The sequence below is a fragment of the Arvicola amphibius genome, chromosome 9 (assembly GCF_903992535.2).
Source record: "Arvicola amphibius chromosome 9, mArvAmp1.2, whole genome shotgun sequence".
In the NCBI taxonomy this organism is placed as follows: domain Eukaryota; kingdom Metazoa; phylum Chordata; class Mammalia; order Rodentia; family Cricetidae; genus Arvicola; species Arvicola amphibius.
The window spans coordinates 71,285,569-71,357,657 of record NC_052055.2 but is presented as its reverse complement, the minus strand read 5'-3'; the positions used below and the strand labels follow the sequence as shown (position 1 = coordinate 71,357,657).

At 41.9% G+C, this 72,089-nt stretch overlaps 1 protein-coding gene across 3 annotated transcripts; it reads left to right on the top strand.

The window, feature by feature from the left end:
- The first annotated feature begins 32,447 nt into the window (after positions 1 to 32,447).
- Znf318 (zinc finger protein 318) lies at positions 32,448 to 69,545 on the top strand. 3 transcript variants are annotated; one of them, XM_038342542.1, is made up of 10 exons: positions 32,448 to 32,936; positions 35,022 to 35,173; positions 44,288 to 44,927; positions 46,277 to 47,758; positions 51,002 to 51,101; positions 53,621 to 53,925; positions 57,446 to 57,646; positions 58,090 to 58,189; positions 58,673 to 58,791; positions 59,063 to 63,209. In XM_038342542.1, the coding sequence occupies exons 1-10, from the start codon at positions 32,448 to 32,450 to the stop codon at positions 62,192 to 62,194; spliced, it is 6,720 nt and encodes a 2,239-aa protein (XP_038198470.1). In that variant the 3' UTR covers positions 62,195 to 63,209. The 3 variants fall into 3 exon arrangements, 2 of the variants coding, with proteins under 2 accessions (XP_038198470.1, XP_038198471.1); XR_005286867.1 differs by lacking the exon at positions 59,063 to 63,209 and having other exon boundaries at positions 57,446 to 57,847; positions 57,944 to 58,189; positions 58,673 to 58,720; XM_038342543.1 differs by lacking the exons at positions 58,090 to 58,189; positions 58,673 to 58,791; positions 59,063 to 63,209 and adding an exon at positions 69,018 to 69,545.
- Positions 69,546 to 72,089: the final 2,544 nt, after the last annotated feature.

The following is a 72,089-nucleotide window of genomic DNA, read 5'->3' as shown; positions in this document are numbered from 1 at the left end:
TCTCTTTTTTTTTCGAGACAGAGTTTCTTTCTCTATAGCTTTGGAGCCTGTCCTGGAACTCTTTAGACCAGGCTGGGTTCAAACTCAGAGATCCGCCTGCCTCTGCTTCCCGAGTGGTGGGATTAAGGGCGTGTGCCATAAGTGCAGAGCTGCTGCCTAGATTTAAAAAAAAAACTTTTTACTTATTTTTTCTCTTGGTCCCACATGAATCTGAGGATTACAGAATATTATACTTCATAATCAGTTGGCTGCATTTAACAAAGCTTCCAATGGCCTTCGACAGTGAGTTCCCTGGTATAAACAAGAAGGCAGAAGGGAGAGAAAATACACAGAGCCAAACATCTCTATATGTTAACTCTGTAGGTTGGTTTTGTATAATGAGGCAGCTGTGTCCCCAGTGAACTAGGATAGATAATAAATGGCCACTTTCCCAGAGAGCAAAAGAGAAGAAGAGCAGAGAGAGATTATCCTGTCATGCAGATCAGGCAAGACTTGCTGTGGAGTTCAGCAATAGCAGGCTGCCCCAGAGAGTTTGCATGTTCATTTAAATATGAATATAACATAGGAGCCCTAAGTCTAATATTGACACAGGTTTGCTACTCAGGGATTTTACGGCCAGATTAAGTTTTCTCTCATCCTATTTTAGACAAAATGGCATAAAATCTATTACAGTAATTCTGAGTGGAGATTGAAGGAGAAACAAGATTTATCACTTTTTCTATTTATAAGATTTATTTAGATCTGCATGCACATCTGATGCCAGTAGAGGGCATCATATCCCATTACAGATGTGGGCCATTGGAGTCAGGCCCTCTAGAAAGAGCAGCCAGTGCTATTAACTGCCAAGCCATCAAGCCATTTCTCCCATGTTTCCCACTCTTAGATAGAACTTCTTCTTTTTTTTTTTTTTTTTTTTTTGGTTTTTCGAGACAGGGTTTCCCTGTAGTTTCTAGAGCCTGTCCTAGAACTAGCTCTTGTAGACCAGGCTGGCCTCGAACTCAGAGATCCGCCTGCCTCTGCCTCCCGAGTGCTGGGATTAAAGGCGTGCGCCACCACCGCCCGGCTAGATAGAACTTCTTAAATGAAAACAAAATATCAGAAACTGAAGTTGTCATACAGACGGATAGGAGATTTTTCTATTCCAATCCTTGGCAAACAACTCTAGTTGTAAAATAGTGTCAATTTTATCTATCTGTTTATTCATTGTTTGCTTATTTTTAGTTGTTTTTTTGAGAGAGTTTCTCTGTGTAACAGTTCTGGTTGTCCTGGAACTAGACCAGGCTGGCCTTGAACTCAGAGATCTGCCTGCCTCTGCCTCCCCAGTGCTTGGGTTAAAGGCATGTGCCACTAAGCCTGGCAAAATTTATTTTTTTAATTAAAACATTTATTTTATTTTATGTGTATGAGTGTTTGTTTGCACGTATTCCTATGCCTGTTGTCCATGGATATCAAAGAGGACATCGTTTCCCCTGGAACTGGAACTACAGATGACTGTGAGTCACCATTTGAGTGGAGAGGAAACAGGTCCTCTGCAAGAGAAGCAAACACTCTGAACCGATGAGCCACCTCTCTAGCTCCTAGTGCAATAGATTAGAGGTTCATCTAATGACGGTCCTTAGCCCTGCACTCCGGAACTCGATACATGAAGAGATCGACTGAATTACAGTCATATACCATTTTCCCTGTTTTCAAAGGGCTGTAAGTATAAGGAGACCAATCTTTCAGGACGCTCCAACAAAGGCATTGTCAGAAATAGAGGCTACAACACTAATAATTCTAACAGAGCTCTGACAGGCATCAGGCAAAGCACAATGTATTTTTTTTTTTCGGTGCTCTCTTTCCATCTTTTTCTAAATTGCTATTTCTTGAGCTCTACATTTTTCTCTGCTTTCCTCCCTGCCTCTCCCCTCCCCCTTCAACCCTCCCCCAAGGTCCCCATGCTCCCAATTTACTCAGGAGATCTTGTCTTTTTCTACTTCCCGTGAAGATTAGATCTATGTAAGTCTTTCTTAGTGTCTTCATTGTTGTCTAAGTTCTCTGGGATTGTGGTTTGTAGGCTGGTTTTCTTTGCTTTATGTTTAAAAACCACCTATGAGTGAGTACATGTGATAATTGTCTTTCTGTGTCTGGGTTACCTCACTCAAAATAATGTTTTCTAGATCCATCCATTTGCCTGCAAAATTTAAGATGGTATTTTTTTTCTGCTTTGTAGTACTCCATTGCGTAAATGTACCACATTTTCCTTATCCATTCTTCAATCGAGGGATATTTAGGTTGGTTCTAGGTTTTGGCTATGACAAACAATGCTGCTATGAACATAGTTGAGCACATGTTCTTGTGGCACGATTGAACATCCTTTGGGTATATACCCCAAAATGGTATACTGGATCTTGAGGAAGGTTGTTTCCTAATTTCCTGAGAAATCACCACACTGACATCCAAAGGGGTTTTACCAGCTTGCATTCCCACCAGCAATGCAGAAGTGTTTCCCTTACCCCACAACCTCTCCAGCATAAGTTGTCATCAGTGTTTTTGATTTTGGCCATTCTTACAGGTATAAGATGGAATCTCAGAGTTGTTTTGATTTGCATTTCTCTGATGGCTAAGGATGTTGAACATTTCCTTAAGTGTATTTCAGCCATTTTAGATTCCTCTCTTGAGAGTTCTCTGTTTAGATCTGTATTCCATTTTTAAAAATTGGATTATTTATTGTTTTGGTGTCCAATTTCTTGAGTTCTTCGTATATTTTGGAGATCAGACCTCTGTCTGATGTAGGATTGGTGAAGATCTTTTTCCATTCTGTAGGCTGTTGTTTTGTCTTGTTGACCATGTCCTTTGCTTTACAGAAGCTTTTCAGTTTCAGGAGGCCCCATTTATTAATTGTTTCTCTCAGTGTCTGTGCTGCTTGGGTTATATTTAGGAAGTGGTCTCTTGTGCCAAGGCATTCAAGTGTACTTCCCACTTTCTCTTCTATAAGGTTCAGTGTAGCTGGCTTTATGTTGAGGTCTTTGATGCATTTTGTGCATGGTGATAGATATGGGTCTATTTTCATTCTTCTACATGTTGATATCCGGTTATGTCAGCACCACTTGTTAAATATGCTTTCTTTTTTCCATATTTTTTGCTTCTTTGTTAAAAATCAGATGTTCCAAGATCTGTGGATTGGTATCTAGGTCTTCTATTTGGTTCCATTGGTCCTCCTGTCTGTTCTTTTTTTTTCTTTCTTTCTTTTTTTTTTTTTTTTTTTGGTTTTTCAAGACAGGGTTTCTCTGCAGCTTTTTTAGAGCCTGTCCTGGACCTAGCTCTTGTAGACCAGGCTGGCCTCGAACTCACAGAGATCTGCCTGCCTCTGCCTCCCGAGTGCTGGGATTAAAGGCGTGCGCCACCACCGCCCGGCCTCCTGTCTGTTCTTATGCCAATACCAGGCTGTTTTCAGTACTGTAGCTTTGTAGTAGAATTTGAAGTCAGGGATTGTGATGCCTCTAGAAGTTCTTTTATTGTACAGAATTGTTTTGGCTATCCTGGGTGTTTTGCTTTTCCATATGAAGTTGAGTATTGTTCGAGGTCTATGAATAATTTTGCTGGGATTTTGATGGGCATTGCATCGAATCTGTCACAATGTATTCTTGTAGTAATATTTTATTTTATTCCCTCCTCCTCCACCTCTTCCTCTTCCTCCTCCTCCTTTTCCTCCTCCTCTTCTTCTTTTTCTTCTTCTTTTTTTGGTTTTTCGAGACACGGTTTCTCAGTAGCTTTGGGGCCTGTCCTAGAACTAGCTCTTATAAACCTGGCTGGCCTGGAACTCACAGAGATCCTCCTACCTCTGCCTCCTGAGTGCTGGGATTAAAAGCATGTGCCACCACTGCCCAGGAGTATTTTAATAAATAAGGTTTGCCTGAAGATCAGAATGCAGATTCATGCCACTAGAAGCCAGGAAGTGGTGGTACACATCTTTAACCCCAGGACTCAGGAGACAGAGGTAGGTGGATCTCTGTGAGTTCAAATCTACCCTGGGCTATACAAGATTGATCCAGAAACAGATCCAGGTGGTGGTGGCTCACAATTTTAATCCTAGCGTTTGGGAGTCACACACCTTTAATCCCAACACTGGGAAGGTTGAGACAGGAGTGATATGGCTGGGCAGAGAGAGGGATATAAAAGGGAAGAGACAGGGTCTTAGTGGCGTGTGGAGTCTGAGGATTCAAGGAGACAGGATCTCATCCTTTCAGTACGAAGCTTTGGTAGAGGAAAAGGGCTCTCTAGTGGTTGGCTGCTTTGTTTTTCTGATCTTCAGATTGAACCCCAATATGTGTCTCTGGGTTTTTATTATTGTGTTACATATTCTTAAACCAGGAAGGAAACTAGAAAGTGCAGTGCTTCAACTTGTAAGGTGAATTAATGGGAAGCTGAGACCCAGGAAAGAGGAAGTCCTCTAGGGAAATCATTCGGCAACCACAACAAGGTCCTTGTGCAGGCTGATTTTATGTCAATTTGACACAAGTCAGAGTCATTTTGGAAGAGGAACTGCAATGAAAAAAAGCTCACCTGTCAGACTGGCCTTTGGGAAAGCCTGCAGGGTCATTTTCATGATTGCTGATTAATGGGGTAGGGCCCAGCTTACTATGGACAGCACCACCTCCCTACCCAGCTGGTGGTTCTGGGAGCTATAAGAAGCAGGCTGACGCTGGGCAATGGTGGTGCATGCCTTTAATTCCAGAACTAGAGAGGCAAAGGCAGACAGATTTCTGAGTTCGAGGCTAGCCTGGTCTACAGAGTAAGTTCCAGAACAGGCTCCAAAGCTACAGAGAAACCCTGTCTCAAACAAAAACAAAAACAAAACCCAAAAAACCAAACCAAACCAAACAAAACAAAAAAACAAAAACAAAAAAGGTTGAGCAAGCCATGTGGCACAAGCCAGTAAGCAGTGTTCCTCGACTGCCTTTGCCTCAGTTTGCTCTCGTGAGTCCTACCCTGCTTGAGTTCCTGTCCTGGTGTCCTTCAGTGATGGGCCGATGCGGAACTGAAATACACCCTTTCCTCTGCAAGTTGCCTTTGGTTGTGATATTTTATCATAGCAATAAGAACCCCAACTGGGAGAGCCTCCTGGTCTGGAGTCTTTGAGTTCCTAGTCTAGAGAGCCCTCAGAACTCCTCACTAACCCTGTCTACTGGAGAGTTCCAAAGCCACCACAGAAGAGTTGCCGTGATGTTTAACTGGGATGCGGAAGCTCATGCTGTCTGGCACCACTAACATGAACAGAGACAAGAAATCAATCTTAAGCACGCTTTGATCAGAGAGCTAGTGATTGCGAAGGCAGGGTCAGTCCTTCTAGAACCAGACCGCTTTCCATCTCATTTCCAGCAAGCAGGCTCCATAGGCAGGGGGCAACTATGCTGGAGCTCTGGCTGGTCCCTTTGCTCAGGTGGTCAGCCACATTTCTGAGATGAGTCATTTTACAAATGTTTATAGAATTATGTGAGGTATTTTGGTTAGTTTTTTATTGTTGTTTGTTTTTTTTTTTTTTAAGACAAGGTCTTATTGTATATCTCTACTTAACCAATATCTTGCTATGTGAACCAGGCTGGCTTCAAACTTACAGAAATTCTCCTGCCTCTACCTCTTAAAGTGCTGGGATTGAAGAAAGGTACCACCATGCCGGGCACTGATGTGGGTGTTTTTTTTCTGTGTAGCATTACTGTGATGGGCTGTCTTCCAAGCTAAGCAACAGCCATCTTGAGATGTTCTGTTCTCTCCCTTGCAAAATGAATATCTCAACTGGTCTTCTTGACTGTTTACATACCCACACAAATGGGTAGAGTGGGAATGGGGTCATGACGTCCTCAACCAAGTAGCCAGTGACCTGCAATTCAGGCAGAGTTACCCCAAGAAGGCACTGGGGTGTATAGGTAGGGAAGGCCAACAGAGGGGGCTCCACCTGTGCTGTGGGTGAAGGCTTTCAGGGTGCTGCCTGTTTCAGGAGGAGGGGAGCATCTACACCCCTGTAAGTAACCCTTCACCTATGCTTGGTAAGGAAGCCCCAATAGGCTTGTTGGTTCCTCCAGAGTGAGCTTTAACAGAATCATACCTTCGTTTGTCACTGGGACCCAGATAGAGGGGTAGCCATTGCTTCTGTTGTCTCCCCCTTTGAAGCCAGTTTAGCAACAAGCATATAATTTCTCTCTCTCTCTCTCTCTCTCTCTCTCTCTCTCTCTCTCTCTCTCTCTCTCTCTCTCTCTCTCTCTCTCTCCCTTCCTCCCTCCCTCCCTCCCTCCTTCCTTTTTCCCTCCTTTCCTTCCCTCCCTCCCTCTCTCCCTTCCTCTCTTTCTTAGTTTTTCAGACACTGTCTTTATTAAATCCGGTGCTCACAAATTTCTAGACTGGCTGAAGAGCTAGTCCCCGTGATCTTGTCTTTAACTCCCTAGCACTGGAATTACATGCATACACTGCCTTTGTCAGTGTGTGTGTGTGTGTGTGTGTGTGTGTGTGTGTGTGGTAGGTGGGGGATCACAAGTCTACACACTCATAAAAAGCACTTTACAAGCTAAGCTATCTCCCCAGCCACTATTCAATTTTTTAATGTTGTTTTCTGATAAGCAGAAGTTAATTTTAATCAAGTGAAACATATGAATATGTTCTTATAAGTATGCCACCCTAGACTCCCCAGAAACCAGAACCTGGCTCAGGGACTCCAAGACACAGGTGTGAGGGACAAAGAGTAAAGATCAACATGGCGGTGCTTCTTAGATATGGACACAGGTCAGAGAAACTACTTGCTCAATCTGAGGATTATGTCCTTACCAGACAAATTATATTTTTTCTATGTATTTACATCTAGCGATATATAGATATATCATCTTGGGTTGGAGATGTTGCTCAGTGGTTAAGAGCATCCACTACTCTCCCAGATTATAAGCACTGCAGCTCAGAGGGAAAGGTGTCCTGGTGGCAGAGCCAAGGAGCACCATGAAGTCCCTGTAAGCACAGCAGCTATGCTCTGGGGAAAGTCCCCCAGGTAAAGAGTTTCAGCTCTGCTCAGGTCCCCGGAAGTGCAATGGCTCTGCTCTGCTAGGGAAAATTTCCCCGGGGAAAATGTTACGATTCTGCTCCAGTCCCACAAAAGCATCATAACTGGGCTCTGCTCGGGGAACGATGTCACACTGCACAACAAACCTCACTCAAGAGATTTATTGGGAAGAAAAAAAAATCCAGGAGGGTGGTTGCCTCTGCTAGAGTGTGAAGCAACTGCAAAATGAACAGGGCACAGAGCTTATATAGGGCTTCTTGGTGGTTTCAGGTAGACAGGATAACTTAAGAAGAGCTGGCTAGAAACAAGCCAAGCTGAGGCCAGGCATTCATAAGAAAAAATAAGTCTCTGTGTATTTATTTGGGAGCTGGGCGGTAGGGCCCCCAAAAATTCAAATAGCAAAGAGCCAAAAGAGTAAAACAACCAACAACATTGATGGGATTCTGAGGCCTGACGTGGGGACAAGCTCAGGGGTCGGTGGGAGTCTGTGGCCTGTAGGACAAACCGAGTGATTGGAGGGATCTCAAATCCTTGGCTCTGGTCCTGGGTCAAGTCAGGCTCAAGTCTGTAACTCCAAGATCTGACACTCTCACACAGAGGCAAAACACTAGTGCACATAAAATAAAAATAAATAAATTATCCAGGTGGCACATAAAAGTAAATAGCCAGTGGTGGTACACGCTTTTAATCCCAGCACTCGAGAGGCAGAGACAGAGGGGTCTTTGTGAGTTCAAGGCCAGCCTGAGCTATAGAGTGAGGTCCATGACAGGCTCCAAAGCTACAGAGAAACCCTGTCTTGAAAAACCAAAAATAAAATAAAATAAGGTAAATAAATTTAAAAAAGAAGACAATCCTGGAGACATGAGGTAGGAGAGGAAATGGAGGGATAGTAGTACATTAGTCACTAGAGCCTGCTCTCTTGTTGATCACAGTTCCGTGCCGTGAGGGCTGTCACCCTCTCACTTCCCAGTCATACATACACTTTTATATTTTGTTTGTTTGTTTGAAATAGGTTTCTCTGTGTAGTCCTGCTGGCCTGGCCTGGCACTCGCTCTGTAGACCAAGCTGGCCTCTGTTGATGGAGCAGTGGGCTGCGTCCTGCCACCCAGCTAGCTTTACACCCGAAGTAATTACACGGAAACTGTATTCTTTTAAACACTGACTGGCCCATTAGTTTCAGCCTCTTATTGGCTAATTCTGGTATCTTGCTTTAACCCATGTTTAGTAATCTGTGTAGCACCATGAGGTGGTGTCTTATCGGGAAGGACTTAGCCTGCGTCCATCTCGGAGAGGAGAGCTATGGCGTCTGCCTGAGGCATCTGCCTCACTTCCCTTCTCCCAACATTCTGTTTTGTCTTCCCCACCTACCTATGTTCTGATCTATCAGGCCAAGCAGTTTTCTTTATTAATTAACCAGTGAAATCAATACAAAACAGAAGACCCACCTACATCAGGCCTCAAACTCACAGAGCTTCTCCTGCCTCTGCATCTTGAGTGCCGGGATTAAAGGTGTGCACTACCTCTGCCAGGTGGCAACCAAGTTTTTAATATAAGCATATTTTGGGGGCCACTTCTTACCTAAACTATCGTACAAGGAGCACCCTGGCTCAGTTCTCTAAAGACTGCCAAGGCCTGTCTTTCTCCTCCCACTCACTTGGCACATAGCTCTCCATAAAGACGTAGCCTCAAGCGGAAGGTTGGCAACTGTCTTGTTGATCTTACATGCAGAGGCAAGGATGCCCTTGGCTGTAAGCTGAAAATCTGGTTCAGGTCCTCCTATTCCTAGGTGGCACTTACATCTCCTTTTCCGCATAGGGAACCACACACTGACAGCAACCCTTATTTATAGATTCTATATCTATAGATTTATAGATTCATTTCAGAGCCCAGGTGGCCTGCGGTGTCAGCATTTTCGTTGTGCCGGGAAGGAAGAGTTTCAGAGTGCATCCTTCTGTGGGAGCTCAGCTCCCGCTGTGTGTGTCATTCTGCTGCTGTGAAAGGTACCGGACATAAGACAGCTCCACAGAGGGAAGTCTTTAGGCTGCTGGTGTCAGCGTCCTTGGCTTCACTGATTGTAGTAGGTTTCCCTGTGGGTCACCAACCAGCTCCTAAATCATGTTCTGGAGACTTAATATTAGTTATGAATGCTTGGCCTTTTCTTATGCTTGTCCCACTAGCTCTTATAACTTAATCTATTTTTCTTCATCTACGTTTTGCCTCAGGGCTTTTTACCTTTCTTTCATTCTGTACGTCCTACTTCATGTCTGTCTGTCTGTCTGACCAGCCCCAGGCATCTCCCTCTGTTTTTCCTCATTCTATTCTCCCATTCTCTCCTTGAGCCTAGATTCCTCCTCCTACTTATTCTTTCTGCCCTCAAACCCCTCCTATCCCTCTACTGCCTACCTATTGGTCGTTCAGCTTTTGTTTGTTTGTTTTGCTTTTTTGTTTTTGTTTTTTGAGACAAGTTTTCTCTGTGAAGCAGTTCTGGCTGTCCTAGAACTCACTCTGTAGTCCAGGTTGGCCTTGAACTCACAGGAATCTGCCTGCCTCTGCCTCCCCAGTGCTGGGATTAAAGATGTGTGCCACCACCACCCAACAGCTGTTCAGCTTTTTATTAGAGCAATCAGGTGCCTTAGGCAGGCAAACCAACTCATCTTTACATTGTAAAACAAATGCAGCAGAAACAAATGTAACCCATCTTTGCCTAGTTAAAGTAATATTCCACAACTGATTCTGCGCCAATAGTGAGGTGGTCATGATAGCCTCGGAAACATGAGGCTGGGGCTCCTCACCTGGTGGCAGACAGGAAGCAGAGAGGGGAAGGGACACTGGAGGCCAGGTGTAACCTTCAGAGCCCATTGTTCAACATCATAGAATGGAGGCTTCAAGGGCAGCCCCTAGCATCCTATTTCCCCTAACATCTTCATCCCTGGTCAGAAATACATCACCACCTGAGACTAAGTCTTCGTCACATAAGCCCATGGGGATATTTCATATTGAGATCACAACATTCAACCTCTAATTACCAAAGGTTCATGTGTTACATGAGGAGACCGGGTGGCCCTTTGTTCTGTTCTGGCCACCCGGCTAGCCTACAACCGAAATAATCACACAGAAACTGTATTAATTAAAACACTGCTTGGCCATTAGCTCTAGCCTCCTATTGGCTAACTCTCACATCTTGATTTAACCCATTTTTAATAATCTGTGTTCACCATGAGGTCATGGCTTACTGGGAAAGATTTAGCATGTCTGACCTGGCGTCTCCATGGCGGCTCTCTCACCCTGCTTCTTCCTCCCAGAATTCAGTTCTGTCTCCCACCTACCTAAGTTTTTCCCTATCAGGAAAAGCAGTTTCTTTATTGATTAACCAATGAAAGCAACACATGAACAGAAGGACCTCCTATACCATTTCCCCTTTTCTGTTTAAACAAAAAAGAAAGGCTTTCACTTTAACATAATAATATTACATATAAAAACAGTTATCAAGCAAGAATTACAGTTACAATACTTATATATATTTTATCTTTTATCATAACAAAGGAAAACTATAACTATCTATCTATTTTTTTTGAGGCAGGGTTTCTATGTAGCTTTGGAGCCTGTCCTGGAACTAGCTCTTGTAGACCAGGCTGGCCTCGAACTCACAGAGATCCACCTACCTCTGCCTCCCAAGTGCTGGGATTAAAGGCATGCGCCACCACCGCCCAGCTCTATCTATCTATTTTTAACTCCATCAAAGACTCCAGAAGGATATCACATTACCTAAGTAAACAAGAAGTAAGCAACTCCCAAAACTCTAGAAATGACAGAGACATATTGCTGCCTGTACAGTCATACCGTTGGGGCATCCATCTTTAGCCTACAAGCCCATAGTATCCAGCAGACATTTCCACGAAGCAGGAAACAGAAGGATCTCCTAAACCATTAATGCATGTTTTTTCATAACACAAGCTGTATTCAGTCCCATTCTCAAATCTTAGTTCCAACATTGCTCAAGGACCTGGAGAGATTGTTCAGTGGTTAAGAGCACTGGCTGCTCTTCCAGAGGGCCCATGTTTGATTCCCAGCACCCACATGGTTGGCTCACAATTATCTGTAACTCCAGTTCCGAGGGATCTGATATCCTCTTCTGGCCTCCACGGGCACCGGGTACACATTTGCTTCACAGGTGTACACACTGACAAAATATCCAACATTGTTCAAAAGTCCATAATAAAAGTCAACCCCTGAAAAATAAAAAAATAAGATGTATACTTCTATTATAAATGGAAAAGAGTAAACCCAGCAGGTCCTGTAGCCTTGTGCCTGGCAGCAGGGCACGTGAGCATGAGTCCTCAGAACTCGGGCAGCCCTGCTTGTCTGGCCTTGACATTTCTGCCCATGTGGCATATTTATTGGGCTGGCTCCATTTATTGTTGCCTATCACTTCCCTTGGCAGAATCTCCATGTTCTGGGCATCTCTAACATCCTGGGGCTACCAATGAAGCTGAGATTTTACTCTCACAGCTTCGAGCATTGCTCTCTCAGGGGCTGGCTGCAAGGACTTAGACCTTTCAGATACCGCTTGGTTTCTTGTATTTCCTCCAAAACTGGAGTGAAAAATCTCTGCAACCATGCACATTCTTTGTGCAAAATCAGCAATGTGTGGACAGTTCCAAGATCATCTGTTGGCTCGTGCACAAGCCAGGCCCCTTGAACCATGACCACATTTGCCTCCTCAAGCATTTGAGCATGGGGAAATCTGTTCCAGGAAGACAGTTTCTTAGGTGTCCCTGTGTGAGCAAGGTGCCCTGGAGGTATATTTTCCCCCAATGAAGTCTTTCATATGACTTTATTTATTCATTCATTCGTTTGTTTGTTTTGTTTTGTTTTTGAGACAGGGTTTCTCTGTAGCTTTGGAGCCTGTCCTGGAACTAGCTCTTGTAGACAATGCTGACACAGAACTCACAGAACTTCGCCTGCCTCTGCCTCCCAAGTGCTGGAATGAAAGGCTTGCACCACAACTTTACTCTTTCTTACTCTTGAGTTGGTAAAGTGAAGTCTGTACAATTATTTACATTCCTTGGACGTGTTTCCTATCTTCTGATGCAAAATACGTTGTTTTTTTTAAATTATTTATTTTTGTGTTTGAGTACTTTGCTTGCATGTATATATGTGCGCCATGTGTGTGCCCAATGCCCACGAAAGATACTGAAGTTGTGGGCAGTTGTGAGCCACCTATAGGTGCTGGGAATCAAATCTGGATCCTTTAGAAGAGTAGCTAATGCTCTTAATCACTGAGCCACCTCTCCAGCCCCACCCTATTTTTTGGGACAGAGTCTCTCTTTAGCCCTGGCTGTCCTTGAACTCAGAGAGATCTGCCTGCCTCTGCTTCCTTAGTGCTTGGATTAAAGGCATGCACTACCATACCTAGTCGTCTTTTGAATGATGCTGATATCTTCAGAAACCATGTCTTCCTTAGCATTGTTATGCCCAAATCTGTGGGTCTCCACAAAAGCAACAAAGGAGACTGAGTCCCATATGTAAAAGCCAAGAGCCTTTATTTTAATCAAGTTTACAAATTCAGTCTCTCCACACGTCCAACGTATTGGAATAACTGGAGAGCCCCAAGCTCAATTAGAATTGGGTTTTTATAGTAGTAAAGATGGGGGTGAGGGGTTTCTGAGGTTCAGGACCCCTGATTGGCTGACATTTGTCTAGGGGTGTCCTGGTGAAGTGCTGGCAGATGTTTCTATTTACAGTGCTTGGAATGCCAGGAATTTCCTTTGAATGGTCTGCTCTTGGGTAGGGGTTGGGTAATCTCAACCTGCCAGGCATTGTCTCAGGGTAAACTATTGAGGCTCTAGACTCCATTTAAATTTATCGATGGCCAGAGTCCCAGGTGATAATGGTTGGAGGAAGTAAAGAACTTCCTTTCTGCCCTGACTTAGATTATCATGGCTGGCCCTCACATTTCCCCCTTCACAAGCAACCATGACAGGACCCAATCTTGGGTCCTGCTTACCCCTGGTTTTAAGGAGGCATGGAACTATTTAAATTAATAAATCTATTAATTGACAGACACTATAGGTAGTATATTAACAGAACTATAGGTAGCTATCTTGTCCCATATTCCAGGGAGTTTTCCTTTGTCTCAGCCTTTTAACTTACTTTGGGCAAAGGTGGATGGGGTGATGTGTTTCCTTCTGCAACTGCTTTAAGCTGACATTGGAGCATTGTTATCCAGGCCTAAGTAGGTTGAAAGGCTAGCCAAAGGTGGGGGGGGGGCATTTAGGCAATGGGGCACTCATCAGATTTTGTTGAAGGAACAGGGAGTGTTCATATCAGCTGGACTGGTTCAAATCAGCTTTCATGAAGTCCAGGGTTTGCCACCATTCAGAGCAGGTTGGAGTCAGCAATTGATGCTTAGATGCATCTGCCAGCCAAGTAGAAGCCTATTGAGATAAGTTTAAACTAGGAACAGAAGTTAAAATTTATTTACTTAAAGAAAAACCCATATTGTAGAGAAAGAGCAGACAATGGGCATCTGTAAACAGGAAGAATAGATTTATACCTTTGGGTTGAAAGACCCCCGGTGTGGGGAGACTCTCACTCAAGTCTCAGGAAAACACGACCCCCCTCCCAATAACTCACAAGAGACTCACACGAGGTTTATTGACAGGACAGGAACCAATGCACTGGGGCCCAGACTCATAACTCACGCAGGGGAGGAGTTCGACCCCAAGTAACTGGGAGAAGGGGTTTTTAAGGGAAGAAACCACAGCCCAGTAATCCGAAGGGGGTAGGGAGGGCGTCATAGAAAATTCCAAAAAATACCAGTGATAATCACAAGGGGGCAACTCTCTGTTTCTCGAGATTATCTCAAGATTACAACCTAACTTTATCTTCAGATAGTTACCTGGCGGTCCCAGAGCTAGTAGAAAATGGTACGTCCTCCATTTTGAAATTGGAGAGAGGTGGAGCCAACATCCAGAACTGCCAGCCACTCTGCAGCCCAGAGCTGCAACTGATTCAGTCACAAGCGGCTCGGCTCTGCTCCGCCATGCTGATCTGTGCTGACCTCAAGTGGGAACTACCATAATTACCATAATAATAGCACAGTTAAGGTTTAGACTGGACAGAAAACAGGCGGTACCTCTACATGGCGCAACTTAAGTTTTTAAGAAGTGCTTAGCATTTTAAAAAGTGCTCCTGGATAGTAAAGAATTAAAGATTAACAATAAGACAGATTCAGACATAAAAAAACCTTTAAATGGGTCACAATGTTGGATAAGTGTACGTAGGCTTGGGAGAGAGAAGAAAAAGAATATAGACAATAAAGTTAATGCCTTAAAAAAGGGTAAAGTCTTTAAAGAGACAAAATAAAGTAAAGTGATAGAGTAAAAATAAGCTACATAAAAATGGAAAATTCACAGAGGGTCTGGATTATGTATTTTATTGTGTTTTCTTTGAATATTTTGACTGTGAAGGAGCTAAAAAAGAGAGACATTTCATTGTATGGTCTGCTAAGCAAGTATGTTCTAAAGGTATCATGACTTCTAAATTTGGGTCTAAGGATATGATGCTCTGAAGAAGGTCTTCTTTTGTTTTCACAGAGGATGAGATCCTGTGGATTGCTTCTATCCTAATATGGTATGATAGACCACGACCTCCTAAAAGATTGCTGTGAATACCCTCAAAAAAATTACTTTGCTCAACTGCTGACTCAGATAACCCTGGAACACAGGTTACACCATAAAAGATCTGTTTAACAGCGCCCCTATACAGCAGGAAGAAGTTTGAAGAAAAATAACTACGTTCATATTCCCAAATATTGTTTATACATTTTCTTTTACATTTAAAGGGGGATATGATATAGATATGAATAATTTGCATTGGTATGGATTTTAAGGTCAATTTTGTTATATGTATTTCTGATCTTGATTGGGGTATTGTGATTGTGTAGTTCATTTAAAAATGTAATGTATAATTAATGTATAAGGTTGTTAATGGATAGTCATCAATAATAGTCAAGCTTGTAGTCATGTTAGATTTTCTAGATATATAAAGATATATTTCAGTTAAATAGACATTCTTCATATCTTTCAAAGACTGCAGAATATGGCATTTAATGTTTTAATAACTTAGGGTTTTTCATGGCAATGAGACACGTCTGCTCCTGGCAGCATCAATCTACTTCGAGAGAAAGATGGGCATCGAAGAGGCTCCTTATGGATTTGGTTAGCCATTTGGGCAAGAAATTGCTCTTGCCTGGACTGTTGCATAAACTGGACACAAAGAACCTGCAGAGAGAGGACTGCTGAACTTGCCTGAAGGTCAGATGGTCTTTTGGGGTTCCTGATTCATGAAAGAGTCTACGAGACATTCTGCAGGACACAGCAGAAAGTGACTGAACTGCCTTTAAAATTTCCTGCTTCATGGAAATGTCTGCTGGATACTTATGGGCCTGTAAGCCAAAGATGGATGCCCCAATGGTATGAAAGAACTTTGGGTGACTGTCCAGGTAGCGAGATGTCTCTGTCATTTCTAGAGTTTGAAAGTTGCTTATTTCTTGTTTGCTTAGGTAATATTATATCCTTCTGGAGTCTTTGATGGAGTTGAAGAATGGTTAGTTATAGAATCCTTAGTTATGATAAAAGATAAAATAGATATAAATATTGTAACTGTAATTCTTGCTTGATAACTGTTTTGTTATATGTAATTTTGCTATGTTAAAGTTAAAGCCTTCCTTTTTGTTTAAACAGAAAAAGGGGAAATGATGGAGGGTAGTCATCTGTCTATGTGTTACTTTCATTGGTTAATAAAAAAACTGCCTTGGCCCTTTAATAGGATAGAAAATTAGGTAGGCGGAGTAGACAGAACAGAATTGTGGGAGAAAGAAAGCAGAGTCAGGCAGATGCCTCAGGCAGTTGCCATGCTTCTTCTCTTCGAGACAAATACAGGTTAAGATCTCTCCTGGTAAGCCACCCCTCATGGTGCTACACAGATTACTAAATACAGGTTAAAGTAAGATGTGAGAATTAGCCAATAAGAGGCTGAACTAATGGGCCAGGCAGTGTTTAAATGAATGCAGTTTCTGTGTAATTATTTCGGGTAAAGCTGGCCAGGTGGCGGGAAGTGGCCAGCTCGCCTCAATACTACATCACTGAGCCGGGCAGTGGTGGCGCACGCCTTTAATCCCAGCACTTGGGAGGCAGAGGCAGGCGGATCTCTGTGAGTTCGAGGCCAGCCTGGTCTACAAGAGCTAGTTCCAGGACAGGCTCTAAAAAATCTGCAGAGAAACCCTGTCTCGAAAAACCAAAAAAAAAAAAAAAATACTACATCACTGAACCAGCTAATCCTAGATTTCTGATTCTTCCCTCCCTGCTTAGATTTTTGGCTCTATATTTTCCTGCTTGGGGGGGGGGGGTCTGGATTTATCCAGGTCTTTCAGGGTCCTAGCAAAAAACTAAACACCTTTAAGTTTACATTTAAATGGCAACCAGAATAGATCTAAAATCTTGAGCTTGTGACCCACACAGTAAGTAGTCATCGCTCTATTAGCTTATTAGAACTATACCATAGAGGGGGGGAAGAAATCAGAAACATTTATTTACATCTTAAGTTATTTTTTAGACCCTCAAGCTTATGAACTTTTATATTCTCAGACGTTAAAACATTTTATATATATTTTTTTAATGAGCTAACAAGCTGGCTGTAGCTCTGTGGGAGGATCTGGATGCCTGCTGCCACTAAACTGACATTATAGCTGTCCTAGCTGTCAAGACTATCAGAGATCTCAGAAGGATAAATAAAGTATATCTGAGTGCAGACCAAATAGTTTTTGAATTTACTAAAAATGACAGGGACCAGAGTCCATATACAGTAAGTCATTCCCAGGTCTCCATAGCATTGGAGGCAGAAATATCCAGAACAGCAGTCTTACTGTCCAAGCCAGGCCCACAGGTGAACTTTTTGTTTTCTGTGGAAGAGGGACATGGAAAGACTGACCTTATTTTGTCTACGCAAAAGTGGTGCAATCAATCCTCCAAGGTCCTGCAGTTTGTCCACAGTCTGGACCGGGTCCTGGCAGCTGGTGTTGCACTGGGGCATCTCACCCAGAGGTCAGCATCGTCATAATCCAGATGGAGACCTCATGGTGTCTCATAATCTTCTCTGGAGACATTGGGTTACTGCTAGGATCTCGGAGTCTCTGTCTAATGTATCAAGCTTTTTAATTATTATTTTAAATGTCATATTCTGCAGATCTCTGAAGTATGAGGGCTGCCTAGACATGTCTGATTAGGAGACAAACCCTGGTTTTTATTACCTGTTTTAAGTTTGACCTTCAAAACATACACAGGGACCTGAATAAGGCCTATTCCTGTAACCTACCATATCAGCACTTTAAAGATGACTGACTAACTTGCATTTTTCAACAGTCTACAATAAGTTAGTAGCTTTAACAAGACTAGAACTCCAAACTCTGTAAAGAAACTGAATTATTCATTTTGAGGGTAAACACAGAACAAGTTTATATTTAGCTGTCAATGCTGTCTCCTGCAAAGGCCAGGAACAGGCCCCAAAGTGAAATAGGAAGAGGAGGGATTCTAAGAGCTAGCATTGCCCTAGGGCAAACTGAGACTAAGGTCTATTTCTTTGCTGCTCTATCTTGGCAGGTGTTTACTAAACTGACTCAGGAAAACTGCCGTAGGCCTTACATTTTTCTCCCTTCACAAGTACAGATGACAAGACTCAATCATGAAATCCGTCTGCCCAGGGACTCAAGGGGGTGATACTGGAACCTTAATACCATCAGTTGAACAGTATTGACCCATTTTTGAACAAAAGCCATCAAGTCTGTTGATAAGAAGCAAGATTGTTAGAGCTAGAAGCAAAGTTTTAACCAAGGAGACCAATTGAGCAAGTTTTTATCCAGCTTTCCTGTGAGTTTTTTTTTTTTATCATTAACAAGGCCATCGAATTTTTAATTACTCCAGAGTGATTGACACAAAAACAACATTGTTTTACCCAGAAGAGGGGGTCTAAACCTCTTAGTATTAATACAAAAAATTTATGACTCAGTTTATTTAAATAGCTTAAACCCAACACAGCTAACAAAGACAAGGAAGCTACAACTGTAGTTTTGCCTATGTTATGAATCTCAATTTAAACATCTGACATGTAGGTGGTCCTACACTGCCCCTGTACAAATAAGCTCCAAAAGATTGAGATTTATAGGCTTGATGCTGTTCCAAGCCCTCTACCAAACTGTTTAGGTCATTGTCTTTTTTATCACAAGAAAAGAACAATTTTGTCTTTGGTTAACTTTTGGTGCTTATGGCTCTGAACCTAATTTTTAGCCTTTTAACAATATAAAATATAATATAGAACATATTATAGCACAGATGTCTTATAGTTTTATAAGTTTATTTAAAAAGTTAAAAATTTTAAATGTCATTTTGTAATATTAAAAATATGAAAAACAAAGTACCTTTTAGAAAAGGGCATGAGTCATCATGTAAAAATTTATCTCAATCTAAACTATCTTGGAGATTTGTTAGGCCCACTCCATGTGGTCACCTTTAATCAATATGGCGGTGAAAACACGTGGCATCTGGTTTTTTTTTTTAAAGATTTATTTATTATGTATACAACTTTCTGCCTCAATGTATGCCCGCACGCCAGAGGAGGGCTCCAGATCTCAGTAAAGATGGTTGTGAGCCACCATGTGGTTGCTGGGAATTGAACTCAGGACCTCTGGAAGAGCAGCCTGTGCTCTTAACCTCTGAGCCATCTCTCCAGCCCCGGCATCTGTTTTTTTTAATGCTAGCAAAATGTCAATTGAAAATTTAATACAATTTTAAAAAACAGCATATAGCATTTTTAAAATCATCTATACCAAAAAATTATCTGAATTTCTGCTAACCCAAATTTAGTAATCAGAGCTCAGTGATAAAGTCTTAGCTCCATGCTTGTAAGAAAAATTATACACAAACTTTTTAACAAAATAAGCACACTTAGTATTCACATGTATGAGAAACCACAGCAAATAAAATTTACAATATTTTGCATTTTAGATTACATATTAAAATATCTCTTGCTTTTTAGATAACATGCCAAAATCTCTCTTGCTTTGTAGACAACATAAAAACTCTTGCCAAAGTCTTCTTGTGGTTTTCTCAGTGGTGATGTATGGCTAAATTTTAAACAAGAACAGCACATAAAATCCTGTACCAGTGTGAAACATTTGAGACCAACAATTTTTTTTGCACATTAACCAACAATAATTTGTAACCAGCCCCTATAAATGATGACAGATATTTGTAACCCATAGGATCTGAAAGAGTCCTTTGCCCACAGAGCCAAACCTTGGTCGGGTTTGACCAGAAGTTTGAGGCCTGCAGCACCCCCAGGGCAGGCAGAGGGAACTCATCTACCTGCACAGGAGGGGCAGGGTGGTATGCAGCACTGGGGAAGAAAGATTGTTAACCTCTTTAGGTCATAGCGATTAACCTCAGATTTTTTTTAGTGTTTGAAATCCTATTGGGGTACATCCGCTTTCTACAACTGTGTCTGGCAGCCTCAATACCTTGTAATAGCAAAGCTGAGTATCCCAGCCATCCATACAAGCATGCTGCCCCGCAGCCACGTGCTTGGGGCTAAGGCTGACTCTTTCTTATGAAATATACCCCTATGCTTATGGCCCTATCTCTAAAGTCTTGTAAGTGATCACAATCAAATCATAGAAGTCATGATTTGAGTACGTCAGCGACAGTCTAAGTCAGGATAAAAGCACAACACACAATACACAGATATACAGGTCAAAAAATAGGAAGGACAATGGCGCCAAACAAACCAAAGACACAGCTTCAAGCTGCTTTGTGGGTGTGGCCCGCCCTGCTATCGAAATGAGACCACTATCCACACATGTCTCTACAGAGAACTGACCACGCCACTCGTGTGTCATACCACAGAACTGAGAAATGCCACCTGCATATCTCACCAGAAAACTGAGCACGCTACCCATGTGTCACCAGAGTACACTACCTGCGTATCTCACCAGAGAACTGACCACACTACCCACGTGTCACACCACAGAACTGATCAACCATGTCTTTCCCCAAAGAGAATCACTCTCTGCAGAAGGGCTCCGAGAACGTCTCCCCGGGTGCCCTGCCTGTGATCTTTTTGCATATCTGCAGACTGCTTTCAGGCACTACAGTTTCTGGGCCTGCTCACAAAAAACACATGACACAGACATGAGAGACATGAACCAGAACACAGAAAACTTACCGACATGAAACAAAAACTCACCGCCCATTGAAGGCTCTAGTGGGTTTTGGGGAATCCCGGTCGAGCCCCCAAATGTTATGCCTAAATCTATGGGTCCCCACAAAAGCCAACAAAGGAGACCAAGTCCCATATGTGAAAGCAAAGAGCCTTTATTTTAATCGTTTGCAAACTTGGTCTCTCCTGATGTTCAACCAATGTATTGGAATAACTAGAGAGCCATGAGCTCAATTAGAATTGGGTTTTTATAGTAGTAAAGGTGGGGTTCTCTGATGTTCAGGACCCTCATTGGCTGACATTTGTCTAGGGGTGTCCTGGTGAAGTGCTGGCAGATGAATGGTCAGCTCTTGGGTGGAGGTCGGGTAACCTCAGCCTGCCAGGCATTGTCTCGGGGTAAACTATTGAGGTTATAGACTTCATTTAAATTTATCGATGGCCAGAGTCACAGGTGATAATGGTTGGAGGAAGTAAAGAACTTCCTTTCTGCTAAGTAAGAACTTCAGACTTAGATTATCATGGCTGGCCCTTACAAGCATCTCTTTGCCTCAACTTGTTCTGGCTTTTCTTAACTGAACTACAAGTTTCTCGTGTCTTCTTTATTTACTTTCTGCTACTGATTCTCATCACAAGTCTGATTAAAAGCAGAGAGAAACAACCATGTCACATTCTGAACATTTAGATTGCTTTGAAATTTCTTCCACCAGATGAATTTGCCACATTTAATCTTGGCCTCCTACAAAGTCTCAGGACATGGATGAAATTTAGACATTTTTAAAAAGATTTATTTATTATGTATACAGTGTTCTGCCTACATGTATACCTACAGGCCAGAAGAGAGCGCCTAGGAACACATTATTGATGGTTGTGGGCCACCTCGTGTTTGCTGGGAATTGAACTCAGGACCTCTGTAAGAGCAGTCAGTGTTCTTAACCTCTGAGGTATCTCTCCAGCCCCTAGACATGTTCCTTAACAAGAGTGGATTCTAGTCTGGTCCACATGCAACCTCATGAACACATTCATACTAGCATTCTGCTCCTCTGAGTGCCCACAAAAACCACTCATTAAGTAAAACAGTCGACCTCTTTGCATATATCCTGTATATACAGTTCTCTGTCCTTCTTCGCTCTCCTCCTGACTTCCCTGGACCCATAGTTGTGGTGTTTTTATGCCTGCGGATTTCCTCTTCATTTGCTCTTTAGTTTTCTTCTTCCTTCCGCCAGGTTGATGGTCTCTGTAGTAAGCCATTCTACTGGTGTTGTCCTTTTTGCATAACCAAGCATCTCCTTTGAAGCCTCCTGTATAGATAGCTCTTCTTATTTTTCTCCCATTCACTTTCTATATTTGTAAAGGGCTGTTTAATGATTTCCCTCATCTTCTTTTCAGTGATTCTCTTACTCTCTCTTCGTATAGCTGGGTTCATCTGTTGTTTATGATCGACCTTCCAGTTCATCTTGCCTGGCGTGCCTCTCTCCTAAGTTTCCGTTGAATGTTGGCCATAACAAGTTGGTGATCTGACCCTAAGTCAGCAGTAGGAAATTATCGGCTGTTTTGGATGCTAGATAAGAGGTTCCTGCTGACCAGAGTGTAGTCAATTTGGTTGTATGTGTGTTGTCCATGTCCAGCATCTTGATTGTTTAGCCTGTTTGAATTTTGTGTTGGATGTGTACAAATCATTTGTCTAGCAGAGGTCAAGCAGTCGTTCCCCGCAGTTGTTCCTTTGTCCGAATCCATACATTCCCATGACACTATAGTCCATTCTTTCTCCAGATTGCACTCTTGCATTGAAGTCACCCGTAACAATTAGTATGTCATTCTTATGTGCCCTGCTGACCTCGTTCTCTAGATCTGTGTAGATACTGTTGATGATGTCCTCTTCTGCCTCTGCTGTTTGCGTGTATACCTGTGTGATAGTTACTGGATGTGTTGTTGTCTGGAATCTGTCTGATATAAATTGGGCTATTACAGGTCTGTACCCGAGCATGCATTTTTGGGTCAAACTGAATAGCACTAAAGCTACCCCTGCTGTGTGTTTCCCCTCCACCTGAGTTTATAATCTTGCAGCCATTTACACAAGTACTTGTGTTCCTTTCCAATGTGTAATAATAAAACATATCTCCATAATAAAGCATATCTTGTCTATGAAGCTGTCAGACAGATAACTGCCAGATGTGGTCTTCAGATTCGGGTGGTTAAAGATGGGCAAGGTCATTTATTAACAGAATCAGGGGAAGTAAAGCAAAGGCAGAGACAGTACTTTGACACCCTATACGATGACACTAATGCTGTCAACATAGACTACGGTGAGAAAACTTCAGCAGCCACTCACATACCAGAGATGATGAGGAAATATCAAATATTGACAGGAGCAAGATAGAGGAAGCTTTCAAGAGAGTGAAACACAGGAAGTGGATGACATCACAGTGGAGAAGCTGGGGGCAACTACAATAGACTCAGGGGCCGAGGAGCTTCTCAGACTCTTCAGAGAGACATGGGAACATGAAGTGATTCCCACAGAATGGAAGCACTCAGTCATAATTCCCACACACAAGAAGGACAAGCTGGACTGCTCCGATTACAGGGGCATTAGTCTGTTGTGCCATAACAACAAGATCTCCTCCTCCATTAGCCTGCAAAGGATCAAGGGCAGAACAGAGGAAATTCTAGCAGAGGCCCAGTGTGGATTCAGAGCTAACAGGAGCACAATAAATCAGATCTTCACTTTGAGGCAACTGGCAGAAAAATACTAAGAATTTGGAAAAGACTTATGTGTATGTTACATCAACTACAGGAAGGCATTTGATAGTATTTGGAGGAAAGGACTTTGGGAAACAATGAGGTTCTATAGGTACCCAGAAAAACTCATAAAAATACTAGATAATGCCTATAAAGATACCTTTGCATCAGTCAAAGTCTGTGGAGAACTAAGTGATGAGTTTTAGATAACATAGGAGTGATGCAGGGATGTGTCCTCTCACCGCTACTCTTTAATATATTCCTGGAATTGATGATAGCAACAGCCCTGCAGGACGAGGAGATAGGCATGCAGCTAGGTGGTATGTGGGTCATGGTAAGTAGAGTAGTGGAAAGAAGTGAAAGCCTTGGTGTGAAAGCAAACATCGAGAAGACTGAGACATAACACATGAGAAGGGCGCACAAGGATTTTCACATTGTCATAAAGAATCAGAACCTCAAACAGGCAGTCAGCTTTGTCTATCTGAGAGGATATCTCAGTTCAGAGGAGGAAACTACTTCAGACATCAAGAGGCAGATAGGGACAGTGAGGGCTGCATTCCAGGCACTAGGAAAGGTTTGGTCAGCAAGAAACATAGCGACAACAACAAAATCACAGGTACATGAGACACTTGTCCTGAGCTGCCTGCTTTACAACTCTGAAACCCGGACAATGAAACGCTCCTCAGAACAGCGGCTGAACACATTTGAGATGGCGTGTCTCAGGAGGACTCTAGGCATCACACAGAGAGAAAGGCTGCACAATGATGACATTAAGAAATATCACCATCTACAGAAGGAAGTAAACTACAGGATACAGCAATGGCGCTTGAGATGCTTTGGCCGTGTTATGAGAATGAATGACGGCAGATACCCGAAGATAGCACTGCTTGGAGGCGTGCATGGATTAAGGCCTTTTTCTGAAAGGGTACAGCATGGTGCGTGCATGTGTGTGTGTGTGTGTGTGTGTGTGTGAGAGAGAGAGAGAGAGAGAGAGAGAGAGAGACAGAGAGAGACAGAGAGACAGAGACAGAGAGAGACAGAGACAGAGAGAGAGAGAGATAGAGAGAGGGAATGGGCATTCGGATCAAGCAGGGAACAGGCACAGAAGATGCTGGGTAGACAGCATAAGGAAAACTGTGGAACGCTGGCTATGGCAATGATACAAGCATCTAGGATTCCCAGGACAGGACCTACTGGAGAACCGCCATGAACGGCTGTCTGTGCATGCTTAGCACTGCCGGGGCATACATGAATGAATGATAAATGAACAAAGTAAAATAGTCTAGGGTTTATCTAGTCTGACTTCCCAAACTCTTCCAAATTCTTCCAGAAAGTCAGTTCTGAAGGCGTGTTAACAAACCCCATCATTAACTCCCTTGCTCTGGTACTGTTTTCTGTATTGGGCAGTCTCTTCTAGCCATGACGAATAGGTTTTCTGTAACTGCATAATGGGTTTCTCTGCTGAAGCAGTAAGCCAGATCAAGCTGAACTGAAAAAGCAAAAGAACAGATTTATTCAAGCAAAGCAACTCCCGGGTGAGCCCTCCAACCCCAGAGATCCAGGTGATAGAAGAGGCGGAAGAAGTCAGGCACCTGAACAAAGCTGGGAGCTTAAATACCCTGTAGGCAAGGGGTGGTGATGGGTCTGCCACAAGCTGGGCTTGTGTCCAAGTGTGGCCACAAGCTGGAATGCTTGGGTGGGGACTTGGGCTACTGTAGCTGCCAGGAGTGTGGAACTGAGCTTTTTGGTGCCTTCCCTTTGTTTAGAGATTCTCTGAAAGGGTACAGCATGGTGCGTGTGTGTGTGTGTGTGTGTGTGTGTGTGTGTGTGTGTGTGTGTGAGAGAGAGAGAGAGAGAGAGAGAGAGAGAGAGAGAGAGAGAGAGAGACAGAGACAGAGACAGACAGACAGACAGACAGAGACAGAGATAGAGAGACAGAGAGAGATAGAGAGACATAGAGAGAGGGAATGGGGCATTCGGATTAAGCAGGGAAGTTCCTACTGTGAGCTGGAGGTTCCAAACAATGACAAATACCTGAGAGAAGAAATCTTAAGCAAGGAATTATTCATTTTGGCTCAGTTTTACAAAACTTATGCTATCATGGCAGAGCAATGTGGTAGAGCAAAGAGACTGATATCATGGTGGCCAGGAAGTAGGAGACTGGACTACAGGGAGGGGCCAGGGTAAGTGCTAGCCTTCAAGGAAATGCTGTGGGGGCAGCTCATATTCCGACCACAACAGAACGCTCTTACAAAGTACCCTAGACTGAGTGACTTAAATAGTAGACATTTAGCAGGGCACAGCGTCTCATGCCTGTTGTGGGAACTTGATCCATTTAGCCAATGACATTTGGAGATGACTTGCCATGGGCGTGGTTTGCTATGAGACTGGTTAAGGACTGAAGTGGTGGTGGTGGTGGTGGTGGGGTATGTGTCCCGCACTTACTCACTTGGATGTGGAAGGCTTCTGATGCACTGTTCCGTAACCTGGTCCAGAGCTTTCTCCATCATTCCTTGGTGGACAAAGAGACAACGGTGTCACTTCCCACTCTATCTGTGAGTGTGTATGTTCCCTATTTCATCCCTTAATAAATAAGTTTTCTTCCCAAACATCCGTGGATTTCTTGAACTACACACCTGTAATCCTAGCATGTAGGATACTAAGCAGGAGGGCAGCCCTACGATGAGTTCAGGCTACTGAGTGATGTTGTCTCCAAAACAAAAACAGAGCCTTGTGTGTTGCATGTGCCTATAACCCTAAGCACTCAGGAGGCAGGAAAATCAGGAGTCCAAGGGCATCTTCAGCTACGCAGTAGGTTTGAAGCCAACCAGAGCTATGTGAGACCCTCTCTCAAAATAACAACAATGGAGTTATTTCTCATAGTTTTAGATTCTTCAAAGTCTGACATCAAGGTGTTAGCAATTCAACTCCGTAGAAATGTGTAGATGGTTATTTTCTCTCTGCAACCTCACATGGCAGAGAAGAAAGCTTCTGTGTCTCTTCCTCTTCAGAGGGCACAATCCCATTGAGGGAGCCTGCCTCACCACCTCCTCTAACCCTAAGCACCATCTCTGAATCATCACAGTAGGAATGGGAGTGTCTGCAGATGAACTAGGCAGGGGCAGATGGTTCAACTCACAGCATGGGAAGGCGTTTTAGCCATTTTCATCCAAAGTCCATGAGAATTTTTTGAACTGATGACAGACAACAGAGGGAGCGGTTTTTAATTAGATTCTTCCTATTGTCTATGGCCCTATCTATAGGCCCAAAGCAACTTCTTTATTAACCAATGGTATTTACAGCATACAGAGAGGAATTACACATCACCTCCCCTTTTCTGTCTAAATAAAAAGGAAGGTTTTAACTTTAACATAGTAAAGTTACATATAACAAAACAGGTATAAGGCAAGAATTACAGTTACAATATTTATATCTACTTTGTCTTTTTACCATAACTAAGGAAAACTATAATTATAACTATCTATTCTTTTTTTTTTTTTTTTTGGTTTTTTCGAGACAGGGTTTCCCTCTAGTTTCTAGAGCCTGTCCTGGAACTAGCTCTTGTAGATCAGGCTGGCCTCGAACTCAGAGATCCGCCTGCCTCTGCCTCCCGAGTGCTGGGATTAAAGGCATGCGCTTCCACCGCCCGGCTATAACTATCTATTCTTCAACTCCATCAAAGACCCCAGAAAAATATAATATTACCTAAGCAAAGAGGAAGTGCACTAAAAGCAAGTTTCAAAACTCTAGAATTAAAAGAGACATATCACCCAAAGTTCTTCTGTAACACTGGGGCATTCATCTTCAGCTATAGGCCCCTAGTATCCACCAGATTTTCCAGGAAGCAGGAAATTTCAAAGAGAGTTCGGCCTATATTGGCAGTTTGTCAGTCACTTTTTTCTGTGTACTATAGAATGCCTTGCAGACTCTTTCATAAAACAGGAACCCTAAAGGACCATTTCACTTTTTTTTTTTTTTTTTTTTTTTTTTGGTTTTTCGAGACAGGGTTTCCCTGTAGTTTCTAGAGCCTGTCCTGGAACTAGCTCTTGTAGACCAGGCTGGCCTCGAACTCAGAGATCCGCCTGCCTCTGCCTCCCGAGTGCTGGGATTAAAGGCGTGCGCCACCACCACCCGGCTCCCATTTCACTTTCTTTAGGCAAATTCATCTGTCCTTTTTCTGTAGGTCTTGCATGTCCAGTTCATATAGCATAACAACAAGCAGTCCAGGCAAGAGCAGTTTCTTGCCCAAATAGCTGACAAACTCCATAAGGAGTTTCTTCGATGCCTGTCATTCTCTTGAAGTAGATTGGCGCTGCCAGGAGCAGATGTATCTCACTGTCATGAAAAGTCCTAAGTTATTAAAACATTTTAAATGCCATATTCTGAAGATCTTTGAAAGATTTAAAGAATATTTATCCATCTGAAATATATCTCTATATTTAGAAAACCTAACTAACATGACTACAAGCTTGACTATTATAGATGACTATCTATTAACCTGTATTTATTAATTATACATTACATTTTATATGAGCTGCACAAACACAATATCTTAATCAAGGGCAGAAATATACATATAACAAAGTTGACCTTAAATTTGCATCAATAGACCAAGATCCACACCAAGGCAAAGTATTCATATCTATAGCATATCACCCTTTAAATGTAAACAAACATTTATAAATAATATTTGGAAATTTGGGCGTAGTTCTCTTCAAACTACTTTCTGCTGTTTATTGAAATAATTTTTGGGGGTGTTCACGGAGACCTTTCGGGGGGTCTTAATCCATCAAGCCATGTTAGTCTGGAAGGAATCACAGGTTCTCATCTTCTGTGGAAACAAAAGAAGAAACGCTTTCCAAAGTAACAAATTCTTAGACCCAAATTCTGAAGTCATAATACCTTTAAAGCTTGCATATTGGTTTAGCTTAGCAGCCCATACAATGAAATGTCTTTCTGTTCTTAGCTCCTTCACAGTAAAACAAAAATCAAAGAAACACAATAATGTACATAGTCTAGATTCTCTGTATATATATTCTATCTTTACATGGTTTATTTTTCTTTACTCCTTTTAATCTATGACTGTCTGTAGTCTGTCTCTTTGAAGACTTTGTTTTATTTTTCAAAAAACCATTTTTCTTTACTCCATTAATCTATGACTATCTTTACTCTGCCTCTTTAAAGACTTTATTTTAAAAAACTATTTCCATTTATAACTGTCTATCCTCTTTTTCTTCTCTCTCCCAAGCCTACGTACATTTATCCAACACTGTGACCCATTTAGAGGTCTTTTTCATCTGAATCTGTTTTTATTGCATATCTGTAATCCTTTTCTGACCAGGATTGCTTTTTTTTTTTAAAAAAAAAAATGCTAAGTGGGTATGGCTAGGACCAACTCTGTAGTCCTGCCTGTTGGCTTGCCCAGTCCAACATGGTGAACGCATGTTTACTACCTCTGAGAGCCATGCATATTGCCCCACTTTTAGGCACACAGCAGGTCTGTGTTGCCATTAAGCAAGTTGTAGCACTCTGCTCACAAACCCCATTTAAATGCTCCACAGCCAGCCCTCCCAAAAGAATCAGAGCCGTTCATGCTGGCAAACCAGAAAATCTCTGTTCTGTTTGTTGTTGTTGTTGCTACTGTTGAATCAGGAAAACCTCTCTTAAAGGAGCTGCAGCATACCACCAGCAAGCAGAGCCCAGCTAGCTCAGTCAATAGAGCGTGAGACTCTTAATCTCAGGATTATGGGTTCAAGCTACACATTGGGCATCAATTTGAGAGGCTGCTTGTTTTTTTTTTTTTGTTTCTGACTGCCCAGACCACAGAATAATCACATAGAAACTATATTATTTGCAATACTGTTTGGTCAGTGGTTTAAATGTATTCCTAGCTAGCTCTTACATCTAGAATTAGCCCATTTCCATTATTTTATATTTTACCACAAGGCTCGTGGCCTACCGGCAAGTTCTAGCTGGCAGCTTACATCTTTGTCCTCAGATGGCTACATGGCGTCTTGAAACTCTGCCTTCTTTCTCCCAGCACTCAGTTTAGTTTTCACCACCTAGCTCTACTCTGCCCTATCACAGGCCAAGCCATCTTATTTATTCATTAACCAATAAAAGCAACACATATACAGAAGGACTTTCCACACCACTTTGTATATTTTGGAGATCAGCCCTCTGTCCGATGTGGGGTTAGTGAAGATCTTTTCCCATTCTATAGTCTACCATTTTTGTCTTGTTGACTATGTTTTTGCTTTACAGAAGGTTCTCAGTTTCAGGAGGTCTCATTTGTTAATTATTTTTCCTAGTGCCTGTACTACTGGGGTTATATTTAGGAAGTGGTCTCCTGTGCCAATGTGTTCAAGTGTACTTCTCACTTTCTCTTCTATAAAGCTCAGTGTGGCTGGCTTTGTATTGAGGTCTTTGATCCATTTGGACTTGAGCTTTGTGCATGGTGATAGATACAGGTCTATTTTCATTCTTCTACATGTTGATATCCAGTTATGCCAGCACCATTTGTTGAATATGCTTTCTTTTTTCCATTGTTTAATTTTTTGCTTCTTTATAAAAAATCAGGTGTTTGCAGGTGTGTGTATTGATATCTGGGTCTTCAATTTGGTTCCATTGGTTCTCCTGTCTGTTTTTATGCCAATACCAGGTTGTTTTCAGTACTGTAGCTCTGTAGTAGAGTTTGAAGACAGGGATTATGATGCCTCCAGAAGTTCCTTTATTGTACAGAATTGTTTTGACTATCCTGTTACCCTGTTTTTTTGTTTTGTTTTGTTTTTGCTTTTACGTATGAAATTGAGTATTGTTCTTTTGAGGTCTGTGAAGAATTTTGCTGGGATTTTGATGGGTATTGCATTGAATCTGTAGATTGCTTTTGGTAAGATTGCCATTTTTACTATGTTAATTCTACCTACCAAAGAGCATGGGAAATTTTTCGTTTTTTGGTGTCATCTTCAATTTCTTTTTTCAAAGATTTAAAATTCTTGTCATACAGGTCTTCCACTTGTTTTATTAGAGTTACTCTGAGATATTTTATGCTATTTGTGGCTATTGTGAAGGGTGATGTTTCTCTGGTTTCTTTCTCAGCCGATTTATCATCTGTGTACAGGAGGGAGACTGATTTTTTTGAGTTAATCTTGTATCCTGCTACATTACTGAAGGTGTTTATGAATTGTCTAAGTTCTTTGGTTGAATTTTTTGGGTCGCTTATGTAAACTATCATATCATCAGCAAATAGTGAGAGTTTGACTTCTTATTTTCCAATTTGTATCCTCTTGATCTCCTTTTGTTGTCTTATTGCTCTAGCTAAGCTTTATTTGTTAAAACATGAACAATATCACTATACCTCCAGTAACTGAGACCCTAGTACACACAATAAGCATTGACTTCAAGTAACTATACACTGTAATTTATCTTTTCTCACCTTTACTTAAATTCTATGGGAGTGTAGATAGCTAAATACCTAAGTAGTATGATGAAGATGGGGCACATACCTCTCTGGTGGATTAACTTTTTCATTAAAATAAATTTTATTTAAAAAAATTATATCAATTATATCGGATAAAGTGAGCTGCGTGTAAGGAAATTCAGCTGGTAAAATTTTTATACTGGGGCCGGGTGAGAGGCAGAGGTAGGAGATCTCTGTGAGTTCAAGGTCATCCTGGTCTATAAAACAAATTTCAGACCAGCCAAGGTTGCATAGTAAGACCCTATCTCAAAAAAAGAGACAAAAAATAAGCAAATCAAATTTTATACTGAATTATGAAGTAAGCATATGTCTTTATAAATATGTAAATTGTTTTTATTTTAAACATGAAGATATAAATTAGCTGGGCAGTGGTGGCACATGCCTTTGATTCTAGCACTCAGGATGCAGAGGCTGGCAGATCTCTGTGAGTTCAAGGCCAGCCTGGTCTACAGAGTGAGTTCCAGGATAGCCAAGGTTACACAGATAAACCCTGTCTTGAAAAACAAAAACCAAAGCCATAAATTAGTAAGTAGAATTATTTTATAATTTATATTTTATTTGTTTTGCCTTTGCTTTGAAATCAGAAATCTAATTTTTATACAAATTTATACAAGTTTCAAATTTGTATTTAGCTGGTGAAAAATATGAAGAGGCTGTTGTTTAGAGTCAACTTATTTTCTTATTTTTCCATGTTATGTATATGAATGCTTTGCTTGCATGAATGTTTGTACATCGTGGGATGCCTAGTGTCCAGAGAAGAGTGTGGGATCCCCTGAACTGGGGTCCGGGATGGTTGGGAGCTCCCATGTGAGTGCTTGGAAAAGAATTCCTGAGCTATCTATCCAGTTCCTATTTTCCTGTTTTGACTGACCCCTTATTTGTTCTCCTTTCCATTTTTTAAAGATTTATTTATATTTTCTGTGTATGAGTATTTGCCTCCATGTATGTCTTTGCACCCCTCCTGGGCCAGAGGAGGGTGTTGGATCCCCCTGAACAGGAAGTTATGAATGGTTGTGAGCCGCCTTTTTTTCTTTTCTTTTCTTTTTTAGGATGCAAATTCCTGAGACTGACATGTGGGGAAATTATGCTTTTAGTCAGGGGACGAAATTCTGAATGTCCGAAACATTTGGCGGGCTTCTTCCTGCCTGTCAAGGTATAGGTTGCTCTGATGCTGAGCGTCAACATTTTACCGTCGTGCTTGCTCAAAACTTCGGAAATTTTACTGATATCTGTTCAACTTTGAGTTTCACATGAACTTTCTCATCCTCAATTTAAACCGCTATAAATTATCGGACTGGAAGTCGGCAATGCCAGGCTTCCTCTGCAGGCGGGAGGATGTCAGTGGGTGCTCTTGTTGAGGTTCATAGCCTCCGAGGGGGCTTAGGTGAGGCTGTCACTGCTATTCTCACGATAATCATTTACTGTAAATTAGATGGGCTGGAAGTGAGCAGGAAAAGCACTGACTCGCTCCAGCAGACTGAGACACTGCTTACGGGCACCCAGCGCCCGGGCACAGCGAGTGCCCCGCCCACCGCGCCAGCCCGCTCCGAGTCACGTGCCCCTCGGAGGAGGGGAAGTGGGCGGCTCGCCGGCCGCCATCTTGCGAGCCGAGAGGCGGGGCCTGCGGATCTGAGGGCGCGCGTCCTCGGGGCCCGAGCGGCTTCCGCGCTCCTCCCCACTTTTTCCTCAGCTCGCGCGGCCGCCGCCCGCGTCCTGCCGCGGGGAGCCTGGGAGGGCGGGGGTGTGTCGGCGCGTGCCCGCGCCCTCCAACCGCTGGGCCTCCGGGGCGCGCTCGGCTTGGCCTCGGAGGCGGGGAGGGGGCTGCTCCGGCCGCGAGGGCGGCGCGCTGCGGGCTCGGCGGCGGCGGCGGCGGCGGCGGCGGCTGCAGCTGTGGCGGCGCGCTCGGGGCCCGTGGCCGCGGCGCTCCCGGTAGCCATGTACCGCAGCGGCTCCCGCTCCTCTGTCTCTTCGCACCGGACGAAGGACGGCGGGGTGAGCGGCTCGCGACCCGGCCGCTCAGGGGGCTCCTCCTCAGGCCCGGCGCGCCGCCCCTCGTCGCCGCCGCCCTCTAGCTCGTCGTCGCTGCGGCTCTCCTCCCGCCGGCACCGCTCGCCCTCAGGCCACCGCGGTCGCCGGGCCTCGCCGTCCCCGTCTCGGGGTCGTCGCGGCTCCCCGTCCCCGCCCCGTGGCCGCCGGGCCTCACCGTCTCCGCCCCGTGGCCGCCGGGCCTCGCCGTCCCCTCCTCGGGGTCGTCGTGGCTCCCCGTCCCCGCCGCGCGCCCGTCGCGGCTCCCCATCGCCACCGCGGAGCCGGAGACTCTACCCGCCGGGCCTGGCTGGCTTCCGAGGCAGCGTTCGAGGCGAGTCCCGCGCCGACTTCGCTCGGGACGGCCGCGGAGACTATCCAGGCGACGGCGGCAGTCGGGTAATCCCACCTTTCGCCCGGGTCGCCCCTCGATCCCGAGCCCCTGGGGCCTCCACGCTGGAACCCAAATGTTCAAGTCTGCCCCGCTCCCTGACAGCCCTGGGCGCCTCGTTGACACAATAACGGACTCGGGACCCAATGCCCGGTTTCTTGGGAAGAGGCTTTCGCTCTCGCTAAGTGGAAAAGTTAATCAAAGCGAGGAGAATTTCTTCCTTCCTTATTGGCGCCTTGAGGTTTCCCTGGGGTTTGGTGAGATTCATTCCCCTTAAGGCCCGAGTTTAGAGAAGCATGTGAACGCCTGATGGCCAGTCAGGAAAGCTTGAACCAAAGCAAGCTGGATGCTTTAGCTGTCATGGGGCTCTCACTTGGAGCTGTTGTCAGAAGCGAGGTGTGCATAATCAATTATTGTGATTGCTGCCCGCCGACTAGCGTTGTGACAGCAGCTACCAGCGTTCTTTTAGTGCTCACGGCCCCGTGAGGTAAAGCAATGACTGTTGTTACTCCCTGTCGCACAGCTGAGGATCCAGCTCAGAAAGGTCTAAGTCACTTGATGGAGGTGACACAGCTACAAGTGAGGGGACTGTGGTTCAGTTCTCATGCTTGGTTCTCTCAGCCCGCGATGTTAAGTGTTAAAATGTGCTGCGAGAGATGGGTTGATGGTGGTGGGTGTAGGTCCGAAGTGGAGGGCTTGCAAAACTCTGAAACCCGACTTGGGGCCTCAGGCAGCACTACAGTTCTAGCAGAGTTCCTGCCGTGACCTGATGTAGTGGAGGGGTTTGTTTGTTCTCAGTTCATGTATCTTTGTTAGTGAAGATTTTCTTTTGGAGAGCGCTATATATAACATGTATGCTAGGACTCTGGTCACAGTTAAACTGATTAGTCACATTGTGAAGCTTTTTCAAAGCCCTCACAACAGAGGAATCAAAAGTAGAACACTGTACTACTGCTTTCCTCCTCTTCAGGATACTGTATTTGCTCCAGTTCTCTGTCCTATAGGAAATTGTTATCTCCTTTCTCTTCTCGTCTAATCTGAACATTTACCTCATCTAACCTGTTAGGTGTACCTTTAGGATAAATCCCCAGGATGTCCTGTCACCTTCTAGCACTCTGACGACCCTGTTACCTCTTCTTGGATTCATACATTTACCCTTCTTTACAATTTAGCCTTGCTACTCACCAGTTTTTTTTCTGTGTTCAGCAATCAAACTGATTTTTAAAATCTTTTTAATTGTATTCATATGTACCTGTGTGTGTATGTACTTAGGAGTGCAGATGGCAGTGGTCTGTAGTGTGTTAAATGTGAAATTCAACAGTGAGTTATAGTGTTTGCTAGGACTTCAAGGGAAAGAGCCTCCTGAGAAGTGAGCTTTGAGTGAGCACCTTAGAGTAGTGCAAGCACCTGGAGGAAGAGTATAGTTGGGTTACATGACTTTGATACTTAAAACCCTCCTACGCTCTTATCACACCAAGAATCAAATCCAAATTTCCTAATTAGTTTTGTTTCCCTTTTATCTGTCACATTGCTCCAGCAGTACTGGCCTCTTTTCTGTTACCCAAAGAATGCCAGTTCATTCTTAAGATGTTGAGATGTTGCTTCCCTTGGCCTGAAACATCTGTTTTCTTTGAAAGACCTATAAGCTTCCCATTTACTTAAGTTGAATGACACCATCTCAGCAGTGCTGCCTTTAGCCACCCTGCCTGGAGTGATTCCTCCTTTTTCTTAGTCTTTTATGGTTCGTTTTTTAGTGACAATGCTACTTATTGCTACCTTCAGAAGTGCTTAAAATTGGTTTTGGCTTTCCTTGTTTAGCTAGATATATATAGGTCCTGAGAGCAGGGATTTTATTTACTTGGCTATTCCCATGTTCCATAAGAATAGGCAGTCATATTTTAGGAGGAGTGAAGAATATAAGCTTTTATCAAAACTATGGATATTTCTAAAATTCCTTTTTCTGCTGCGGAATGGTTCCTTACTATGAGAGACAATAATTTTATGAGTGGGGAATACATTTGGGGGCATAAAGATGTCTTCATGTTGACTACCATATGGTTATTCTTTTTTTTTTCTTTTTTTCACTTTTGTAGAGACGTTCTCCTGGTCTGTGTTCTGATTCTTCTCTGGAGCAGAGTTTAAGAATAACTGTTGGCAATGACCACTTCTGTGTTAACACACCAGAATGGCATCGACTTAGTGACCGGTTGGGATCACCAGTTGATAATCTGGAGGATATGGACAGGTAGGCTTCAAATATGGCAGGGTGCACCATACTAATTCTGGAAGGCAGAATATTGCTGTTTTCTGAGTGATGTGTTTGAAGTGTGGTGCCAGCACAAAGTTATCCCCTATGTCTGTGTCCAATAGACGATAAACACTGGGAAAGACTGAGTAGGAAGAGTGTATTGACATAGACTTCGGTTTCTGATGAAATGTGTACCAGGAAAAGAACATTTGGTACAACTAGAAAGAGAAGGCTGAGGGAACGTAACAAATACTAGACCAAAATAAAAATCTAGGAAGAGTCCTTTATACAATGAAGGTTTTTTTTTTTTTTTTTTGTTTTTGTGCTTTTTTTCGAGACAGAGTTTCTTAGTGTAGCTTTAGTGCATGTCCTGGAACTAGCTCTTATAGACCAGGCTGGCCTTGAACTCACAGAGATCCTCCTGCCTCTGTCTCCCAGTGCTGGGATTAAAGGCGTGCACCACCACTGCCCGACCAATAAAGGTTTTGAACAAAATGGGAAGTCTTTTTTTTGTTTGTTCGTTTGCTTGGTTTTGTTTGTTTGCTTGCTTGCTTTTTTTTTTCCAGGACAGGGTTTCTCTGTGTAGCCTTTGCTGTCTTGGAACTCACTTTGTGGATGAAACTGGCCTCAAACTCAGATGTCCACTTTATTTGTACAAAATATTTGTATATTTTGCACAAACAAAACATCACTACATTTCCCCCTTTTTGTCTAAAATAAAAGGTTTTAACTAATATAAGAAAAACTATATACAATTAAGTACAATAAGTATATACAAATATATTCAGGCAATGATTACATTAACAATATCTTGTCTACTAGTATTTGACAAATTTGAAGAAAATATTCCATTATCTATCCTATCTTGGTGAGTCCAAAGTCTTATACCTAATTCACTTTTTTTTTTTTTTTTTTTTTTTTGGTTTTTCGAGACAGGGTTTCTCTGCAGCTTTAGAGCCTGTCCTGGAGCTACTTCTTGTAGACCAGGCTGGTCTCGAACTCACAGAGATCCGACTGCCTCTGCCTCCCAAGTGCTGGGATTAAAGGCGTGCGCCACCACCGCCCGGCTCCTAATTCACTTTCTATCTTAACTTGCATTACCATCCAAAACTATCTTTTGATCACTCAACCTTATACACTTTACACCTCTTTAATGAGCTTCTTCTCTGAGTCTGGTAAACAAGGAAGACTATAACTGTAACTATCTAGTCTTCAACTCTTGTCTTGGAACTCATTTTGTAGATGAGGCTGGCCTCAAACTCAGAGATCCGCCTGCCTCTGCCTCTTAAGTGCTGGGATTAAAGATGTTTGCTACCATGCCTGACGTTTGTTTTTTTAATGATGGAGAATTTATTTATCTGAGATAGAGTCTCACTGAAGTCCTGGAGATTGACCTGCCTCTGCCTCCTAGTGCTAGAATTAAAGGCCTGTGGTATTACACTTGGCTTTTTTGAGGGCTGTGGGACAGTCTATGTAAAAGTCCTGGCTGGTCTGGAACTCACAGAAATCTTCCTCCTTCTTCCTGAGTGCTGAGATTACAAGCATGAGCACAACACCCTGCTTGAAAATTATTTTTTTTAAATATTTATTTATTTATTATGTATACAATATTCTGTCTGCGTGTATGCCTGCACGCCAGAAGAGGGCACCAGACCCCATTAGAGATGGTTGTGAGCCACCATGTGGTTGCTGGGAATCGAACTCAGGACCTTTGGAAGAGCAGGCAATGCTCTTAACCTCTGAGCCATCTCTCCAGCCCCGAAAATTATTTTTTTTTAATAATTTTTTTTTGCTTGGCCAGGTTAGACTATAGATACTAAAGCATTTAAATAAACTAGTGGATAATGCATATATGTATATTAAATGTATGAAGCAGTAATAGAAAGTTAGAGATCTTTAAAAATGTTTTAAGTGTGGTTACTGCTTAAAATTGTTGAGTGCTGCCATGTGGTGGCTCACACCTTTAATCCCAGCACTCGGAAGGCAGAAACAGGTGGATCTCTGTGATCTGAAGGCCAGCCTGATCTACAGAGTGAGTCAGGGCTACACAGAGAAACTCTGTTTCGAAAAATAAAATTTTTGAGTGCTAAGGAAGGACAAATAAACTACACTGTGTTGAATATAGACCTCAATTACTAAAAGTTATATATGGGGATTAAATAATTTTATTACCTCACAATAGTAAAAAGATAAGGATAGGCATATAGGATAGCATTTTATTCATCTTAGAGCTTATCTTTTATAGTCTCTAGCACATTGGGGTTTAATGATTCATTAGTGATTAATCAAGGAAATATTGTTTATTACAGGTAATGAGTATTATTTAGAGTATAGGCAGGCAGATGAAGGCAGCTGGGCAGGAAGTTTGAGGACAGAGGTACTACTGGTGCTATTTACCTCAAAGCTCCAATGGCTACGGATGCAGTGAAGCAAGGCAGGACAGTCTTATATAACATTGAGCTTCTGAAGATAGGGCTTCAAGGTATGTGACTGGAGCGCTAATTGAGTCAACAGCTCTTGCCCTTCAGTCTGCTTCTATTTTGGGAGGTGATTGAGTAGGTGGACTACAGTGGTGGTGGTACAGGGTGTGATTCTCTTCCTTCCTTGCTGGTTTTTAGGTAACCTCAACATTTCCTTCTGTGGGGTCTAAACTGACATTTCCTCTTTGTTATGCACATATGCTCCTGATAACAAACTATCTCTTTAAGTTATAAAAATCTAATTTCCTTCATAAGGTGGCATAAAACTAGCCTGGACACCAAATTATCAAGGTTATGTATGGTCTTACCTTAGGAGCCCTGTACTGGACTATAACTTATTCTAAAATGGAAGTGTGAACAAGCTAGAGTGAAAAATTCTAAGACACTTGGACACTAAGATACACCGAGTGTGTATCCACCACTGCAATAATTTTTTTTTTTTTCTCGAGACAGACTTTCTCTGTGTAGCCCTAGCTGTTTTGGAACTCTCTCTGTAGACCAGGATGGCTTTGAACTCACAGAGATCTACCTGTGCTTCCCTAGTGCTGGGATTAAAGGTGTGTGTCACCACCGCCCAGCTGTACTTTCTACTTTTATGAGCTTGCCTATTCATGCATTGTTTGATTCTTTGTGACTAGCTTTCACATATATTAAGGTTCATCTATGTTTATAGTGTTTATTTTTTAAGATTTATTTATTTATGAATGTTGTACAAACTGTTTTGTGAATTTATTTATTTATTTATTGATTTGATTTGATTTTTCAAGACAGGATTTCTCTGTAGCTTTGGAGCCTGTCCTAGAACTAGCTCTTGTAGACCAGGCTAGCCTCTAACTCATAGAGATCCTCCTGCCTCTGCCTCCCGAGTGCTGGGTTTAAAGGTATGCACCACCACTGCCCGGCCTTTGTGGATTTATATATCTATAGACCAATGTTTCTCAACATTCCTAATGCTGTGAACCTTTAATATAGTTCCTCATGTTGTGGTGATGCCTAACAACAAAATTATTTTCTTTGCTACTTCATAACTATAATTTTGCTGTTATTCAATGAATGTATTCGACCCCTGTGGAAGGGTTATTCAACCCCCCAAATGGGTCACGACCCATAGGTTATATGCTATAGACAGATATTTTATTGTTCAGATTACTTTTGTGGTATTAGGGACTAACCCCAAGGGCTGTGTATGCTAGGCAAACAACCTGTCATTGAGCTATTCTCCAGGCTCATGTTTTTAATTTGTTTAATGGACATTTGTAAACACATATAAATAGAATAAAGCTGACCAGTAATGGTGCACACCTTTAATTCCAGCACTCAGGAGGCAGAAGCAGGTGGATCTCTGTGAATTCCAGGCCAATCTGGTCTACAGAGCAACTTCCAGGACAGCCAGAACAACACAATGAAACCCTGCCTTGAGCCTCCCTCCCCAAAAGAATGGATACTATTTGGTACTAGAAAAGTATCAGTAGAGAGGGTGAAAAGGATAAAAAAAAAAAAGGCAGTTGGGCAGATATAATCAAAGTACATTATGCATATAGGAAAATTTCATAATGTGTTGTAACATGAGGGGCCGGGCTTGTTGGGGTTTCTGTCCCGCCCGGTTCCCCAGCTGTTTAGTCCCAGAGAAAAATCACACAGACGTCTCCATAAGTTATAAAACTGATTGGCCCATTAGCTCAGGCTTTTATTAACTCTTATGACTTATTCTTATCTATGTTCGCCATGTGGGTCAGTACCTTTTTCGGAGGGGCAGGTCACATCCTGCTTCTTCGGTAATCTGGGCAGGAGTGCCATGTATGCTAATAAAACAATTTTTTAAAAAATTTACTTAAACTCATTTTATGTGCATTGGTGTGAGGGTGTCAGATCCCCTGCAACTGGAGACACAGACAGTTGTGAGCTGCTATGTGGGTGCATACAGTTGAACCAGGTTTTTGGGGGAGAGCAGCCAGCTCTCTAGCCCCTAAAAAAATTTTTAAAAATAGAAAATACAGTACAGTGAGCCTTCATGTTCCTTTTTTCTTTTTTAGAGATCTAGTTTTAAAAAACAATTCGTCAGTAGGTGGTGGTGGTTTATCCTGTAATCCCAGCACCCTGGAGGCAGAAGTAGGAACACCTCTGAGTTCGAGGCCACCCTTGTCCTAGGACAGTGCTACACAGAGAAACCCTGTTTGTAAAAACCAACCAAGCGGGGCTGGAGAGATGGCTCAGAGGTTGAGAGCGCTGCCTGCTCTTCCAAAGGTCCTAAGTTCAATTCCCAGCAACCACATGGTGGCTCACAACCATTTGTAATGATATCTGGTGCCCTCTTCTGGCATGTGGGCATTCATGGAGGCAGAACACTGTGTACATAGTAAATAAATAAATCTTAAAAAAAAAAACAAAAACAAAAAACCAACCAAGCATCCAAACAGTTGCTCTTAGTGAAGGCTGTTGTTGCTGTTGTTTTGAAACAGGGTCTGGGATTAAAGGCATGTACCAGCTTGGCCAAGGCTTTTAGAGTGTCTATCACTGTACTACTTTAGGCTACAGACAATGGTGATTCTTTTTAGGACTCACATTTTTTAATTTAAAATTTTGTGTGTCTTGAGTGTTTACGTGTTTGTATGTGTGTGTCTGACTTTTATGACCAGTTTGAATGCCCTAGAACTGGAGCTGTAGATAGTGGTGAGCTGGGTACTGAACCCAGGTCCTCTGGAAAAATAGCAAGTGCTCTTAACCACTGAGCTATCTTGTTTCTCCAGGACTGTCTCTTATGACAGCCAGTTTTCTTTTAACCCCTGGGAAAAAGAAAGAAGGATTAAATTCTAATAAGCAGCCTGACTGTGGACTATATTTATATGATAGCTTCTGGTTTTGTTTTGTTTCTAACTGTTCTGTGCCTCCTTCAATTGCATCCCCCTTTTGCTGACAATTCTAAGTCTGCCGAGGTGTTCTGAGAGCCACCTTATTTGTAGCTTCTTGATACTTACTGTCATATTAGATATTGAGCTAGTGTTTTATTTGGTGATGACATGTCCTAGTTCTAGTGAAGAAAGGAAGATAGGTGACCTTGCTACTATACATATAGTTTAGGAGGGTTTTCTCCTACACTAATATGAAACTTGTTGGAATATATAGTTGGTGGTTTGGTGATAGTGAATCAACTCGAGTATTCCTCCTTAAATAGGTGTATTTATAGTTGATGGACAGAGCAAAGTTTTTGTGTTTCAGTGATGTTTGATTTCAGAGATCATTCTTAGTTTATTCCTAGTCCTATTTCATAATACATTAAGACCTCAAAATTATACAGTTTTTTTTAAGGTTATTTCTATGGGGCTGCAGAGATAGCTCATTGGTTAAGAGCACTGGCTTCAGAGAACCCCCGTTTGATTTCCAGCACCCACATGACCCCTCACAAACATCTGGTCTCAAACTCATGGTGATTATCCTGCCTCAGCCTCCTAAGTTCTAAGATTACTGGTTTCATTATTGTTATTTTTTTATTTAGATGAAATTAGATTTTAAAATTCTAAAGGATCTCCTGGCATAGAGGTCTGGGCCAGCAAGGTGTCTCAGCAAGTAAAAGCACTTGCCTGAAGACCTGAGTTTGATACCTAGCACACATATAGCAGGAGAGAACCAAGTTCCACAAGTTTTCTTCTGACATCTATATATGGGCCATGAATCACATGTGCCCACATACTATAGACATGTACACACAAAAAAAAATTTTAATGTAGTTTTAAAAAATCCTAGAGGATCTTTATTTCCATCTGTGATTTAAATCAAAACCCTTGTCTTTTGGGTCATAGAAGCCCTGTGGCCATAGTGTCCCGAAATAGCTAGGTTTATTATCTACTTCTGAACTATAAAAAGAACCATCTTATCCTGAATTTTTACCTGTATGCTACAAAGATCTGAGACCTTGATATTTCTGAAAAATAAAGATACACAGTGAACCAAAACATTTATTTTTGGGTCCCATGGTAATAGACTTCTTTTGGATATCCAGGCAAGGCAGGAAAGAGCATGACCAAACAATTTTTTTATTGATATTTATTGAACTCTACATTTTTCTCTGCTCCCCTCCCTTCCTCTCCTTTCCCCCCTTCAATCCTCCCCCAAGATCCCCATGCTCCCAATTTACTCACGAGATCTTGTCTTTTTCTACTTTCTACTTCCCATGTAGATTATATCTATGTAAGTCTCTCTTAGTGTCCACATTGTTCTCTAAGTTCTCTGGGATTGTGGTTTGTAGGCTGGTTTTCTTTGCTTTATGTTTAAAAAACCACCTATGAGTGAGTACATGTGATAATTGTCTTTCTGTGTCTGGGTTACCTCACTTAAAATAATGTTTTCTAGCTCCATTTATTTTCCTGCAAAATTCAAGCTGTCGGTTTTTGTTTGTTTGTTTGTTTTGCTGTGTAGTACACCATTGTGTAAATGTACCACATTTTTCTTATCCATTCTTCAATCGAGAGATATTTAGGTTGTTTCCAGGTTTTGGCTATGACAAACAATGCTGCTATGAACATAGTTGAGCACATGTCCTTGTGGCATGATTGAGCATCCTTTGGATATATCCAAAAGTGGTATTACTGGGTCTTGAGGAAGGTTGTTTCCTAATTTTCTGAGAAATCGCCACAATGACATCCAAAGGGGTTGTACCAGCTTGTATTCCCACCAGCAATGCAGAAGTGTTCCCTTTACCTCACAACCTCTCCAGCATAAGTTGTCATCAATGTTTTTGATTTTGGCCATTCTTACAGGTGTAAGATGGAATCTCAGAGTTGTTTTGATTTGCATTTCTCTGATGACCAAGGATGTTGAGCATTTCCTTAAGTGTATTTCAGCCATTTTAGATTCCTCTGTTGAGAGTTCTTTGTTTAGGTCTGTACTCTATTTTTTTTATTGGATTATGTGATCTTTTGGTGTCCAGTTTCTTGAGTTATTTGTATATTTTGGAGATCAGACTTCTGTCTGATGTGGGGATAGTGAAGATATTTTCCCATTCTGTAGGCTGTTGTTTTGTCTTGTTGACCGTGTCCTTTGCTTTACAGAAGTCTTTCAGTTTCAGGAGGTCCCATTTATTAATTGTTTCTCTCAGTGTCTGTGCTGCTGGGGTTATATCTAGGAAGTGGTCTCCTGTGCCAATGCATTCAAGTGTACTTCCCACTTTCTCTTCTATAAGGTTCAGTGTAGCTGGGTTTATGTTGAGTTCTTTGATCCATTTGGACTTGAGTTTTGTGCATGGTGATAGATATAGGTCTATTTTCATTCTTCTACATGTTGATATCCAGTTATGCCAGCACCACTTGTTGAATATGCTTTCTTTTTTCCATTTGATATTTTTTGCTTATTTGTTAAAAATTAGGTGTTCCAAGATGTGTGGATTGATATCCGGGTCTTCTATTTGGTTCCTCCTGTCTGTTCTTATGCCAATACCAGGCTGTTTTCAGTACTATAGCTCTGCAGTAGAGTTTGATCAGGGACTGTGATGCCTCCAGAGGTTCTGTATTTCTTGTTTGTTGTTTTTCTGTTTTGTTTTTGAGATAAGGTCCTATAGCCATTCTGTCCTCAAAGTTACTGAAGTTCAGGTTGTCTCTGAACTTAGTATCCTCACTGGTATTACAGTTATGAACCATCATGTCTGCTTAGAATCATTTTTTAAAATAAATTCTCAGTTAATGCTAGGGATGCCAGTCCTCATAAAGAGCCTAAATTTAGCTAGGCAACTTTTTATTGTTGTTACTATTTTGTTTTTAAGATTCATTTATTTTTATAAGTTTGGGTGTTTTTCCCGCATGTATGTCTCTGCACTGTGTTCATGTATGGTACCTGAGGAAGACACCTGAAGAAGGCATTGGATTCCCTGGAACTGGAGCAATAGATAAATAGTTGTGAGCCCATCATGTCGGTGCTGGGAATCAAACCCATGTCCACTAGAAGAACACGTAGTGCTTTTAATGGAAGAGTCATTTCTTCAGTCCCTGTTATGTTTTTTGTTTTTCCAAGGAAGTGTTTTAGTATGTAGCCCTGGAACTCAGAGCTACCTACCTCCCTGGTGCTGGGATTAAAGGCTGTATCTGATCTAGCTAGTCCAGTTGAATCAGTTAGGACTCTGATTTTTTTAAGATTTATTTTTATTTTTCAATTATGTGTATATGTGTGCTTCTTTGTGAGTATGTACATTTGAATGCAGGTGTTCTTATAATCCAGAAGAGGGTGTCTAATCCCCTGAAATTGGAGTAAGCCATTGAACATGGGTACTGGGAACTGAACGTGGGTCCTCTAGAAGATAGTATGCAGTCTTAATTGCTGAATCATTTCTCTAGTTCTTTGGTATCTTTGTATCTCCTGAGTACCAGTGTGATAAGGATGCACTGCATCCTTAGACTAAATACTTAGTGTAAGTGTTGTGTTGATATATTAGTATAACACCTCTTGATTAGGAGCTAAAGCTGCTGGTGACCCTGAGAAAGGGAGAGGAAATGTTCCATGTGTAATGTGTCTTTGGATTTCAGGCACATTTTACTTTTGCTTTAAGTCTTCTTTTGTCCCCTTCCCAAATAATATTATTTTAACATTGTCTGGCCATTCTCTCTCCAAGTCCAGCATATTCAGTGATGCTTATCTCTTTTCTCAGGGATGATCTGACTGATGATTCTGTCTTCACACGAAGTTCCCAGTGCTCTCGGGGCCTTGAACGATATATTTCTCGGGAAGAGGGGCAACTTAGTCCCTTCTTGGGACAACTTGATGAGGACTACCAAGCAAGAGAACCTTTTTTGCATAGAGCTGAGTATAGTTCCCATATCAGTTGTCATGATGAACTGTTGAGGGGAGCAGAACGGAGTAGAGACAAACTCAAAAGCTCCTCTTACTCCGTACGATCTGAGGAAAGAAGCCGGGAGACCAAAAGGCCCCGTTATGATGACACAGAAAAGGTACATGGCATAGGAGGGGATCACTCAAGTTTTACATCTGGGACGCGCAACTATCGACAGCGAAGAAGAAGCCCAAGCCCAAGGTTTCTAGACCCTGAGTTTCGAGAACTGGACCTTGCCAGGCGAAAGCGAGAGGAAGAGGAGGAACAAAATAGGAGCTTGAGTCAGGAGCTTGTGGGAGTTGATGATGGAACTAGCTGTTCCATCCCTGGGTTGTCAAGTGTCCTAACAACATCAGAGCCAGAATATTCTTTGCATCGGCCTGAGGAAGTTCCTGTGATGCCCAAGAAGTCCATTCTGAAGAAGCGAACTGAAGTGGACATGAAGCCATCTGTGCAGGTCTCTGTTGTATTTCTCTTGATAGTCCCTCTGATATCCTAAATCCTGATACTTTCCTGGGACTGTGTTCCTTAATGGTGTCTGTGTGACTTGTGCTGTGCTGACATCTTATGCCCAACTGTGATCGACCCCTTCTAAGATTCTCCAGATTAAACTGTAGGCTCATAATGTACCAACAAGGGCTCTGATTTAGAAGAGTATCTGCCTTGGTTTTTTTCCCTCCTTAAATTGAATAGCCCTATGGGAATCTTTGAATATGGATTCTCGGAAATGAAGCTTAAGGACAGAAGAAGATAATCCTGATTTCTTCATCTTTTTAGAAGAAGACAGTGAATGAGTTGTAGAACATACGACTAGAAATCAAGTGATTCTGGTTTAGGAACTATCAACTTCCTGTGTAAATTTGAGATGAATCACAACTTTTCTGGCCTTAACATTGCTTTTTCTTTCTATGAAAAGATGGTCAGGCAAGACTACTAGTATGACTAGAGGCTTCTGAGCCAGTACTGAAGTAGAGAAGCAAGGGGAGGTTGATAGGTTAGAGTTCTAGAGTTTCCTGTTTCCAGAGTAATCCTACTTGTGTGTTTTTCTTTTGGTCATCAATAGATACTAAAATAAGTTGGGTGAAATGGTACACACCCATAATCCCAGCAGCTGAGAGACCAGTGTAAGAGGATTCCAAGTTCAAGTCTATTAGGGCACATTGCTAGTTAAGGCCAGCCTGAGCTACAAAGTTAGACATGGCTGGAGACAAGCCTGATGGCTCAGTTTGATTCCCAGATTCTAACTCCTGAAAATCCATACATATACAGTGCTCATGTGTGCCCGTTTATTCACATACCTCCCCTCCTCCCCTCTCTCACACAACACTCGGTGCTCATGTGTGCCCGTATATTCACACCTCACACCTCTGCACACACACACACAACACACACTATGCTTATGTACGCTCATATATTCATACACCTCCCCCTTCCCCTCTTACATACACACTGTACTCATGTGTGCCCATATAGTTACACACCATCTACCCCAACAACAATAATACAGTTCTTAAAAGAAAACAAAATAGGAAAACAAGCTAAAGAAAATGTCTAAAATCCTTTTGAATTCAAATTCTTTGATAAAGAGTAGAACACACAGGTAAAGGTCACAACCACTCTGTCTACTTCAGTTCCTTTTCTCCTTGCTATGGTGGAGACAGTTGAAGAGATGGGGAACTTGTTTCCTGAACTTAGATGACTTTCCTTTTATACTTAAATCTCTCCTATTCAAAAAACATCTCAGTTACTAGTGTTCTGTGATTCCTCATAGCTGCTCAATCAATGTGCTTGTGTTTGTGTTTGCAGCTTGAGAGCTTTTCCAGCAGTACCAGCTCCAATCAGGATCATCCTCTCTATTCTGAACATTCACCTCTTCCACTAAGTGGTGCTATTGCTGCTTTTGCTTCAGAGATGGAAAATAAGGGGACTGCAGTGACGGCTAACCTGAAGGAACCTCAGAGTAACATATTCCAGTGGGGTCCCCTCCATGAGATATCTAAAGACAACAATCCTCTCAGTGAAAAATTTGACAGTGTTCTGTGCTATAAGGAAAAATTGAATTTGAAAGCTGAGGGACTTGAACGACATACAGACTTCTTACTGCCCCATGAAAGAGCTAGCCAGGATGGCAGTGGCTTTTCCCGAATTCTGGGCATGTTGGCTGATCCTACCAGTACACAGGAAAAAAGAAGACGTAGTTTCCCTGATATTGAGGATGAGGAGAAATTTCTCTATGGGGATGAAGAGGAGGATATAAAAGCAGAATCTCCACCTAAGTCCCTTGGCGACTCTGAGAGTAAAGGTTTGAAAAAGAAAGCAAGCTCTCTGCCCTCAACTCCAGCCATAAAGCTAGAATCACTAGAAGAGAGCAATCCAGAATATGCCAAGATTCATGACTTGCTTAAGACCATAGGACTGGATATTGGAGTAGCAGAAATTAGTAAGTTGGCTGCACGAACCCAGGAACGACTTCATGGCAAGAAGCCATCATCACGCTCCTTAACTGACCGACGTTTGTCTGCTGACCGACGTTTATCTGCTGACCGACGTTCGTCTGCTGACCGGCACTTTTCAGCTGACCGCTGTTCCTCGGTTGACCACAGTTTCACAACTGATCGGCACTCATCAGATCATCACAGACTGGAGAGCAGGGAGGCACATCACAGCAGCACTCAGTCCTCAGAAGTATCCCGCCCACACCCAGCCTCCCCAGTAGATCCTTACCTGCTCACAAAAAATAGCTCTCCTTTCCTAAAGTCTGACCATCCAATGGGTCATGTTACAGGACCAGAGGTAGTTGGCAGTGGGTTTCAGTCACCTGTTGCCGTTAGGTGCATGTTGCCATCAGCCCCATCTACCCCAATTAGGCTTCCACACTCTGCTTCTTTATCCCAGTTCTATATACCAAGAGCCTCTCAGTTTGCTGCACCTCGGATACCTCCAAACTACCAGGGATCTGTCATTCCTTCTGCTTCTTTTGATGCTTACAGGCACTACATGGCATACACAGCCCCAAGGTGGCCCATGTATCCTCCCTCTCAACCATCTAGCCACCCTTTACCTGAACCACACAGGCTAATACCAACAACCAAACAAGCTACTCATAGTAGTCGTCCCAATCTCCGTGTGATCCCCACTGTGACTCCTGAAAAGTCCAAACAAGAGGTATCAGTGCTAGGCTCAATTTCTGTTAAGCAGGTTCCTGTTCAGGTGTCCATTCCATCACTCATACGATATAACCCAGAGAAGATATCTGATGAAAAGAACCGCGCCTCCCAGAAGCAGAAGGTGAATATTAGCTTTGGGCATCTCATGCCTGAGTTTTTTATTTTCTATTTCTATTTAGCAAAAAGCAGATAGTTTATACATGTTTTTTTAGAGGGGGTGAAAATTTGTAAGACCTTTTGTACTTTAAGTTTCTTGGAGGTTTACGTCATTACCCAAGTAATGTACATAATAGCCCCTTTGAGCTTCTAATATTTTGTTTTTATAGGTTCCACTGATGGCTAGCCTTTTTAAGTTTATTTCTCTGTCATATGAATAGTCTGAAGATACTGAGGGTAGAAGCTAGGAACCTTGAAGTATCAGAAAGTCTTATCTTTTTTCATTTAAAGAATTTAATCCCTGGAAGATAAAAAAATTAATTTTCTATGGTATTCAAATGCTTTGAACTTTAGCTGTAAGTTTCATTGATAGTCTTAAGTTTCAGTAAAGAAAAAAAATGTAAACTTCAAGAAAATGTTTGGGCTGGGCGGTGGTGGCGCACGCCTTTAATTCAGCACTCGGGAGGCAGAGGCAGGCGGATCTCTGTGAGTTCGAGACCAGCCTGGTCTACAAGAGCTAGTTCCAGGACAGGCTCCAAAGCCACAGAGAAACCCTGTCTTGAAAAACCAAAAAAAAAAAAAAAGAAAAGCCAGTTGGTGGTGGTGCACATCAGTAATTCCAGCACTCAGGGGGCAGAGGCAGAGGCAGGCTGATCTCTGCAAGTTCAAGGCCAGCCTGGTTTACAGAGTGAGTTCCAGGACAGCCAGAACTGTTACACAGAGAAACCTTGTCTCAACAAAACAAAACAAAAAGTGTTTTGGAGATGGAGCTCCTCTCTTTAATACCCTAACACTAAGGACTGACAATGGTTTTCCTCATTTGCCAAGACAAGTCATTTCTTTTTTTCTGTTAGCTGGTAGTAACTGGTTAAGAGATAATAAATTCAGGACAGCTATATCTGTTTGTTTGTTTGTTTGTTTGTTTGTTTTGAAACCATGGTCTTGCTAGTAGCCCTGACTGGCCTAGAACTTACTCTGTAGACTAGACTAGCCTCAAACTCAAAGGATCCACCTTCCTCTGCCTTCTGAGTGTTGGAATTAAATGCATATGACACCATGCCCAATCTGTATCTGAATTTTAAATTTAGTTTGACTTGTGTGACCTTGGGTGAGCTTCTTTTTTGTTTGTTTGTTTTGTTTTGATTTGGGGTTTTTTTTTTTGTCGTTGATTTTGTTGTTGTTGTTATTGGTTTTTTATTTATTTTTTATAGACTGTTTCTCAGTGTAGCCCAGACTGCCTTATAACTAGCTTTTTGGACCAGGCTGGCCTTGAACTCAGAGATCCACTTGCCTCTGTCTCTGCCTCGTTAGTACTGGATAAAAGGTGTGTGCTGCCACCACCTGGTGAGTTGTTTTTCTTTTTTCTTTTTTAAGATTCTTTTTATTTTAAAATTAAGAATTTACTTAGTTTATATGTATGAGTGTTTTGTATGTTATGTCTACATGTATGTCTGTGCACTATATATGTGGCTGGTGTTTTAAAGACCAGAAGAGGGCTTCAGATCTTCTGAGACTGCAGAATTACAGGCAGTTTTGCTTCACTGTGGAGGTGCAGGGGATATATAGGACCTAGGTTTTCTAGAAGGACAATCGGTGTTTGTAATCACTGAGCTACCTCTCCAGCTCCAAAATCTACTTTTAATTTTGTAGATACACACACACATGGGTTTGTGCACATGTGAGTGTAGATACACAGGAAGTCCAGAAGAGGATATAGGATGCCCTGGAACTAGAGTTACAGGCAGTTGTAAGCCACCTGATGTGGATATTGGGAACTGAATTCAGGTCCTCTACAAGATCAATACATGCTCTTAACTGCTGAGCATTCTAGCCCCGAGATACTTAATCCTATATGACCTTACTTTTCCTAATGTAAAATGGAGAAAATGTGAAGCTTAAATAAAAAATACATAATACAGCTGATATAATGAATCATAACCACATTTCACTCCTTTTCTTCATCTTTACCTCTGGGTTTAGAGTCACTATGCAGTGGTGTTGTCAATGGCTTTACTTCCTGCTTGTAAACTTTCTTGGTAGTATAGTTCTGAATAAAAGGATAAAATCCTGGTTTTGAACTTGGATCTGAATAAAACATTACTTTTACTACAAACAAAGCTTCTATGTCCAGGCATTTGAACTCTGGCTGAAGGGTTGTTTTGAGACTGGGTCTTGCTCTGTGACCCTGGTTTTCCTGGAGCTTACTATGTAAGACCAGGCTGACCTTGAATTTACAGCAGTCCTTTTGCAAAAGCATGTAAGTGCTAAGATTTAGAGGTAAGTGCCACTGCACTAGACTTTAAGATACCAGTGTAAGAGCTAAATAGAAAAGGAGGATGTTGGAAACAGGGACTTCTAAAAAAAAAAAACAAAAGTAGTTTATAAAGGGTATAAATTCATTCTGGGGGCAGTGGTGGCCCGCACATGCCTTTAATCCCAGGACTCAGGAGTTAGAGGCAGGCAGATCTCTGAGTTCCAGACCAGCCTGGTTTACAGAGTGAGTTCTAGACAGCCAGGGCTACACAGAGAAACTACGTCTTGAAACACACACACACAAAGTGAGTACTGAGTGACCATGACCCATGAACACAAATAAGATGTTTCACTGTGGAGGGTTTTTGTTTTTAAAACAGGTTTCCCTCTCTAGTCCTTACTATCTTGGAACTAGCTCTGTAGACCAGGCTGGTCTGGAACTCACAGAGATCCTCCTGCCTCTGCCTTCTGAGTGCTGAGATTAAAGGTGTGCGCCACTACCACCTGGCTAAGTTATGCGAGATTTTTACTAGTTACAGAACAAAATAAGTTATAAAAGTATTTACAGAATATGTTGGGCAGTGGTAGCGCATGCCTTTAATCTCAGCACTCAGGAGGCAGAGGCAGGCAGATCTTCGTTCGAGGCCAGCCTGGCCTACAGAGCAAGTTCCAGGTTAGGCTCCAAAGCTACACAGAAACCCTGTTTAAAAAAAAATTTGTCTGGTTTTGGTTTTGGTAGTGACAGGATGTTAGGTCAGACAGACCACAGGTATGTGCTGTGGGTGATTTAAAGGGAGTCAAAATAGTTTAGCTTTGGTCTTCAACAATTTAACTCTCCACAGTCACATCACCATATAGAATCCTTAACATAGGTGTGACTCTGCCTTCTCTACATACCCTCCTGATCTTTCCTGGGAACTTCAGATACACACTCTTACTGTTTTGTACTCTGTAGGTTATTGAAGAGAGAGAAAAACTGAAGACTGACCAGGAAGCCCGACAGAAGAAAATGTTTTATCTCAGGACTGAGCTGGAGCGGCTTCATAAACAACAAGGTATCAGGCAACCCCTTGTCTGACCTCCTTGTCGTGTAGATAGTAACTGTAGGAGATCCCAGTACAGGGACGCTGATGCTCATATGTGGTCAGCAAGAGCGGTGTGGGCATAAGCCTAGAGGAAAGTTGTATATGCAGAGTCTTCAGGTAGTCCTCATCTCTCAAATTATTACTTATGTTCTCCTTCTCTCTCTACCCACTCTCTTTTCCTCTCTTTGTATTTGAGTATGCAGTTTGTTGTTTTTTTGTTTTGTTTTGTTTTGAGACAGGTTTCTCTGTGTAGCTCTGTCTATCCTGGAACTCACTTTGTAGACCAGGCTAGTAGCCTCAACTAAGACATTCGCCTGCCTCTGCCTTTGAGTGCTGGGGTTAAAGGTTTGTGCCACCATGCCTGGCATTTAATGTGTAATTTTTCCTGTACTCTTTTAGAATAAATTGTAGATATGATACCCTTTAGAACTTCATTATGTATTTCCTAACAGGAATTCAAGTATACAATACACTAATCAAAGCCTGGTCTACAAGAGCTAGTTCCAGGATAGGCTTCAAAGCTACAGAGAAACCCTGTCTCGAAAAACCAAAAAAAAAAAAAATAAAAAAAAAAAAAAATTAGAGAATTAGGAATAGGCTGATGGCTTGCTACACAAGCATGAGGACCTGAGTTTAGATTCTCAGAACCCACAGAAGGTCAGATACAATAGCATACGTCTACAATCCCAGCATTTCTGTGGCAAGATGGGTCGCAAAAACAAGAGAATCCCCACAAGCCTGGTGTATGCAGCAGCAGATGAAATTCTTCTCAAGCAAGATAGAAGGTGAGGACAGATAGCTAAGCCTGCCCTTTGACTTCCGTAAGGATATAGTGAACTTGTGCACACACAGAGAGTCATACACACATGCATGCAAAAGGATTTTTTAAATTAGGAAATTAATTGTAATAGCTAACCTACCAATGTTATTTATATTTTACCATTTGTTTTATCACAAAGATTTATCACATTCAATTGTCAGTCTTTTAGTCTTTTACCATTTAATAATAGTTCCTGAGCCTTTCTATTCATAATTTGGTATTTTAGAAAAGGTCATGTATTTTATAGAATGTTTATTAATTTATCCTTAATTTATCTGATGTTTCTTTATGATTAAGTTTGGATTATACATTTTGGCAAGACTGGCAAAAAACAATGTCAAGTTTACATCGATAGTCTCTTTCAGGGAAAAATTTGTAACTATAGTAAAAATTATTCTTTTTTTTAAAAAATGATTTATTTACTTATTATGTATACAACAATTCTATTTCCATGTATACCTACTCACCAGAAGAGGGCACCAGATCTCATTACAGATGGTTGTTAAGCCATCATGTGGTTGCTGGGAATTGAACTCACAACCTCTGGAAGAGCAGTCAGTGCTCTTAACCACTGAGCCATCTCTCCAGCCCCCAGTAAAAATTATTCTTGAAGCTTCTTCCCACCAGTTTTAATTAATGTTTCTACCCTGAAAAACTTGTTTTGATGGTTGTTAAGTAGTGATTTTTCTAATTTTGTTATTCCTTCTATGTAGTGTGGTTTCTGTTTTAAGAAGGGACTTCTAATCCCTACCCCAATTTGTTTAGTCATTGTATGAGTATATATTCATTCATTGATAATTAGGTTATCATCTGTCATTGTCATTTATTTCCATGCTAAAATTTTTCCATATTTAGCTAGTGGGGACCACTTTGAGTTGTTGGTAGTGTCCTTTTGATATCCGCTCATCACTTTAAGATCTCTCTTTTTAGCCCAAAATATTCTGTGATTTTTTTTTATTCTATTTCCCTTTCCTCTTATTTTCTGTTTTTCGTTTTGTTTTGCATTTTGTATTTTTTGTAGCTTGTAAGTTTCAGATTCACTGTGTAGCTCAGGAGGATCTTGAACTCCTGATCCTCCTGTCTCTACCTTCAAAGTGATGGGATTCCAGATATGCATTGCCTTCCATTTCTTCATCTGTGCTTTTAAGAATTCATTTACATGAAGGAAAAATAACAATGCTTCTAAATACTGCAACTGGATATTAGTATGAAAGAGAAGAGAACAGAAAAGGATAATTGTTTCTGTCTGAATTCGTAATGTTTAAGATGAAATAACTTATTTTGTCCTGTAAGGACTGACCTACAGTTATGAACAAGAAATGACATTAAGCATAAACCATTATAGAAATTGGCAGTGTTCTTAAATCAGATAAAGTCACATAATCTTTTTAGGAGGCACATAAATACAAACCTGCATATATCACTTGGAGAGTTGATGGAACTCCTGAAGCCCTATCTGTAGAACTTTAACTTATCCTTACCAAAAGAGAATGTGATCACTTGCCCTTCAACCCTCTATGGAAACAGAATCTTACTTGCTTTACTTTTTGGTGGAAAATGATTTTGTAATCATATAGTTTACAGAGCTATATGTACTTAGAAACCTAGGAAATGAATTCTCATAGTTTACCTTCCATGGATTTCTTCTGATAAACATCTGACCATTCAGGGGAGATGCTGCGCAAGAAGCGAAGGGAGAAGGATGGTCACAAAGACCCACTTCTGATGGAGGTGAGTCGACTTCAGGATAGCATTATGAAGGACATCACAGAGCTACACAAAGAGACAGAAGAAGCAGAAAAGAAGCAATCTGAGCTGGACAAAGTAGCACAGATCTTGGGAATTGACATCTTTGATAAATCCCTAAAATCCTCAAATGACAGTAAAGAGTCTACAGAGAAGCCTGAAAAAGGAGAAAAATCTAAGAGCCCAGAAAAAGAGTTGTCACCCTCAAATTCTTCCTCTAACAACAAGGTAACGATATAACTTTGCTGTTACTTTTTTTCCCTAGGGACTCCTATAGAAGCTTGCAAATATGTTTTTGTAACAGGGTCTTGCTATGAAGTCTTGGCTAGCCTGAAACTCACTGTGTAGACCATGTTAGCCCTGAACTCACAAATACCCCCTTGGCTCTAGAGTGCTGGGATTAAAGGCGTGCGCCACCACCGCCCAGCTTGCTCCTTTTCATTATAGATCTTCGTAAGAGTGACTACTAATAACCACACAACAGTCAATATGAGGCTGTTTTGAAATTTCCTCTGCATTAATGTAAAACTCTTCAATCTAACCTCAGGCAGACTTTTCAGATAAGTAGCTACATTCTTTGCCAAAATATTATAAGAACTATCTCTATAGGTCACATATTAATAGTCTCTTCAGAAACCTCTTGAGGCAGGTCCGCACAGTTTAAATTACCCTCAACACCACTGTCTTCCACGTTCCTACTAGTATGGCCCAGAAAGCTTAGCTTAAAGTATTCCACTGTTTTCCTAACCCAAAGTCCACATTCTTCCAAATAAAAGCATGGTTTGGCCTATCATAATAATAAAAGTCCCTAGCACCAACTTCTGTCTTAGGGTTTCTGTTGCTGTGAAGAGATATCATGACCACAGCAACTTTTTTTTAAATTTCCTTTTACATTCCAACCACAGTTCTCCCCTACCCCTACCCTTCTCCAGCCTCCTCTCATTCCCCAACACTCCCTATTCCTCCCAACAGGTAAGGCCTCTAATAGGAAGTCAACAAAGTCTAGCACATAAAGTTTGCACAGGATCAAGCCCCTCCCCCGTGCATTAAAGCTTAGCATGGCATCCCACCATAGGGAATGGGCTCCAACAAGCTAGGTCATGCACCAGGGATAGATCCTGGTCCTGTTGCCAGGGGCTTCTCAGATAGTCCAAGCTTCTCCACTGTATTCCACAGATAGAGGGCCTAGTTAGGTCCCATGGAGGCTCCACAGCTGTCTGTCTAGAATTCATAAGTCTCCATGAGCGTGGTTCAATTGTCTCTGTAGATTTCTCCATCATGATCTTGACCTCCCTTGCTCATATATTTCCTCTTCCCCCCTCTTTGATTGGATTCCTGGAGCTTGGCCTGGTACTTGGTTGCGGATCTCTGCATCTGGTTCCATCAGTTGCTAGATGAAGGCTCTATGGTGATAGTTGGGGTATTCACCAGTCTGATTACAGGGGAAGGCCAGTTCACGCCATCCTCTCTACTATTGCTAGGAATCTTAGCTGGGGTGATCCTTGAGGATTCTTGTGAACTTCCCTAGCACCAGGTTTCTCCCTACCCCATAGTGGCTCTCTCTATCAAGAGGTCTCTTTCATTGCTCTCCCACTCCATCCCTCTCCCCCCTCGACCATCCTATTCCCTCATGTTCTCCTCTCCCATCTCTCCTCCCCTTTACCACCTCCCTTTGCCCCCAGTTTACCTAGGAGCTTCTGAGACCTCAAAACCCACCCCCTAGTGACACACCTCCTCCAACAAAGCCATACCTCATCCAACAAGGCCACATCTCCTAATAGTGCCACTCCCTGTGGTCCTGTGGGTGCCATTTTTATTCAAACTACCACAGCCACTTAGCTTAGAAATATACATCATAGCATCAGAAATGAAAGATACCTTTCCTCAATAAGGCAGAAGGCAAGAACTGACTCCAAAAGTTGTTCTCTGATTTCTAAACACATGCCATGGCACATATGAACCTGCATGTACACACACAAAATGAATAGAATTAATTTTAACTCAAAGGTATTATTAACTTCTATTGGTGGCTTTTAGGCAATTTAGGAATATTTGATCTGATTCCTTTAGGTCATCCATGGAAATTACTGCTGTTTTATTTGTGTGCAGCATTGGCTTTCCATATGTACCAGGACACATAAGAACAGTGATTTGACTTGTTACTTAGTCTTGTCATATTCTTAACTTGTTAGCCACCCTTTTCTTTCTAGTTACTTTGATTTTAATTCAGCATATCTGTTTTCATAGGTAATACTTGCAGTATCTACTGAAGGGTATAATGAAATGACTCCTTCCCCCCCCCCCCTCTTTCTCCCTCCCTCCTGTTTCTCAAGTCAGGGTTTGTGTACACCAGACTGGCCTCAAACTCACAGAGGTCCACCTGCCTCTGCCTCCCAAGTACTGGGATTAAAGGCGTGCGCCACCACCACCTGACTCCACTGGTGTTCTCTAGTTCCCTTCATCAGATGCAGTCAAATCTTTTCACAATCTTGGATAGTCTCTTTAAAAATATATATATATATGTATAGATATAGATAGATATAGATAGATGTACACACACATAAAATTACATTTTATTTATATACACATATACATGTGTATATATATATATGTATATAATTACATTTTATTTAGGTGTGTGTGTGTGTGTGTGTGTGTGTGTGAGAGAGAGAGAGAGAGAGAGAGAGAGAGAGAGAGAGAGAGAGAGAGAGAACATGTGAGGAGGTAAGAGAACAACTTTCAGGAGTTACTTCTCTCCTTCCACTTTGTTTTTGATGTCTCTGCTGTGCTTTAAATTGCAGGCCAGCTGGCCATGAGCTTTTAGGCATTTCTCCTGTCTCTACCTAGGAGGGCTAGTATCACAAATGTATAACACCAGATCTAGTGTTTTACATGAATTCTGGAAATCAAACTCAGATCATCAGGTTTTTACCTGCTGAGCTATCTCACTTGTCCCATAGGATCTTGGATCTTGGTATTCTTTATTATCATCATCATCATCATCATCATCATCTGGTTTTGGTTCTGGTTTTTCAAGATGGGATTTCTCTGTGTAGCCCTGGCTGTCCTGGAACTCGCTCTGTAGACCAGGCTGGCCTCGAACTCACAGAGATGTGCCTGCCTCTGCCTTCTGAGTGCTGGGATTAAAGGCACGCATCGCTACTGCCCAGAGATCTTTGTATTCTTTTATATGTGTTTTTTAAGATTCTATTATTATTATTCACATATAATTTTTATTATTATTATTATATGTGAGTAATTTTCCTGAATGTATGTGTATCACATGCATGTAGTGCCTTCAGAAGCCAGAAGAGGGTGTTAGATCCCCTGGAACTGGAGTTACAGGCAGTTGTGAGCCATCATGTGGGTACTTGGAATTGATTCCTGGTCCTCTGCAAGAGCAGCCAGTGCTCTTAAAAGCCATCTCTCCAGCCCCAGTAGTTTTTGTTCTTGATATGAAAGAACTGTAGGGCCTAATTTTTTTTTTCTTTTTTTTCTTTTTTGGTTTTTCAAGACAGGGTTTCTCTGTAGCTTTGGAGCCTGTGCTGGGATTAAAGGCATGCATCACCACTGCCTGGTTCTTGAGCTTTGAATACAAGTTCTATTAAGATTCTCCTCATCTTACATAGCTTTTTATTTTTGACACTAGACATATGGTCATACTTCCTATGATTACCATCTGTTTTTTTGAGAGTATATAAATCTACTCTGCCTTAAATTCTTTATAAGTGTAAGTTTTTCTCTCTAGGAATCAACAGTAAATGAAAATTCCTGTGTCAAGAGCCCTAATTCTGCTGAAAACCTCCAGCCAAACTCTAAGCAATCTGACCAGCCTGTTGCTGCTTATGAGTATTATGATGCTGGCAATCACTGGTGCAAAGACTGTAACACCATATGTGGGACCATGTTTGACTTCTTCACCCATATGCACACTAAGAAGCACACACAGGTAGGTATCCTGACCACGGTTGTTTCTACTATCACCCTCATTCCCCTTCATTTTTTGTGCGCCCATCTGCATTGCAAAGCTGGAAGATGAAACATTCTCAGATGGGCAGGAGCCCCAGTCTGAAGAGTCAAGAGATAAGAACAAAGGATGCCATCCCCAGGGCTCAGCTCAGGGGCTACCATAACTAAACACCACACAAGTGTAAGTGAGGCTTCTGTCTCTTGATTCCTTCAGTACCTGAATTTTTATTTCTCTGTTTCTAATACTTGAGCTAACATGTTTTTACCTTTTCCACAGGTGATTCCGTTTAAACAGTTGGCAGAGTTGATGGGTGGGGGTGGGTAGCTAAGGACTGCTGGTTCCCTGGTCTGATACTTAGGGGAAGAAAAGGGTCATTGAGATTTTAGTGCTGTTGTGTGAGCACCTCTGCCTCTTGCAAATAGACACTGGATCCCTACAACAGACCTTGGGCTTCAAAGACCCAGAGTGAGGCTAAGCAAGACACTGTAAAGCGAACTGACAAGATAACTGTTCCTGCAAAAGGTAAGTTTCCTCTATGCCTTTTCAACTAAAATTTATAAAATATTTTGAAGTGTTTTTATTAAGAAGTTTGAGAAGTCAAATGTCTTTAAAGTTTTGTTTCTTGCCTTTACAAGCAGTCAGTATATTTAGAGATGACCTCTGAGGACTTAGTACTTCATGAGAGCCCCTCATGCAAATGAGTGAATTAACTATTTGGGAACATGGTTTTTAAATCTCCTCTAAGATGCTTGGTGCATGTTAGAGCTTAAGGAATGGATCTGGCATAGGGTACTACTGATCTAACCAGGCTAGGAATGTACCCAAGAGGTAGAAAGACTAGAAAGAGAGTTAAGCCTTAGGCCCACAGAGTATGCCCTTGAGATTCATCTAAATGCCACTTCTGACTCCAAAGTGGGCACAGTCATCTTACTGCAGTAGAGTGATGGGATTTGCCTGTTCATCCTTGATGGAAAAGGCTTGCTTCTTATTTTCCATTTCTTTCAGGCTCTGAGTTTCTGATTCCCACCACTGGATTCTACTGCCAACTTTGTGAGGAATTTTTGGGAGATCCAATTTCTGGAGAGCAGCATGTGAAGGGTCACCAGCACAATGAGAAATACAAGGTCGGTCTTTGTGTCCTTGTGGAATTCCCCACTTCTTTGTACTAATCCTTTGACTTTGTCAAATATCAGAGTTAGAAAGTCACTGATTTCACATCCCTTCTCACTAGGAACTTCTCAGTCCTGGTGAGAGAGGCTAATTGAATTATCTGTAGTTCTTGAAAAGATTTTTCCAGTAATTTATTCTTAAATGAGTTGTAGCAGTGGCAAGGGCCAAGACTCTGTCTTAGAGCAATTTGATAATTTATTGAGCCTTTATCTTTTCTCTTTGCAGCAATATGTGGAAGAAAACCCATTGTATGAAGAACGAAGAAATCTGGACCGCCAAGCTGGCTTGGCTGTGGTCCTAGAAACAGAGCGACGAAGGCAAAGTGAGCTAAAGCGCAAACTTAGTGAGAAACCAAAGGAAGAGAAGATAGAAAAAAAGGCAAAAGTTGTGAAAGAAGCAAAGGAAGATGAGAAAGCCTCAGTAGAATTGGAGGACCAGCCCTCTGAGGGCGGAAATTCCCCTGAAAAGTGTGAAGTTAAAAGGAATGCTAGCCTCAAACTCCCAGTAAGAGAAGAGGTAAAAAAGGAATCAGCATTAGCATCTTCTTTTGGAAAGTTCAGTTGGAAGAAGCCAGAGAAAGACGAAGAAAAAAGTTCAGTGGTGGCCCCAAGTGCCCCTAAGGAAGACATTGTGGAAAACAGTAAGGACAAAGACGATGGAAAAGCTGAAACTGGGAAGGCAAAGCCCATCAAAATCAAGCTTTCTGGCAAAACTGTTGTTGCACATACTAGCCCCTGGACACCTGTTGTTACAACTTCAACACAGACAAAGATCCGACCTAACCTGCCTATCCCATCCACGGTACTCCGCAAATCAGGTTCAGCCACAGTGAGCAAGCCTGCCCCTCTTAACACCTTTCTGTCTATCAAGTCCTCTGGGACCTCTGCCAGACCTCTGCCAGTGGTTAAAGAGTCTTCATCTGATCTACTCTTGCCTCCAGATATCATCTCCAAAGCTTTTGGAGGGGAAGAGGTGATTCTAAAAGGCTCTGCAGAGGAAAAAGTGGAACTGGCTGCAAAGAATGAGCCACCCCAAGTACCTGAGCAAATGTTGGCTCTGCCACCACCGCCACCACCACCTCCACCTCCACCTCCACCACCACCACCCCTGGCTATACCTCATCTGTCTGCCCCATCTCCTGCTCAAGCAGATGCTGTCTTAACTTCTGTGAAATCTAATTCAGTTGTATCTCAGACTCTCAGGCTTGGCTTCCAAGGTCCTAAGATTTTGAACCAAGGGTTGCCCGTAGCCTTCACGGCCTCAGAACAATCAACTGCCATTCCATCTGATGAGACAGCTCCTGGGGTGAGTGAGAGTGACCGGGATCAGACCCTAATCTCTATGTTAGTGCGACCTCCACCACCCCTCTCAAGTGTATTCAGTGAGCAGGCCAAAAAATTAGAAAAGCGAAATTTGTGCTTAGCAACAGCTAATGCTAAGGACCTGTATGACATATTCTACAGCAGTGGTGGGAAGGGGGCCCATGAGACTAAACTGAGCAGTGGTTCATTGGAAAATGGCAGCCTTCCTAGAACTGAAATTTCAGATATCTCTTCCACTTCTGCTTTGAACAGTAGTGTATCCCCAGAGGACCTGCCTCAAGATAATGGTTTGGTCACTGCTCCTGTAATCAGCAAACTTGAAGATCCCATTTCAAAAGGTCTGGTGTCCATAGAGAAATGGTCAGTTATAGAACATATAGACCCCAAAAGTAGAGATAGCAGCTATAGCTTCCTACAGCCTCTGACAAGGTTATGCCAAAGCAGGCCTTATGAAATGGTTACCCCAAAGACAGACACTTCGACCACGTGGACTTCTGCTTCCTTCCATTGTGACAGTGATAAGGGGAAAATCAAATTTGATCTGGGAGAACCAGAGCCACCTGATACAGACTCATCTTTGGCTTCTCATCTATCAGATACACACTGTCATACCAAGGGGTCTCAGAAGTTGGTAGAAATTAACTTCATGGATAATCAAAACAAGAACCAAGAGTTGGACCAGTTAGAGAATTGTAGAGAAAGAGAAGTGAAGAGAAATACTGAATTAAAAGGAAAGGTAGCAGTTGAAGAAGAAGCAGGGGCCAGCATTGGACTCCACAGCATAGAAGATTCCAGTCTGAACCACGGCAATAGAAACACATGGGAAGAAGAAATAGGACAGCCCAAATTATCAACAGTTGACAAAGAGGTGGAACATTCTAGGAAATTGATGACAGGACATGAAAGTCCAAGTAAAGTAGTAATTGAGTTGAGTCAGTCTCTCTCTTCCAAAAGGGCAAAAATAGACTCATTTCCATCGTTGCTCCAGAATCCAAAAGGTGTCCCTGAATTACTTCTGTTGTCCCCACCTAAATCAAATATGTGTTTAAAGAAACCAGAGACTTGGGAGAGCCCAAAGAAACCAGAAAGGAGTCCAGAGAAATTAGGGGTGGAAGCTGTGGAGCTACAAGATACCTGCCCAGAACTAACAGCGACAGTAGAAAGCAAAGCCTTGGAAAACCTTGAAGTTATGCACTCAAAAGTAGAGGGGCTTGCTGCCCTGACGAATCTGGGGGATGTACATGCTGAAATCTGCAGTGCTCAGACAGAGCAAGCATGTAGATCACCAGCTGCCTTGTCACAGAGAATGTCTGAAGAAAATTCTGTATTAGCTGTAGTATGTGATCCCTCCAGTTCCAGTGACTTTGAACCAATACCATCTTTTTCTGGGTTTCCATTAGAATCTCCCAAGACTATGGTGCTTAATTTTGAAATAGAGGGTGAACATAGTTCATCTAATTCCAGAAATGGGAGAATCACCTCTAGCTGCCCAGAAACAAGACACATTGTAGAGAATGTTGACGATGACATGGGAGGTGAGAGAACACACCAGGCCCTTGACCTATTGGCTGGAGGAATGTTGTCTGAGGAGGTAAAAGAAACTGCACAATTGCCGAAAGATTTACTTAGAATGGAATCCACAACAGTCAGTCCTTCAGGCCTTGGACCATCTCCTTGCCTTCCAGACCTTGTTGACTTTGTCACACGGACATCTGGAGTTCCAAGAGAGAAACTGTGTTCTCCGCTGTCTGAGCCAGATGACTTTAAGTGCAATTCCTTGGAGATGGGATCACCACCACTAGAAATTCTGAATGTATCTGTCTCGGATGTAGTTTCTCAAGTAAATGAAGACAATGACAGTGCTTTGAATTTGGTGAAAACTCCAACCTCGGGGTCCCCCTCTAGGGATCAGGTAGTTGGAGGCAATATGGGCCCTCAGGAAATGCCTGAACAAGAAGCTGCAGTTGATGTCATCCCAGATCACACAAGATCCAGTGTTCATGACTACAACAGCCAGGACTACCTGAATGGATGAATCATATCAGGTGTTAAAAATTGGACCTCAGCTGATCCAGGACTAGTTGGCAATCTTATCTGGAACCTTCACAGTAAACGTTCATGGGAGCTAAAAAAATTTGCTTATTTCCCCCACTCCTTGTCCTTTAAAATATTAGATAAATCGGTCTTAACAACTTCTCTACATATCTGTTAAAAATATTTTGTTATTTTTTTAAGATTTTTTGGCCAAATTATTTCTTTGTCATTAAAGTCAAATGTCTATCTGGCTCACCGCAAAGTGTGCTTTGATTTTGGCTTTGAGGCCGCCATTTCTGGAATGTGAGGGGGGAAGGGAACAGCTGACTTCAGTTACTGTGTTGTATTCCTGCCTACCTTTCTGCGCAATTGATGGCTCTCTGGGAGAAACACCAAAAAGCTTGCTGAAATGGGAAAATGCTGAAGAAAGAATTGTTCCTCCCCTAGGTCTACATTCATTTGGATGAGACTGCCTTAGCATTGTTAGAAGTGCAACGTGAGTAGCCTCTTTGCTTGCTGTTTAACTTCCCTTATTGGCATGTTCGCTCCATCCTTCCATACTTTGTTGCCTTTGCTTCAAATGGTCCTGGTCACTTACAGACTTGTTTGGAAATGGCCTCAGTAAACGAAAGAAAAACTGGGAGGCTCAGATTCGGAAGACTACACACCGGTAAGACTTATTCCTGGCTCAATACCAGGAGTGTTTGTGTTTCTGAGGTCACTTTTAGTTTTGAAATGACCTTTGCTCATTATACTGTGGTCCAGTAACATTTTATGTTAAATTATCAACCATTTCTATTGTAAACTCTAGAAAATCTGAAATTGGGATTGGACGTGTATTCTGTTTTACAAGCATAGATGTAACCCTTTCCCTTACCCATGTTATTACCGCCGTAGTGTGATGTTTTGGGTTGTACATTTTGTTTAATAAAAGGTTAAAGAATTTATGAAGTTGGCTTGGACAAGTTTAACTATTTTTAATGTATTAATTTTTTGGAATAAATGTATTCATCTCATGCTTCTTTCTGGATGTTTGTCTTGACACCGTACACATTTGAGCTTCAAAAGAAACTAGAATGGTGAACTGCTATTCTGCTGTCCACCCCAGCCTGCACTGTCCTTCAGAGCCACTTCCTTGTCAGAATAGGAGGTGTGTGGTCTACACCCTGTGCCACCTGAGTGTGAAGAAAAGACAGCACTAATCTGGGATTGGGGTCTCCTTGGCTTTCCTTGGGTACTTCTGGAAATGGAGCTCCACAGGACATTCAGGTGCTTGACCAGGATACCCTTGGGAATCAGGGGGCTCAGGTCTTGGGTTTCTACACTCTGTTCCAGTTTCCATCTGCCACACCTTTGTCAGCAGTTTGTAACCTGGCTCAACAGAGACTTGAGAGAATCAGCCTTACCAGTTTTCTTTCTTCAGGATTCCTTCCCTATTTTCTTATTTATATGCTCCCTAGATTGTGACTAATGAGAATACTTAGTTTTTCCAGAGCCTAAGTTAATTCAATTTACAGGTCATGGCTTTTGTGAAAAGGCATGGATGTGAGAGACCTAGGTCCTTGACTCTCTGCTCAGCCATTTGCTTTACCGTGGTTTTGGATAAGTTGCTGTACTTCTCTAGAGTTGGCATGTTGTGTTTGTTCCTTTAAAGATGAGGGTTATTGCCTCATCTCAGAACAGATAACCTTTAATCTGCTTTTTCAGAGTAAAGTGTGAGAGTGTGTGTGTGTGGTGTGTGGGAAGGCTCGTGCGTGGGCGTCAGAAGAGGGCTTTCTGGAGTTGGCTGCCGGGCTGGAACTTGGGGCATCAGGTTTATGTGGTGAGCACATTTACACAGTGGTCCTCCAGGTCCTCCAGGTCTTTCTAAACTTGAGTTGAATGTATTCTTGGCCTGGAAACTGTAGAGTGACTCCAAAAAGGGCTCTTTAGAAAAGCTGACACTTGTAAAGTTTCAGAGGGTTTCAGAAGAGATCCATTGGCTGCAGAGATGGCTCAGAGGTTAAGAGCACTGGCTGCTCTTCCAGAGGTCCTGAGTTCAATTCCCAGCAACCACATGGTGGCTCACAACCATCTATAATGAGATCTGGTGCCCTCTTCTGGCATGCAAGCATACACAGAAGGAATGTTGTATACATAATAAAAATAAATAAATAATAAATTGAAATATTTTAAAAAAAAGAAGAGATCCATCTTCTCTCCTGCTGGAGGAAGTAATACAGGAGTTTAGGGAAAGATAAATTAAAACGCCAGTTTGTGCTGACTTTGAGACCTCAGATCATTAATCATACCTAGATTGAACTTCACTCCCTTTCAGAGTAAGAATCTTGCCCTCTAGTAGGGGCCAGAGAGGGCTAGGAAGGAAGAGGCAGTATATATGGGCAGACCTGGTTTAGGCTGCTCAAGCTACCTTAGACTACATAAAGAATTTTAAGCCTTATCTTTAAAAAATTTCAGAACTGCTTCACGGTCTATTCCAATGTTGTCTGTACATCTAGGGTTTCTTCTACAATATTCCCTTCTAAGAGTTGAAGGAATGACATTCTTTATATCCGCCCTAAGCCAGCAGAGGGAACAGAGCTTTTAGAATACTGTAATTTGCAGGTATTGCTGCTGGCTTCACCCTGTGATCAGTGACATCTAGCTTTGGAGCCGATCCTGAGAAGCCAGTGAGTGCAGTGAGTACAGAACTCTAGCCCAGTAGCTGGCACTTAGACTCTGTAACACTTATCACAGCACTAAAAGTTTGATCTTGAAGATGAGGAATGGGCTCAGATCTTTGACATGAGCTTGTGTTGTAATAGAATTATAAGTCAAAAACAATTTTTAAATTTATTTTTACTTTATGTTCATTGGTATTTTGCCTGCATGTAAGTCTGTGAGGGCATCAGAAGTTCTGAAACTGGCAGTCAAACCTGGGTCCTATGGAAGAGCAGCCAGCGTTTTAACTGCTGAGCCATCTGTCCAGCCCGCTGGAACAATTCTTACTGGGTGACTTAAGCAGTGAGAAATTAACACTAATGTTTAAATATAGACAAATGCCTACTTCTACTCAGTTTGTTTACATTACTCCCTGGAAGCCCCTTTGCTTTGTGAATGCCTTTTTCTGCCTTATACCCCACCTTTCTATTCATAACTGGTCTCACAGAGCATGGAATACTCAAGAGATCTTTCTGCTAACACTGCTGAGCAATACAATAAAATACTCAGACCTAACCATTCTGCTTCGTCTCTGAAAAATGAAAAAAGTGTTTTGGTATAAAGCTTGCAAAAATATATGTCTTATCAGATCCCCAGCTTCTGGGACTGAAGAAAAAAAGAGTGGACATATAAGAACAGTGTGTGTGTGTGTGTGTGTGTGTGTGTGTGTGTCTGTGTGTGTCTGTGTGTGTGTGTGTCTGTGTGTGTGTGTGTGTTGGGGTGTAAGTGGAGGAGGCCTCAGAGAAGAGAGAGCCTGTAGCAGAATTAAGTGAGGTGGTTTTGTTTTCATGTACTTCAAATAATTGTATCTCTTCACTAAAGTTTACCTAAGTCTTCATTCATTGATAATTTATTTGAAAACAATAGAAATGTGGAGTTTGGTATTATAAACACATTTGTCTTTATTTATAGTTTAAGTTTTTATACATTTGTATTTATTAACAGTATAATTAATTGCTGTTTAGCCCAGTGCAGCAAAACACCTCTTTAGTCCTTTCACAGAATTCCTTTCTTCCTTTTCAATGTTTTTCCTTCCCTTTTCTCCTCCAAGCCTCCCATAAACCCTCCTTGCTCTCTTTCCAATTCATGGCCTCTTTTTTATTATTTGTTATTACATGCATATATATGTACATATATATGCCTAAATATAACCTCTTCAGTCTGTATAATGTTTTTACGTGTATGTATGTTTTCAGGGCTGACAGTTTGTATTGGATAATCAACTGTTGTGCTCTTCCCTGGAGAAGACTGTGTCCTGTAGGTTTAGGTTGAGGTCTTGTGGGCATGTCTATTGGTGTCATCCTTGGTTCACTCATGTTAGGCAGTCATGTTGGTGAGACTTTATGGCTGCGGCTTCTGGCATTACTAGGGGACACAGTCTCGCAGCAAGCTCCCTGCTCCTCTGGCTCTTACCATACTTTCTACCCCCCTCCCATGTGTTCCCTAAGCCTTAGGTACAGGAGTATTGTGTAGATGTACCAATTGAGACTGGGTAGAGTTTAGTTTTGCAGTTATGTTTATTTAATTTCATTTTGGTATTGTGGGTTATTTTCTTTAAGAGAGCTTCTCACACTAGCCCAGGCTGGCCTAGAATTAACTGTAGGATAGACCTAAATTTGGAGCAGTTTTCTTAGCCTCCCAAGGGCCAGGATTACAGGCGTGTACCAACATGTCTGGCTTGCTTATATAATTTTAATTATGTATACAAGTAATACTTTCAGGGCTGGAGAGATGGCTCAGAGGTTAAGAGCACTGACTGCTCTTCCAGAGGTCCTGAGTTCAATTCCCAGCAACCACATGGTGGCTCACAACCATCTATAATGAGATCTGGTGCCCTCTTCTGGCATGCAAGCATACAGGGAAGGAATGTTGTATACATAATAAATAAATAAATCTTAAAAAAAGTAATACTTTCATTGATAGTGTAATTTTTAGTTTATAATCTTAAAAAAACACCAGTATCCAGATATTCTTACCCATATACACTTGGAAGAAAACATGCATAAAAGTGTGTGTTTATGTGGAAGCATTTAACATGGTTATAATTTTATTCTTATGTGTCTCTTTGACTAATATATGCCCACTAACTGCAATATAAGAGAAGTCATTTTTGCTTATTGTGCTTTTACCCCATTGTATTTATAGTGAACAATTGCCTAGTACATAGAGAATACTCAATAAAAATGTTGTTGGAAAAATCAGTATGGTAATAGCCGTTTTCTTTAACTGATTGTTAGTACTTAACAGTTTGTACATGGATTTGAAAGTCTCAGTTGCTGCCTGTGTTTGCTGAGTGCTTAGCATTCTAGAAGCCAACTGTCCTTTTGTTCTTCTTGTTCTTTGCATACAGAGCTCTGTGGCAGTTGATATGTATCAAGGCTGCAGGTGGTCTCCTCTTCTCAACCTCATTCTGGAGTAGTGGTACCCGGTTAGGAGGGTACCTAACAGCTCCTACAAAAGAAGCTGAGATGGGAAGGAGACAAACGACTAAGCTAAGCTTAGCAAGAAAAGGGCTGGAGGCATTTTCAGTTGGCCTCTTTTTTCCTTCCAGCCAAACAAGTATGTTGATGTCAGCCAGTCAAACTCCAGAATTTCTATGATTTGGCTAAAGGAATAATTCAGTGTTTTATGTTCTAACATTTTCTTGGTATTTCATCAAAACTAAAAATATTTCATTTCTGAATAGAAACAAACACACAAAAACATACAAGATTATCTTGTATTATCTGTTGTGCTTCAACTTTCTGATAATAAAAATGCATTTTATATAAAATAAATATTTTATACACATGTATGTATTCACATACACAAGACAAGATTTATGTTAGAATTGTACTAAAATTTAATCTATAGATCAGTTTTTTTTCTCCATATATCTGTATGCTAAAAAACCAATTTTTTCCAGGCTGTATCTTTCTGTTCAGTACACCTTGACTTACCTTCTACCATTTGTTTTCTTCCCATCAGTACAAATAGGTCCTGATTTTTCCCCCCTCAAGACTTAGTAAATTACTGCCACTGCTACTAGGGAAACATACCTTCTTCAAGAATCTCCAATCACTTTTTATTCTATTAATGTACAAACACTTGGACATTAAATATTATCAAGACATTTGTCTTCACAAAGCTAACTTCCACAACACATGTCAAAGTAATTACTACAAACAGTAGATTGGAAGATAATACACATCTAAATGTAATAACAAAGCTTTACAGGCTTGTGTTACTTCCATTCATGAATGATCCAGGTCAATAAATAAATAAATGTAGGTTTCTGTTTGGTGAGATGGCTCAGCAGGTAAAGGTACTGGCTGCCAAGCCTGATGACCTGAATTCAATCCCACCCATTGGGTAGAAGAAAAGTACTTACCACTGTAAGTTGTCCTCTGACTTCCACATGCCTGTGCCTACACACACACAAAAAAAAAAAATTAAGAAAATTTGCAGAAAATAAGTATGTTTAAGATAAGTGAACAAGTAGGAAAAAATAAAAACAATTATATTATGAAAGAACAAAAGATTGAGTTCTCAGGATAAGAACACATACTGCTTACCTAAGACTCAAGCTGGGACTGGAGAGATGGCTCAGAGGTTAAGATCAGTTGCCTGCTCTTCTGGAGGTCCTGAGTTCAATTCCCAGCAAACACATGGTGGCTCAAAACCATCTATAATGAAATTTGGTGCCCTCTTCTGGCATGCAGACAGAACACTGTATAAATAAGTCTGGGCGGGGGGGAACTTTGAAAAAATTAACCATCAAACAAAGGACTGGACTCAAGTTGGCTACCCAGAATTCACATCAGATAGCTCACAAACTGCCTGTAATTCCAACTTCAGGAGAGCTGGCGCTCTCTTCTGGCTTCTGTGAGCACCTTCACAAATGTGCACCCACCAGTACCACCACCACCACCTCAAGCTCAAAATAATTAGGAATGTTTAAAAGACTTTTTCTAAAAAATGTGGAGACAGCAAAGACATGAGAGTCAGCCATACAGAAGCATTATTGCATCTTCCCTCTGATGCTCTGCTAGGGTGTTATTTAGCTTTTCTGTACCTTCTGGTATTTCAGTAATTAGGATCACATTGTTACTGATTCTTAACCATCTATCTCTTTTTCTTTGAAGGGGAAGTCCCAGAAGTTTCCAGATTTTCAAGAGGAGGGACTGAAGTGGACATTTCTGCTCCAGGAATGCAGGGGATAGAACACAGAGGTCATGGAAATAATGAGGGTCCTTGTGAGTAGACACTCACCCTTAGGCCTAACTTGCAGAAGGTGAGTATGGCTGTTTGCAGATACATGGAGAAAGCCTTTCCATTTTAGCTACCAGGGAACAGTTGGTGAGTAAATATGTACATTTGTGTCTTTATATCTAGAACACTCTAAGAACAGACATAATGGGTGTGTATTTTAGACTTTTACCACTGTACACCTTATCTAGCATTGGATAGTTTACTAAACTCCACCTATCATGTTAAAACTAGGAACTGGTAAGATGTTCCAGTCAGTAAAAGTGCTTGCTCCCAAGCCTGGCGACCTGACTTTAATCCCTGGGACTCACAGTTAAAGGACAGAACCAACTCCTACCTCCACATACATGCATGACACATGCATAAATAAACAAACAAATAAATAAAATGTCGTTTTGATAAAACTGGACTTTAAGCTTTGCTATTCTTTCTGAGCTGTGCATCCCAGTGTCTTCAGCAGGTGGGTTCTGTCTTGTTCTAGCCTCACTTTCTAGTTCATGTAAGAATAAAGGTAAAATTGGATATGGTTTTAGAGGAACAGGATACAAATGGGCAGAGAAGGATCAGGAAGGAGGGACAGTCACAAAAAGGATGCTTAAGAAGTACTAGGTTGGGTGTGGTGGTGCACATGCCTTTAGTCCCAGCGTGCGCGAGGAGAGGCAGGCAGATCTCTTGGAGTTCAGGGCCAGCCTGGTCTACATAGAGTTCTAGGCCAGCCAGGGATACATGGTGAAACCCTGTCTTAAGCAAGAAAGATGAAAGAGAGAGACACACAGAGGCACACAGATGAAAGAGAAAGACACAGAGAGAGGCACACAGGCTATGGAGACCAGAAGAAGGTATAAGATCCCCTGCAACTGGAGTTACAGACAATTGTGGGCCACTGTGTAGATGCTGGATACTGAACCCAAGTCCTGTAGAAAAGCAGCTTTTCCAGTCTTACTGCCTCTTTACACCGTGAAACATGTGGTTGGCACACGGGCAAACAAACATCCTTACAGTTACCAAGGAAACTCCTTATTCTGCTCATCTAAAATTCTGGTAAGGTGGTATACTTACGAACCTCTGTGACTGAGATATGTGGGCTCAGTACCATAGTGGAAAGAAGAACCAGGTCCCAACAAAACTTAGCCTAACTTAGCCTGTGATCATTGAGTCTGTGTCATTTACCACAGTTACAGATCTATGCAGAAAACTGTTAGCCCAATTTTTCTCCTGATTTGTAAATTCAGGCATTTTTACAGTCATGGACATGTAGTTTACTGTCCAAAACTATGGTTTTGGTAGCTTTCAAGAATACTCATGATACTATAAATACTAATCTAAAAAACAATGTATGACTGAAGCCAATGAGAAGTATCTCAGGGCCTCTTGCTATAGAGAGGTTTCTAAAGCAGGACCCTGCAGTCAAATCTGTCTGTTTTGTGTTGTGGTGGAGGTGTGGTGGAAAAAAGAGAGCCACCTCCAAAATATAATTCAGGCTTAGCAACAGCAGCAGGGGATCCAGTTTCTTATGTACTGACTGCTCTTGGCTTTGCAAAAGCCTCCTTTATTGTTACACAGACTGCACCTCTTAGTAATTCAATTTCCAAATTTCCAAAACCTCTTAACCTGGAGTCCTTTGAAGGAACCATTTGCCTAAGCAATTCTCAGCCATGAGACCTCCTACTTTGCCAGGTACTCTCAAAACTAAGTTATGCAAAGACTCTTAATTCCTTCAAAAAAGCAACTCAAATAATAATCAGCTAGTTTAAAACAAAACTTCAGAGCCTAGGTGCTATCACTGGGAATTCAGACCAGATGCAGTGGCTCTGCAGAATCTCTCAGGACCCAGTAGAAAAGGACTTGGTGCCAAGACTTTTGTCACCACTTTCTCTAGCTCCAAGTCAGTTCTCATTGCCTGTCATATTCCTCATCCCAGGGGCAGGCAGAGGTTTTGGTCCTGAGCTCTCATCTCAAATTTTCTTGTTACCTGCCAGTTCCTTGGTTACTCACACCTCATTTCTCCAGTGGCATCCAGAGCCTGTGGCAGCAATATACTGGGAAAGAGAACATTTCTAAACACTGCTTTTCCATGAGGTTATATTATTATTATTATTATTATTATCATGCTGGAATCCACAGATATTAAGATGATAAACTGTTAGCTGAGCAGTATTAGTACATGCCTTAAATCACAGCACTCAAGACACAGAGACAGCCAGAAGCCAGTCTGGTCTATAGAGTGAGTTCTAGGACAGCAAGGGGCTACACAGAGAAACCCTAGCTCAAAAAAGTGGGAGAGGGCCCACTTGTTTTTCCCAGCTAGCTTAGCCCCAAAATAACCACACAGAAATTATATTAAATAAATCACTGATTGGCCCATTATCTCTAGCCTCTTATAGGCTAACTTTTACATCTTGATTTAACCCATTTTTATTAACTGTATATTGCCACGTGGCATTGGCTTACTGGGAAAGATTCAGCATGTCTGTCTCTGGCGGCTCCATGGCGTCTCTCTCCTACTCTACCTTTCTTTCTCCCAGCATTCAGTTCTGTCTTCTCTGCCTACCTAAGTTCTGCCCTATCAACTAGGCCAAGGCAGTTTCTTTATTCATTAACCAATAAAAGCAATACATGGACAGAAGGACCTCCTACACCATTTCCCCTTTACTTTTTAAACAGAAAGGAAGGCTTTTACTTTAACATAGTAAAATTATATATAACAAAACAGTTATCAAGCAAGAATTGTAGTTACAATACTTATATCTACTTTATCTTTTATTATAACTAAGGAAAACTATAACTATAAATTTTTTAACTCCATTAAAGACTCTAGAAGGATACAATATTACCTAAGTAAACAGGAAGTACATTGTAAGCAATTTCCAAAACTCTAGAATTGACAGAGACATCTCACTGCCTGGACAGTCACCCAAAATTTTTCTGTACCATTGGGGAACCCATCT

Coding starts and splice junctions, on each gene's coding strand:
- Znf318 (XM_038342542.1), top strand. CDS start 32,448: ATGTACCGCAGCGGCTCCCGCTCCTCTGTCTCTTCGCACCGGACGAAG. Junction 44,928..46,276: donor ACATGAAGCCATCTGTGCAG/GTCTCTGTTGTA, acceptor TTGTGTTTGCAG/CTTGAGAGCTTTTCCAGCAG. Junction 57,647..58,089: donor ACACTAAGAAGCACACACAG/GTAGGTATCCTG, acceptor TCTTGCAAATAG/ACACTGGATCCCTACAACAG.